At 39.1% G+C, this 60,098-nt stretch overlaps 1 protein-coding gene across 1 annotated transcript; it reads right to left on the reverse strand.

The window, feature by feature from the left end:
* Positions 1-12,647: 12,647 nt before the first annotated feature.
* Positions 12,648-52,703, reverse strand: LOC140240957 (suppressor APC domain-containing protein 2-like). The gene is made up of 6 exons (XM_072320728.1): positions 51,910-52,703; positions 42,786-42,925; positions 19,657-19,809; positions 18,611-18,703; positions 13,716-13,832; positions 12,648-13,062 (listed from the first exon to the last, which is right to left on the reverse strand). Exons 1-6 carry the CDS (start codon positions 52,628-52,630, stop codon positions 12,940-12,942), a joined length of 1,347 nt encoding a protein of 448 aa, XP_072176829.1. The 5' UTR covers positions 52,631-52,703; the 3' UTR covers positions 12,648-12,939.
* Positions 52,704-60,098: the final 7,395 nt, after the last annotated feature.

A 60,098-nucleotide genomic window follows, 5' to 3' on the forward strand; every position in this document is an offset into this window, starting at 1 on the left:
CATCCCAAATTTTAATCGTTTGTCTACTAGTACCTCTTTCAGTTGACCGGACAGTTTACCCATTACTACAAACGTAAAGGCCCGAATTCATGAAGGTGGTACAAATGAAATCATGGTTTAAACCATGGACAAAAACCATGGAGTGCCAAGTGTCGCACAGAATATTTCGTTACGAAATTGGTCATTTCGTCGACAAAATGGCCGTTTCGTTAACGAAATTATCATTTCGTGGATGAAATGTTCATTTAGTTACAAAATGTTGTCATTTCGTTACAAAATAATTATTTCATCGACGAAATGAGTGATTTCATAACGAAATATTCCATGCAACACTTGGCGCTCCATGGTTGCATTTGTACCACCTTTGTGAATTCGGGCCAAACAGACTTTTTTCTTTGTCATCCACTCAAGCTCGGTAAGTGTATGATGAATCATGGGTAAGATTCTATGAATTGTGATTCTGGTGCACAGATAAGATGTGAAAGACATCAATTATTCCATAAACGAAAATCGTGTCCAGAATTATAATGCATTTTTACACCGCGCTAAAACTAAAAGACAACTTTTTGTAGAGGGGTACTTTTGAAGTCTATTTTCAAAAAATTGGAGTGAAGAATTTTCATAATTTTGCTAAATTTGTAATGTTCAGGACTTTGTGAATAACTGGTGCTATTTTTGACTGAAATTTCATCCTCTGAGTTCGGATTTCAGAGCCACAGAAAAAAAGCTTCCGGTGATACGATCCACTCTCTTACCTCAGTAGCCCCCTGACTCTTTGAGCCATGACTCATGAGCATGGCATGATGAGGGGATCACTACAGTACAAGCCAAATCTACAACCTTGTCAAATGGTCAATAATGGAATGCATGCTTGTCTCCCATAATGCTCTGAAATTGAAGTTAAAATGTGATGTAAAAATGGTGAATTTATACACTCACATCTCTTTACACCACAGCATTCAAGTAAGCCGAGTGAAAACGTCAAAAGCAATAGCAGCCAAGCAATACAATTATGCATACAACACGGCACACGAACTGACATAATGCATGCGTATATTACTGCACAGCCCGAGTGCTATTGATGGCATCGGGGCCCCAGCTCACTGCGGCCCCAGAACGTAGCGGGTGAGGGAAGGGATAGGAGTGGAGCAGTACTCGTTCAGTGTTGTTGCACCGCAGCGGCAGTACGAGTTCCGTACATGTACTAATATCTCATCGACTTTGGCGTTGCAACCGAAGATATATGTCATCATTTCAACCCACGGACACGGTACTTTATAAATCTATAAACACCAATAAAAACACTAATATGGTTGAATGGTATCTCAACACCATTTTCATGACCTACCTTGTTATTACCAAAAATGTTGTAGAAACCAGAGATGTAAACACTCGTCAGATATCAGATTGTGCTCCTCCCGGCAAAGTAGAAATAACATGGGTGTGATAAAGTTCATTTTCCCCATAACCGATAACGATGGTGGCGTGGTAAAATGTGAAATAGTGCTAAATTCATCGTGTGCGCTAAGAATTGAGGAGTTAGGACACTGCGTTCCTGGACGGTTTCCGAACTAATATTTATTCATTATCGTCAACATTTTGCCCCTTATCGTTTGTATCCTTCTTATTATACCACACAAAACCAAGGAATCATCTGGGATTGTTCAACAGTCATGGTTCACATTTTATATCAGGAGCTAGAGAAAACAAATGAAATTAAAATATGTCACAAATTCTTGGTCACTTCGTGATTGCACTCTTTGATAATCTAAGCTAAATAAAATATTTTGAGGGTGCAGTAGTACAGTTCAGTAACAACTTATGCTGATACATGTACTTCTGCTCTTAGTTTATAACCCCCCCCCCATTATGTCAAACTTATAGAACCCAATGACCACAGCAGATTTATGCAAAACATGGAAATGAATGATAATGCTAAATAACAATGACTCAATCATGTTATGTCCTTTGTTTAAAAGTCATATATTCTCCACAAACGAAATACCAGAATACTGTATTACACAAGCTTTATCAAAGCCACATGACCATATGCATGCTTATTTCAAAGCACAGAGTCATTCTGAAAATCATCCTTATTATACAGGGTATACTATAATCACAACATAGGCCTCTTCAGATAAATGTCACTCAGAAATATTGAAGTCACTGGTAGTTATCTCCAAAAACTTAAATCTTACTTTTTCATGTGCTTCATTTTTATATAGAATTGTCCCTTACTTCTTTGCAAAGCACTTGAGTGCTTTTCAGAATAATATTCAGGGATTTTATCTCTATTAAAAAAAAAATGTTCATAAGCAAAGAAACAAGTTCAATAGCAGCTGGCGAAGAAGGAAACCAAACCCAAGAGATGTTGGGCAAACAGCTCGTAACATCATGGCCATGCGGACGTCACCAAGTCTGCTATCCTCTGCATGGGGCATCTTGACTAGCATCCATTACATTTACTGAATTGGGATATCTGCACCTTGTTGTAGAAAAGTCGAGATAAAACATTAATCAGAAAATCCAACACACATCTGTGAATACCCAATTCTGATTGGCTGATACTTGGCTTACTCTCTAAAAAAAAATCGAGTGAAAACATTCACTCTTAAAGGAGTGAATACAAAAAAGAGTGAATTTAGAGTGAAATTGGAGTGAATTCTGAGTGAAAATGTTCATTTTCACTCATTTTAGATTGACCTCAGGGATCATTCGAAATTCACTCGAAATTCATCCTTGTGTGTATTCACTTCTTTAAGAGTGAATATTTTCACTCGATTTTTTTTAGAGAGTAAGTTTAATTATCCAACTACCCATAACATGGTTGATTGCATTTTTTTTTATATAACAAGGGCCTCTTTCTTCCCTCTACTAGTAGTTGTTATTTCATTCATTCATTCATTCTTTTCATCTTCAACAGAACTTGTAAATACATTTTTTTTTTCTCACATAAAACATAAGTACAAATATGTGTCAACAATTACAAAATATGAAAAATTATATTTATGGATAAACAAATGATAGGATGGAAAAAAAAAGCACAAAACATTTTGAAGTTATGCAATGATTGACAAAAGATTGCCCTACAGCTACAGTTTGTAAATATAAGCATTTAATTGATTAGCATTTTAGTATTTAGCCATGCTTATTGTTGATGTTTGGCAATATGTCAATCTGTTGCAGAAGGGGCCTCTTGTCTATTCAAATAGTAGTACCTTTAATTAACACTTGTCTCTTGGGGAAACATTTTTCTCCTATCATAGACTATAGCAGAAATAGTGTATCAATGACATCGGGTAATTAATTCTCCTCCCCTCTCCTGGATCATTCCTGTTATGTCTCCTCAATTCACTCTTCTCCACTCCTCGCAGTCTACACCAATCTCCTCCACTCTGCACCCATCTTCTACACTCTACACCATTTCCACAGTATGTCTACACAAAATCTCCTTCACTCTACACCATTCTCCTCTTGTCTACACCATTCTCTTCCTGTCTACATCATTTTCCTCTTGTATGCACCAATCTTATTTCCTCCCCTCTAACACCAATCACCTCTTGTCTACACCAACCTCATCTACTCTACACCATTCTCCTCTTGTCTACACCATCTCCACTCTATACAATTCTCTTCTTGTCTACACCATTCTCCTCTTGTCTACACCATTCCCTCTTGTCTGTACCAATCTCCTCGGTTACAGCTCGTTGTTCCGAAGGTTCGTTATTCCAAAGGCTCTTCAGTCCGAAGATTCCTTATTCTGAAGGTTTGTTTTTCCGAATTTCATTTTTGGATGAACAAATCTTCGGAATAACGCCACAAATGTTCGGATTAACGAACCCCTTTTCATTTTCGGATTAACGAACCTCAAGGTATAGGGAATTTGCGTGTTTCGGATTAACGAACCTTCGGAATATCGAACCTTCGGAATAACGAACAGCACCCATCTCCTCCACTCTACACCATTCTTCTTGATTCCTATACACCATTTCCCTCTTGTCTACACCAATCTCCTCCACTCTAGACCATTCTCCTCTTGCATGTTGTACACCAACCTCATCCACTCTACACTATTCTTCTCTTGTCTATACCATCTCCACTCTACATCATTCTCCTCTTGTCTACACCATTCTCCTCCTGTCTACACCAATCTCCTTCAGTCTACACCATTCTCCTCTTGTATGCACCAATCTCATCCCTAACACCAACCATCTCTTGTCTACACCAACCTCATCCACTCTCCACCATTTTCCTCTTGCAGTTGTACACCAACCTCATCCACTCTACACCATTCTCTTGTCTACACCATCTCCACTCTACATCGTTCTCCTCTTGTCTACACCATTCTCCTCCTGTCTACACCAATCTCCTTCAGTCTACACCATTCCCTCTTGTCTGTACCAATCTCCTCCACTCTACACCATTCTTCTCCATTCCTATACACCATTTCCCTCTTGTCTACACCAATCTCCTCCACTCTACACCATTCTCCTCTTGCAGTTGTACACCAACCTCATCCACTCTACACCATTCTTCTCTTGTCTACACCATCTCCACTCTACATCGTTCTCCTCTTGTCTACACCATTCTCCTCCTGTCTACACTAATCTCCTTCAGTCTACACCATTCTCCTCTTGTATGCACCAATCTCATCCCTAACACCAACCATCTCTTGTCTACACCAACCTCATCCACTCTCTACCATTTTCCTCTACTCTTAATACACTCTCTCATTTGCATGTGCACCACAACACTCCTATATACCCTCCACTCTTCGTCACAATATCATAACACTTTGAACTAATGAGTGATGGAGGTAACTTTTTTTTACACCAAACTTCAATTGTATTTGCAAAATAATTTACGGGCGGGGGAGGAATTTACACTTTAACATAATATGTGACTGTCCAGCTCAAAACCCACAAAAAGTCATAGATTAGGATTCTCTGTAAAAAGCCAGAATGTCATTTGGGTCAACCGACTCAAATTTTCAACCTTTGTCTTACCCGATAAAGTAAACAGTCTATTCACTACTTACTGTCAAAATTTGATGACTTACAAAAAAAAAAAAGGAATTAACCACCTCCTTTTTTTTTTTAATTCATTGATACTTTTGCACAGCATGCCCGAGTGACTCCAATCTTTAAATCCTCTTTTCTCCCTTTTCCATGAAACTACACCTCTTAATCCTCTCTTATTTCAGTCACTTTTTGTATGGGTTAGGATGGTCCAATTGTAACAAGTTATGTGTCAATTCAAAACTCATTTTTGCCTACTTTTTGTGGGCTTTGAGCTGGGCGGTCACATATTTTAATTGACATAAAAATACAGTCACACACACACACTGTCATACAAATTTAAACATGCAACCAGAATGAATCTGCTCAACACACTGCACGACTGAAGCATATAAAGTATAAACGATACCACAAACACCACATGAGACAAAAGCTCCATTTATACAAAGTCTTGATTACCCTGACTTGCTGAACTTTTATTTCACATCAGTGCTCACACAGTCTGACATACAGATATAAATAAAACATGACAAAGAGCCCGTCTTGCATGCAGGGACACAAAATTCAAAACCTCTCGACTTCTAAGAAATCAAGTGACATGCATGGACAACCTATTTTTTTCCTCTGAAGGAACTATTTTTCCTCCTACTCCTCAAAAGTAAGATCAGCTTGATTTTCCTGTGAAAAAAAGTCCCAAGCCCTGACTTTAAGAAACATAAATAGTGACAGGACAGAACAAAGTCATAGTTAAGAAACAATTATTCATAAAGTACTATTGGATTATTAAATCAGGGAAAAAAGTTACACATGAAATGTACATATTGTACCTAAAGAAGCACAAGTTATTAAAAATGAGACTAGAAGAGATTGGATCCTTTTTACTGGACAGTGACATTATATTCAGACATAGAGAATTACATGCAGCTTGAGGTGTCAGGTCTGAGCACAAGCTATCCACTGCAGTCAACACAGAGAAATTTACACCAATATCTTTGTGGAAAGACAACTTTTTAAAAAACCAGTAGCACAAATCTATGAGGTGCCAAAGAGTTCTTTCATTCATTCATTCATTCATTGTTCATTCATTTGCTTGATATCATTCCCTCACATCTTATTGAAAGGATTCAATCAATCAAAAAATCTCAGCAGATGATTTGGCGGTTCAAAAAATATTAAATAATTTCATAGCTTCAAAGTGAAGCCAAGACTGAAATACACATTGCAGAAAAATAAAAACAAAGTAGGAAATTAATCAATGCTAAATTACTCTCATTGTATAGTGAATGACTGCAATAACATAGATTACCACTTCTTAGTGTTAGCATTTTATTTTATCTGATAAGAATATCTATTTATTCATGGATAGCTGAAAATAATGAATAATAATCACAACTAAATGATCCTTACAACGTTTAATACCCTACTCCAAGTGCACAGAAATCAGTAGGATCACAATGTCATGGTTTCAAATTTTACTCATAATCGTAACATATAAATATGAACTGGTGTGATCAATAGAGAAGTACATAGTGTGTGAAGTACTGTAATGAAAAGATACTATCTGACTCATGCGTTCTGCGAATTTATCACTTGCAAATGATTACATTTTGAATTATAAATAAGAATTACATAGTTCTGTTAATCTACTTTTGCTTGATAATGATTATCTGTACTTTTACCATGCCAAGGTAAGATACATCATAAAAATATAATAGTACGGGATACAAATGAATTGATTCTACCAGCGATCATAGGAGATGATAATACAAATTCATACTCATCAATTTTTAATCTACAGATGGGAGAGCACAGATTCCAATTCTCATACATGTAGATACATGTTTAATCAGTCTGCAGCACCAGTGATTGGCCTAAGCATGCCTATACTTTGCTAAGTCACAAAACATGTTTCATCACAGGACAGGATCTGACAATATTTGAAAAGGGCGCCACCTTGTGGTGGGATGTATAAAACATTTTGGAGTGAAAAAGCAGTGTTCTGGTTCACATGGTCTACATTTACAATGACCAAAGTCAAAGTTTAGACAGCTGCATGATGACAAATGCATTACATGTTCATGATTTACAACATCAGCTCATAATTCCTGCAATACGTAAGAATTATCTATGTAACACTTGAGAGCAAATGTGAAATGTAAAATATTTACATCCCCCAAACCTTTCACTGCTTAAGAAAATTTCATTTGTAGCTAGCAATTCCTATCTGGACAGAAGTTTGAAGTGTTATCTCAGACAAACTTTGAGTTCGTTATTTAAAAGCCATAACATTACTCATTATTATCTTCAATTTTTTCACACAATCCATCATACACCTTCTATTTCTTAAGATCAAATACCATGGGTACTTTAACACTGTTGAAGGTGATCTTACATTCTTAGCAAGGAATGGAATGTTTGACATGTTTCCATCATGGGTCATGGATTCAATTACACATGGTCAATATCTTTCTGTGCTTTCATAAAATGGCAAGTCCTGCCTTCAAAATACACAAGATTCGTCAACCCTGACCCATGTCAAAATCTAAACTTGTGCACTGTTCAAGAACAACAAGACATTACTCGAAAGCTATGGTGACTTACGACAATAAATAGTTATTTCACAGCTGAAGAAATTGGCAGGATAAAGACACACGAATGTGTGAACCTGTGCTGCTTGGAACACACACACACACACACATGAGAAGACAAGATGAAAGTACTGAAAATCACTCATTGTCATCCATATTTTTTTCTTTGGCATTAAAAAAAAAAAATCAATCAAATATGATTCAAAACAAAATAAATAGGACGCAAATTGCATTTCGATCAGAATGGAAGCAAAAATAATGGGACATAAGTTATTTTCGAGCACAATACGGAGAAAAAAACTGAAACAACCATCAAGAGTATAAATCAACTCTGAGTGAGAAACAAAAAAGAAGATAATTATGGCTGAATATGGCATTCCAAGAGACACTGGTGCACATACATGTGTACTTGGCACTCCTGTTATTGGTGAAGTGACTCACACCACAAGTGGAAGATTAACATCTGTCATCACACTTCTAAAATCATTAGGTTCCTTTTAATCACTACGGCAATTGTTGGCTGCACACCCGCAAGACAGTGGTATTGTGCAAATTCTGTAAAAACAGAGCCTGGCATGAAAAATCCTTCGTCACAGTTAAGTTCGAAAAATTGAAGTGCGCGATGTTCTATCTGTTTTTGTTTTAAGTTTTCCATGCTTGTTTTGCAGAGTCTTGTGATGTACAGACAGGTAAGAGGTGGTGGGAAAGTGCTTTCAACCGGAAACAGAGTTCATCTACTGTCATTGTATCACAAAGTGGAAAAGTAAGGAGGTCTACAGAACAGTGGTAATAACAATGAAAAAAAAAAAAAAACCACAGAATTTTTGCAGAATGAATAAAATCTTTAGTAAGCTGGTAATCTTAATGATTCAACAGCTGACATTGGGATTCAGTGGTATGAATGTATGAGAAAAATGGAAATATATGTTACGACCTTCTTCCTCTGAAAGCTCTCACTGATTAGGAGATAAGGGTGCAATCACCATGACAACAGATCACTGACCATGGCATCTGTTGAGAAACCAGACCAAGTTGAATCTCCTCACTTTCAGCCCTAGTTTCTTGACTTTTGTCCCCCTGTTTATTGCGACGTTAACTGATCAAGCTGCGTATAAAGTGATGGGGATTATAAAATCAATTGTCCTTGTGTGAAACAAGACAGCATCAACAACAGGATTATCTGGGGGTGGATTAAGGGACGTCCTCTCTGGACAATGGAATGGCCAGTGTCAAAGTGAGTGCTATTGATTTGTTTCCAACAAACTGAAGGTCCGTACTCTCCTTGCAAAACGAGATGCCCGAAAGGTTCGCACTAAGTGGCATCTGAACAAAAACGCTTTTCTCATTGAGGCAAAATATTAATAAGAAAATCCCTCCTTTTTATGGCACACAATCTTCTGAGAAGTGGAGTACTTTAAAGACTGCAATTATTTGTGTTGGGCCTAGCAGATGTGTACCAAAAAAAAAATTGTAGCATTTGTGTCACTAGGTTCAACCCATTAAACAGACCATTATCTTTGTTTAGAAGGTTACTCAGCATTTTCTCCTCCTTTGGAAATCTTCTCATCAAAGTGAGTACTTTGCATAATCTACCAATACAATTCTTAGGAAAAACAGCTTTGGTTGATAATAATTGGGGGGGGGGGGGGTATTATGTTTGACACTACAACAGAAGGCAAGTTCTTAGGAGCAGAGTGAAACAGTAGTTTAAAGATTTATCAATAGTCATAACCAGATGATTGCAAAAGACTTTGGTAGCACAAACCTCCACCATTTGGACATTCTCTCAAGGTTTCAAAGGAAAGTGCTACACAGGAGAAAAAAAAAACCCAAAACAAAACATCAACACATGTCTTGCAGTAGCAGCTCCAATAGTTAGCTTCATTGACATTAGCACTGATCAAAAGTTCTGCCTTAATCATGCATCAGCTACACATCAGAGCGCAAAGTCATCCAGCGTTATCTACGGCATGAAACCAACGAATGCAAATGAGTATACATCAAATATTTTTGTAATCAACACTACTGATTGCATTGGTAATAACAAAATCAAAGAAATTTCTGGTTCTTTCGCCAACATCACTTGACTAGATGACCTGGAATGAGCTGATAGCGTGTCCTCGTGGAGAATGTGGGTAAGGCTATAGACGTCGTTCCTCCACTCTTCCACCAGTAAAACAATTCATCACATTCCAATGAAACGGATGCTCAAAAATATCCCCTGCATCATAAGATACATTAAATCTCTCAATAAAAGTTCATAAAATCCATACTACATTGATATCTCCGTATCTTCAAAATATTTTGTGTTTCTTATTGAAGCTCAAACAAGGCAAACGCTGAATGTAGCTCCTGTATGCACCTAATGCATACTTAGTACATATTTTGCGTGAACGTGTTGCGTGTACATGAAATAAACTGAAGGATTTATTTCATGTACACACGATGTATTGCAGTACATTGCCAGTTATTGTCATGGGGTTGCCAAAAAAATGATTACGCATGCCTGAAGTTTCTCTGCCTCAAGTTTAACAGAAAAGCAAAGAACCGAAAGATCAATGGACTAGGGACGCCCTACGTTGATCTATCAATACTGCCACAGGGTGATGTCCAATTATGACTGGACTGGTCAAGCTCTTGTTTAATTCACAAGCCAAAAGCTGACCACCCAAGACCGGAAGTCTTTACCTGCCCAATTACATTTGTCCAGCCACAGTGGTCAGTTGGGGGGGGGGGGGGGGTCAAACTTGTGAATTGATTTTGATTGGCGCTCAAGCCAGTTGAGTGCTCCATCTACAACAACGCAGGAGATATATGTACAGTTGTAAGCCAGCTACAATTGACAAAGGAAAGACTTGCAATATCAGTGCATGTATGATAAGGGAAGTAGTGATATCATGCCTTACAAATTCACAGATTTGTTACTAAAAACAAGCTAAATGTTCAAAGCATACATAAATTTCTACAATGGAAAATGTCACCTATGATATGCGTGGAAACTCTGTTTGGAAACCATGACTAAAGAATCACTTCTTTTGGTATACTTCACATATTGGAATAAATTTAGCAAGAGATGCACTGTAGTGTGGCAAATATATCAGCGGGATGAAGAATTCCCTTTTGTTTCCATGTGATTACCAGACAAAAGTACTTAAAGCTTGCATATTACCAAAGAAAAATGGACTGTTCAACATCCAACTTTTAACTTATTTCATTTTCACCTTTGCCATGAAAAGAGTACAGAATAGAATAACAGTTCAGCCAAGACACAAATAAGTATTGTTATACAGGCTATCTTCAATGCAACCTTGAGGCTATTCACATCTTGCTGGGAGGTGTACATCATATAAAAAAAAAACAGCATTAGCTGTCCAACAGATCATATTAACAAGACTTTGTACAAGCCTTGTGAAGTATTTAAGAATCAGCAGATATGAGATATCATCAACCCTGTACCCTGTTGCCCACCTGACAACATGGACCTTACACACCCTACTCCTTAGACTGTAACCTGGCTAGAATAACTGAGGGATGTTACTTAGCTGCCGCTGCCTCATACGCAAGAAGAAGATCGACCCTGTATGACATGAGTGAAGTATATTTGATTCTGCAGCAGGCAGATGGACAGTACTGTCTAACCAAATCCAAGGTGACCCCTCTATATCTGGCGCAAGCACTATTCTCAAAAAGGACCCTACCAAAATCGCAGTCGATGCAGTCGATTGTCATGTACCTTATTGCATATCTGGGTCGGGGGCTGCCGTGGTTTATAACAATTTTGTCTGAGGATGAATGCACCAAGCGGGATTTGAACTGGGAGGCGTTAAAGAAGGAGTGGAATCTTTTTGCAATTCCTGAAAATTTAGGTGACGGTTTGACAGCATGACAAGTATATGACTACATGTAGTATTCCACTGGCTTTGATGTTATATGCTCCCAGTTGCTCTTCCGCAGAGTTTGGATATGGTGACCGAAGAAGTGGTTTTCAATTTGAACAATTTTGAGGCACATTTCAGAGGAAATGCTGAAATCCTATACCGAACTAACAGGTGACATTGCATAACAAATTCATTCAGTTTTTATTCAAATGTACTTATCATCAATGTCTCATGATCTTGAATATGAATGATAGTATCTCATAAAAAGGTAACATTTAATAATCTTGTGCACATTTATGCATAATTTTGCTCAGCAGGTTTAGTGCTTGAATACTAAATCTTACAGATTAAGTAATTGGCTAATGATAACTTCTCCATGGCAAAAAGCATGGGTAAAATGTTTCTTCTCCTTCTATAACACCTCCTTGATTTGAACCTGGGATGTTTTGATAAAGAGTCTAGAGCCATAACCACTATACCACTGTGCTCCCACTAGATTTTGTCACTGGTATTACCACAGCATTAGACATTGTCATACTTGCAAAAATGTAAGACTTGCCCATGACTGCTTGCACACATGGCTTACTGTGGTATTTGACTTTGAACTTTAAAGGAACAAATTCTGCTAATCTCTCATTTACAGAGGAAGGAAACTTGTGCATGTGCATGTGTCATGTTTATGATACAAGATATGATTTCAAAGAAAAATATTGATTCTACTTCTGCAGCTCACAGTGCATTGTCATAACAAAATAGTCACTCTCTTCCGCTCCCCCCCCCCCCAAAAAAAAAAGTTTTTAAAACATTGTTGAGAATTTAGCTTAGCTATCTCAAATGACTCCTGGGAGAGACACACCTTTATTACTATTATTATTCTCTCTCTCTCTCTCTCTCTTTTTTTTTTTTTTTTTTTTTTTTGGGGGGGGGGGGGGGGGGGGGAAGCCAAAGGCAGCAATGTCAATAATGCTGTTTAACCAACACAGCTGACAAGAGGTGGAGAAAATTGTTTATCTACACACCATGCTGTAATAATAATCATAAAAGTTGATTGGTTTCAAAGAAAAATAGTCAGAATCTTACCAAAAAAAAAAGAGTATTCTAATACTTCTATGTATTCTCTGTGACCTAAAAGGCAAAAAATTAGAATTTCAACGGTGGCGCTGGTCATCCCATTAGTCTCATGACGTTAGGGTCAGGTTTCCTGTCGGACAGTGCAAGCATCCATCCGTGAGAGTTGGACATGGTCAGAGTGACTCTCAAGCATGGTCATGTCCCACCGCCCATATTTCTTTCTTCTTCTTCTTTTTTTGTTTGTGTCTTGGTCATTAAGAGACACCATAGAGTTCCACATAACACTTCCTAGTTGGCTGTGGCGGCTCTATTATAGTTCCTTGGAGGTCCGTTATTCATGTTTTTGCAGGATATATTTTGGCGGTGAACGAGGAAGACTTTCTCTCACAGGAATGTGGTGTTGTCGGGCAGGTCACGTTGCCGACCCCTCGCTTCAAACAGCTGCCTTATGAGGGCAGCCTTCTCCTGCTCGAGCTCCGCAATCCGCTCACTCCTTTCTGAGACCTCCTATAAGCACAGGAAAACAAAGGAATGAAAAAGATGAAAAAGAAAATGAGAAACTGACAGCATTCCATTACTCAAAATATTCAGAGTAACAAAACAAAATCAACAGCACAACACAATACTCCATCTACTTTTACTTGGACAATACAATTAGAAAATGTAATTTGTGTATAAAGAGTTTGCCTTGTTTGAACTTCAATAAGAAACAAAAAGCATTTTGAAGATATGGAGATATCTATAAAGAGTAGTATAAATTTTATGAACTTTTATTGACGACCCATCAACATTGGGGTACTCAATTTATAAATTTATAGTCACTACCATGCATTTACTCTGTAGTCGTTAACCATGAAATGTAAGGACAATGCTTGTTTGGATTTGAATTATATACACAGAGAAGGTCTATTAGTTTTCTTCATGAGACTAACCCCCCCCCCAAAAAAAAAAAAAACACTTACAAGGAACAACGTTTGACAACTTACATAAGGGGTGCCAATGTCATATTCATCTTGTGTAAACATTTCAAAGAACCTGCTATAAATATAAACTATGACTACATACATTGCTGCTTGCAAATGCTATACATTCTTTCTTTCCCTGATATTTCCCCCCCCCCCCTGTTTGTTCTGAGATCAAAGTTTCCTCGCATGACTTACGTCTGTGAGTAACTTGTTCTGCTGCTTGAGTTTGTCGACCAGGAGCGGTGGGACGACCTCGCTCTTTGGACCGTTACGTTCCCTGTTGATTGCCAAGTTCATGTGGTTGGGAAAACCCTGCAGGGACGAGGAACAAACAGACAGAGAGTAAAAGCAGGAGAGCCCCAACATGACCGCCCTTGAGTACCACTTGACTCCTACGAGAGCTATTGTCAGCAAACAATTTTGTTTTATTTTTTTTATTTGACTTCTCAGTACTTGCACTATTTACAATGCTTTACAATGGATTCTCAAAGGAATGTTTTAGTTTTGGTTGAAATGGGGCTTCAGGTTTCTAACAATTTTGTAAGATAATTAGAAACCTCTTATGAAATAGGAAAACGCACACAATTCTAAGATGAATTCGAAGTTTATTTGATGAAAATCAGTTTTGGAATGGCTGAGGAATAAAAAAAAAAGAACAAAGTAAAACAAAGTTGTCCTAATAAAAGGTGGGTCACACCTTTCATTATGAACTCTTTGTTTTTGGATATCTCAGTCATTTCAAAACAAATTTTCATCAACATTTAATAAACGTTGAACTCCTCTTTAAAGGTGCATGGTCCCCGTGTTTTAGTCAAATGCGTACACGGGCGCACGGCGCAAGTTTCCAATAGAGACCTACGCTATCGACTTCTCTTTGGCGCTTACGCTTTGGCCCACTTTCCCCGAGTCCGAAGAAGTCCGATTCAGTGTAGTCAGTGGTCCGATCACAGTTCGGCTCATGATTCGGCTGAGGGGGATGACAGCTTTAGCAAACTTCTTTTTTGATGTCACAATAACAAGCACATATGCACGCACCCTGGCATTACTACAGACTGCGCGATGCGCAAAGAAGACAACAAAGGCAACGTTACTTAGCAACACCTACGCACTTTACTCTTGATGACAGCTCAACTTCGGTAATCTTCGTATCAATGCTAACGATGATCGGCAGTATCATCAACAGCGCCATCTATACTACCGGGACTATGCCCCTTTAAAATGGTATGCTCTTTCAAATTTTATAAGAGGTTTCTCATTATCTCACAAAAAAGTTGGAAACCTACAGTCTCATCTCAACCAAAACTAAACCATCCCTTTAAGGTGGTGATCAGGAGCGGCTATGCTCAGAAACCCTGCAGTAGCCTTTATGGTGTTAGATTGAACAAAAAATCCCAAGCATGCATGATTCAGTATCATCAATGACTTAAAGATGCCAGTCCAATGTTAGTGAAGATGAAAAGATGCTTGGAACCTGGGACAAGTGGTTATGTTTGTAACAGCTCAAAGGTAGCTGCCACATTTAGAGAGGGTAATCATAAATCTAAGACCACTGGATACAAGTCCAACAGCTCATAGGTGAATAGCTGTCACATTTAGTGAGGGTAATAATTCCAAACCATGCACCACATGTCCTTTTCTTTTCTTCTCTGCATGGACTTTCAGCAACATAACTCTTTGTGTTGCAGGGATAAATCCCACACTAGATTCACACCAAGTTTCCCTGGCACCTCGGAAATCATTTCATCGGATCTGCACACCACATCGAGGCTAGACGAATCTCCTGAACGGAATCCAACGGACTGTCACTTGCAAGTGAAGAGGTCACATGCTATTGTATGAATAAACATTCCATTCCACCCACGGTCCACTGGATAAACAGTTTGCATCTCAGCCTATGCATTTCAAGGACCACAGGTAAATGCACCCTGATATTTTCTAATTGTGAATTGTGATTGCCTCATTTGTATGGCTATTCATGATTTCCCTCTGTATTTTTATATAACTGTTGGTATCATACTGGCTAATCAAAGAAGGGGGGGGGGGGGGAGAAAAGATCAGCACAATTCTGGGGATATTTCCCACCAGTTATCAAAAAGATTTTTGATAAACGAGACTTCTGCTGTCAGTTTGATAGGACTTGGGACTACTAGCAAACATGCTAACATCCTGTTTCATCATAGGGTAAAACATTGAAATATGAATGTGAATAATCCCCAAAAAATACAAATCAAAACTGCAGTAACAGACTACAAGATGATTCATGCAGAGTTTTGTCTAAAAAAAACAAACTTTGGGAAAGCGTCAAGAGCTGAGAACTTCTGGTTCTTTCCATACATGGATCCTTTCGGTTCTTTCCATACATGGATCCTTTCTGCAATGGAAACGGGTGCACCAACAGATCATTTTGTTCCACGAATTCACCTAAAACCATTAGGTCGTAACCAAAGCATATTCCTGTTTGCCCCAAAACCGTTGCCCGTGTTCTGGGTAACATACCACTCTATCTTCTGTTTAGTTTTCACACGCTGTTTGAAGACGGGTGAGCGGCTGCATGGCTGACTGCGACGCTATGTCAACAGTGCGGGACATCAATGTGTTTTGCTCTCATCTTTCTCTCTCTCTCTCTCCCTCTCAGTTCTTTGTCTCTGAGATAATACCTCCATCACTATGCCAAAATGACTGTCAAACATTATATCAATCTCTTTCAATGGATTTATTTTTCTTAACAATGTCGCCAGGATCTAAATGTCACGGATGCTGCATCATGTGTGAACTCGTTGGACAGTCTTTCGCGCTCTTTTCCAAAAACAATGAACTTACATAAAAAAAGGACCTTAAATGCTTTCACACCCCAGGGAAAATATTTCAGAACAATGAAAGGAAAGAGAGGAGATCTGCTGAAGAAGAAAAGCCATCAAATATTTTGTGACTGTAAGAGGTATATGCATGATTGATTAGGGTGTGGATCTTCCTTCATACCAGCCAAATACTTCTACCCATTTACAGATGACAGCAAAAATCCACTGAAGTATTTGTTAGCACTGCCATTTAAAAGACGAAGAAGAGGAAGAAATTGGAGAAGCAGAAAAAGAAGGCAAAGAAGGAAATGTAAAGGAAGGAAAAGAAGAAGCACTTCATAAGCGTACATAGCTGATGATTGAAATATCGTGAATTGAATCTTATCACAATGATAAACCAACCGCAAAGGCAATCTGTCATTTCCGTGTGTCACAGCTATGAACAGGGTGCTGGAAAGTATTCCTGCCCAATATCACAGGACTTTACAACATAGAACCTGCCAATGCTGATGAGAACATGGGAATATTACTGGACCAATCCATGTCGGTCACGGGTAATCCTATTCACAGCAGCTGATTACCCCGCTAATAAATGTTGCAGTCCCCTACAAAGCAAGCTGCCAATCCGTGTGTGAGTTCCCCCCATAATAGGGCTCTTCATGGCCCATTAAGCAGCTTAACAGTCGAGCAGGTCCAGCTGGGTCATTTTTAGTTTCGATATACGGCATAATATTTTTTTTTTCCTATTCCCAACATGCCACTGATGGCTCAGCAATGACACTGGTATACCTCACTTTTATGTTGTTTATCAACTACTTTTTTATTTCTTTATCTTGTTCTCTTTGTTTCAACATCTTAGCTAAAAATGGGCAGTAGTTATTGTGTGTTTTGACTTGCTATTGAATTAATTTCCAAGGGCTTTGAAGCTGGGTAGTGTAAACCAAACAGGCAGCTGCTTCTTGAGGGTAATTATGAAATACCAAAGGTCTCATAAGAGGGACCGTTGAAGGCTGAGAATTTTTCTAGGCAAGCCTCATTGGACTCTTTTGTCCATTCTTATCTCTTTCTTTTTCACTTTTGCTTTGTTTGTTTTTTCTCTATCCCTACCCACCCCCCTTTCTCATGAAAAATGCCTTTTATGAATTTATCTTATTATTCTTCCCCTTTTCTTTTCATTCTAGCCATAATTGTAATTGTGCCTTGATGTATATCAACATGATTTTCATTGCTAAATACACTAAAATCAATTAGATTTTACTGCTATCGATATCATTATTATTATCATTATCAGTCTCTTCAATCTATATTTCTTTCTACTTGTCTGTCTGTCTGTCTGTCTCTCTGCCTGCCTATCTACTGTATATATAACTGAGAACACCTCTTTCATCCCTTACAAACCTATTTTTGACAAGATGATATGCATTCTTTTTATCTTCTCTTGTCCCTACATTCTCCTGTACATGGCTACATACATGCACCCTTAACTTTGCACTCATCTCCTGAATCAAAGCCTTTGATTATTATCAATATCTGGTTGCCAGGCAACGACGTCTCGGGGCTTGAAGACGCACCATAACTTTTGGGCATCGCAGAGCAGCGGACCAATCTGTCCAATCAGGCTTGTCGACTACGTTTCATCGGGCTGCACAGCGGAGGGAGGAAATGAGCTTCGCAGGCATGCAGATTCGATTGCCCTCGTCTGGTGCCCGAAGGCCAGAGCTGTCACGGGCACACGATCATACATCTTTCCCCCTGGAAGCGCCCAAATCAGTGCTAAAGTATCCTGTGATTAGGCTTAATGATCACTCTGATTTGGTAAGTCCCAGTCTCATGGGGCATACACAGAAGTCAAGTGAAAGCTTGGACAGGCCTGGTGTTGTGCTAAATATCTTTCCACGTTTCACATGTGCCTTCTATTCATATGGATGCCTCAAATTGAAGAGCTTTGAATCGTTACCTATTGAATATACACTCTGAGAACAAAGAAACATTTATTTAGTGATACTCTACAACTAAAACTTCCTCTTAACAAATTACACCCCGATCTTCGTACATGTAGAGAAACAAAAAATCTCAAGAGAATAGGAGAGAAGATTCACTGTGTACTACCTTTGTGCTTCAGCACTAAATTTTCACAATATGAAATTACCTTACAGAGTTGTAAACTGTTTTGGGTAATGGATGAGCAGCATTGCAAAGTAAGTGAACAGAGACAATGAAAATGGCAACTACATGTATTGTTTGAAAGTATCCTCTAACACTGGCATCGTAATACCTTTGATGAAAACCAACCTTTTCTGGGGTAGCAATGAGTGCCCTGAGTTGTCGATTGACCTCCGTGATGCGGGTCGTCCTGTACGTCACCAGGTCTTGATGGTTGATGTCCTAAAAGGTGGAAACAGAGTGATGATTTAACCAGGGTTATCAAAGGTCTCCACAGCGATAGATGAAGTTTAAAGTAAAGACTCCAGACTAGTGGCAGCACAACACTCATCAATTCCTATGTGACTTGGGTCGTCATTTTTGGTATTTGAAGTTGAGGGAGTACTTTTATCTCATGTTTGGCTCCCTTAACCCCCAGGCCCTTGAATCCTCCTGTGAAACCAAGGACTCCCTCCATCCTCCAGAGGGGTGAACCTAAGTGGTAGGATAGATCTAGAAATACACTTTCCCCCTGACATTATCTTTCTCCAGGCTAAGCACATACAGTGTATGGAGGAAAACATCTTCGTGCTTCTCCTCATGCACAGTTCTGATTCACATACTCCAATACTTTTCCCACGTGTCCTCCACATCCCTGTCACCATGGCAACAGCAATATCTACCTTTTACTCCTTTTCTTCTTCCATTTCTCACTCTTTCTTCCCGGACTCTTCCTCTTCCTCTTAATCCCTTCTCCTTCCTCCTCCTTTTTAACCTCCTCTCTTTAATTTTCCTCTCTTCCTCTTCTTCTCACGTCGTCTACCCTGACTCCTCCTCTCCCTCTTCATCCCTTCTCCTTCTTCCTCCTTTTCAACCCTCTTTTTAATTTTCCTCTCCTCCTCTGCCTCTTATTCTCACTCCTTCTATCCTGACTCTTCTGCTCCCTTCACCCCTCCTTTTTCCTCCTCCCTTTGAACTTCCTTTTTTCCTCTCCTCATTCACCTCTTCATCTCACTCCTCCTTCTATGAATCTTCCTCTTCCTTCATACCTTCTTCTTCCTCCTTTGTTTGTTTCCTCTTCTTTGTTTTTCTTCCCTCTCTTCTTCCTTCCCTTCTTCAACCCTCTCCTCTTGATCTCTCTTCTTTTTTTTCTCTCTCTCTCTCCCTCATCCTCCTCCTCCTCCTCCCCCTCCTACCTCAGAATAATCCACTTGAGCCTTGTTGAGTCTGTCCTGTCGCTCCTTGATGTCGGCCAGCTGCTGGCGGTACCAGTCCCGTGCGAGCTCCAGAGCCTCCAGACCATGGAGAAAGGTGTCCCGTTCTTGCTCCAGTTGCTTCATTCGCTTCAGCTGCACGGAAAGCGGGAGATCATAAAATACTATTATACAAAATGATTTCACACAGAGTTAAGGTATATCTCTTTATGACAATAGTCAAAGTATATCTCTTTATGATCCTGTTCACATTTCACTCCCTAAACATGGTTCCCTGAATAAAAAGCATCAGGAACAATTCACTATATATCGAGTACTCTTGGTCTAGACGTTGCTGGGTAAAATGCTTTTTCCCCATCTCCTCATGGGACATATAAATGCTTATTTGATATTTGTCCTCATTATCTGATTCAAATCATCAAAAAATGAGTTAATAAATTTTTATCAGATTTTATCAGACAAATCCAAAAAGCAGTCTTCTCTTGATGAGATGATAAATAACACATCTGTGATCTAATGTCATGATGTCAAATGACCATATTAGTAGTGCATAGTGACATATTATTTCTGATGAAAGGCATGTGTCCTAAGAAGTGATCAGTTCTTCACGTTATTTCTTCATTGGCTTTAAATGAAAACATGAGGGAAAATGTCACAAAAATAACTCTTGTTCTACAATCCTGTTTCAAAAATGGGGAAGACAACTTCATTATAATATTGTTCACATTTCAGTCTCCATCTGGCCACAATATTTCTGGATTTCAATGGATTATAAGGCAACGAAATCGAGAGAAGTGTATCATTGCTTTTTTGAAGAGCAAAGAGGCTGCTTGCAATCAATCACACTTTGAATGTTTGGAAATCGGTCAGGGAATATTGAGAATACGGAGGATGAATAAACGATTGCCAAAAAAGAAAAAAAAGAGTAATATTTGAACAAGTCTAGACACGCATGGTAAGATTATGCTATCTCATTAAACCCAACATCCCTGGGACCTCTACGGATGACCAACTTCATTCTCTTCCAGCTATTTTATATTTCATAAGCCTCCCTCATGAGACCACTGTGCACTTTTGTATTCTGCCACAATTCATCCGGTTTACAATGTCTTTCCCTACTTGACTGACCCTGTCAAAGGAAAAAGGAACAACAACAACAATGACAGAAAAGGAGCCTGATCTGCGGATGTGAGATAATTGATGTTAAATGCTGCCGCTGACTTCTGTCATATATGCAGTATCACATGCTACAAAAAAAAAAAAAAAAAAATGAAGAAAAAAAAAAAACTGTAGCGTCTACCGAGGGTAGCGGTAGTTATTATTTAGAGCACTTTGACTGAAACCCAGACGAGAGAGAAATCAATAGACTAATCTCCTTTGTGGAGTGGTGCTCGCCGTACAACAGAAATCGATGCACAACGCTTGTCATTGACTCCGATCGATATGCAGCAAAGAGTGTGGCCCAGGTGATCTTTGGGCCTTGTGGTGGTGCGGTCAGACGAAAGGACCTTAGGATGGACACGAGTCTTTGATGACCAGTGGGATATTTTTCCTCGATACAATTTATCAGAGGTATATTGGCAAAATTGCTCACTTGATTCTTCATCACCAAATTTAGAGCTCACTTCCATTAGCTGAACCTTTGCAAAGCAAATTCCATGTAATGAAACATTGTCTAGTAACAATCGTTTGCCTTATCATCATCATTATTTCCTTTTAAGCAGAATGTAAAATGTAGAGGATAATTGTAAGAAAGAAAGATTCAAGATAATTTGTATGTGACACTCTCCCTGTATATTAAAAGCAAATAAACAAACATACAAACAATCACACACCACTTTGTGTCAATGCTATATATTTCAAGTACACTTTGTACATGGAATGGGCACTGCTTATTCTGTCCTTGGTTTTATTAACCCTTTATTCAATACTGCTCACTTGCAGTCATATTAACATAACATTTACAATGCCATTTTCAGTTTTAAGGTATTTTCTAAATAGATTTTTTAAAATTTCATTTAAAAGAAACATTTATTTTCCTTCACTTACTATTGGTCTACTGAACACTTCAGAATTTGAAAAAGTTACTGACTGATCTTTTTCATTTTGTTCTAACTTTGTAAAATTCCCAAATATTTTGTGGAGCTGCCAGGTCTCCATGATTCTGCAATATCTCTTTATAATGTATGTCTGGACAAAAGAATATCAAATCTTCCTGATTTGGGTATTATTTTTGGCCCTTGAAATCCATGTCAAGTAAATGCACATGTACTTTCCTGATTGCTCTGAGGCATGTCCCGCATTTGAATGTGTGAATGTTGGAAGCCCTTACTTTGGTAAATTGGTACGTTCTGGCAGAGCTATAGGCTTCTCTTCATTTCAAACAGAAAGGCATCGCAATCCATATCTTAAAGGGAAGATAAACCCCAAGAGCAATGTGGATTTAGTGAAAGCAGCAACATTAGTAGAACACATCAGTGAAAGTTTGAAGAAAATCGGACAATCGATGCAAAAGTTATGAATTTTTAAAGTTTTGGTGTTGGAACCGCTGGATGAGGAGACTACTAGAGGTTATGACGTATGAGTGGACAACAATACCAAGAAAATATAAAGAAAATTCTACAAAAATCCATTTTTCTTGAAAATTACAAATTCCATCAACTTGATATTGACATATGTTAAGGGTAGCAATTATTCCCCCTGCTTTCTGAAAGAGGTTGGTCCATTGCTCTTTCATGATTCTAGAAAAGTGAATTTTTGTTGAATTTCCTTTATATTTTCTTTGTATTGTTGTCCACTCATACGTCATATCCTCTAGTAGTCTCCTCATCCAGCGGTTCCAACTCCAAAACTTTAAAAATTCATAACTTTTGCATCGATTGTCCGATTTTCCTCAAACTTTTACTGATGTGCTCTACTAATGTTGCTGCTTTCACTCAATCCACATTGCTCTTGGGGTTTATCTTCCCTTTAAGATCGATTTTGGCCAGTGTGGGCATAAGAATCTCACTAGATAACATAATCCGCATTGCAATTTAAAGAACGAGAAATTTTGTGATCATTTTGGAAACATCGCTATTATGTGAGAAATAGTGCAATAATTTGCACTGCGGTAAGTGTGTGAACGCTGAGGCAAAAATAATCTTGAAATTTTCTTTCTCATCAGTAAAAAAAATGTGCATGAACACAATGGCAAGGGTCACCATTTCAATAGATTTCAAGCATGTGCAGTTTGGTCGTCAAACTATTGCGATCAGCAATTATCTGGGTATTTCTGTCCATCTGAACGAGGTGCAAATAATCTTGGTTCTTGAATCGCGATCAACATCTGACTATTTTGTCTGTGTGAATGACACAAATGTGATGGCATCTTATTCAGCCATGCACTTCAAACTCTCCTGGCAACGGTGGTGAAGACTCGGGACACAAAAGAGAAGAAATTGATTTAAACTGACAGGTTCGTCACCGTACATCAAAACTTATGACACCTCTCGGGCAGCCATAGCGTCAGTACGCGTATCAATATCCATAATACAAGAACGGAAAATACACTAATTATACACAAGCGTTCCTACAAGTAATCAATACAGCCCCATTTAGGAGGGGTTGGTAATTTGGGGGTCTGCAGAGTAGCTTGGTGAGTGAGTAAAGGAAGCCAAAGGGGGAACCGCGCGACGGTCATCAATGGACCTTTTGTTCTCCGCCCTTTTGTCTCCGGTCAGCTGATGTGAGCTACAAAATGCCCTGTCCCTGGCCGCTCTGTTTTGTTTGTGGCCTGTCTCATGGGTACCATACACACGCTGTCTGGCTGTGTGTCTGCATACATGTACTGTATGTCCATTTCTTGTTTGTTCGTTAGTTTTGCGAGAACGCGGTTTCTCAGCTCTTCCACGAATGTGTGTACTGTCTGGTTTGTGCTCTCCTCATTGTCCATCCATCTCCTTGTCTTGTCCGTTCTAACTCTCCACGTATTTGTCCAGCTGTCCGTTGGTCCCAAAGTCTGTTGTTGAGTCAATTTGTCTGTTTGTCTGTGTCTTTCTGAATACTTTTGTTCCTTCCCGTCTCTCTACACGTTTGTGTTTCTGATTACCAATTAACCCGAGTTGATCAGAATCTGGAATGAGTGAACAAATATCACCTTACCATATCTTTCTTCTTTTGTTTTTCCTCGTTTAAAGAAAAATGCTGAGAACAATGCAAGCCCCTTTTAGGGACATGGATCACTATATGAGGTGCCTTTGGCAAACCAAAGAACAAAACTGGTTTCTTAGAAAATGGAACTACAACATATTGTACCTGCTCCATTCTCATACCACACTTTCCACATCTGGCATGTACCTCCTCACGGATCCATTTATGTACTGTAAAACGAGGAATGTTTGCGTGCATTTTAATTTACGGCAACATTTGCGAAATTAAGATGCACACAAAAGTTCTTGCCTACACAATATGCATTGGATGCCAGTGGTAAGTCAGGAAAATTTCATGCTGCGAGAAAGGCCGTCGGCTCCAATTCGCGAAATTTTCATGCCGCAAATATATCATGTTTTACAGTATGTGCCAGTAGTTCCTGGTGTGGTTCTACTTTGTTAGAGATTGATGTCCTTGCAGTGCATCTCGCTAACCTCACCAGCAAATGTACCATTAAAACCGACGAGAAAAGGTTCGAATATCAAGGTTCTAAAACAATTTTTGATTTAGCATCATGTTAATAAGGGAGACTTCATATCACAGGTGGTCAAGGAGAGTAGGGGCAACTGTTCTTTGGTTACATTACAACTTTTGATGACTGAACAATTTGATCCAACTTTGGAATTGGACTGATGGTATGATTTCCTTTCCCATCGATAGATTAATAGCAATCATGTGCTTGAAACATGTGATCATATCGGTACAGATATTGATCAGCACATTTTTTTAACTTCTAACAAAGCCATTCACAAGTTAGTTTTCAACCTAAACTTGTTATTTTTTCAGAGGGTTTGTCGAGGATTTATACTAATCAATTTAAAAAGAAAATCATGATTCCCCACTCAGCTTCTTGAATGGATTGGATCGGATGCCTTTTGTTCACAAGACTTTATATAACTTCATTCTGCTCTCTGCTGTTTCCTCACGGTACTCGCAGCTTTAGGGATGGAAAACAAAGAAAAATATAGTGAATCTAGACATTTTCAAGATAAAACAGTGCAAGCATAGCAACTGTGACCCTGCTCGTTTGTGTTATGCCTTTGTTTAGTCTCTGCTTCAGACCCTGATCCTCATAATTTTCCTCTCCACTCAAACTCCGATCACTGCCTTTGTCGCAAAGTCGCTGCCAGACTTGCTTAGCGGTGGAGAGAACTACAATTACAGCAAACTCGACAGAAAATGGCTGGAAGCTAGACTAAACTCGATATTTACCGCGGGAGTCATTAACCCTAGTAATCTTCAGTCCTTCCAGGAAAGATGAGGTTCAATGACTGGCCAAATGATGTACAATGATTGCTTTTGAAGACTCCTTTTTTTTGCCCTCTTCCTGCACAACGTTTGCTACTGCAAACCTCTCTGTACCAACCTTCCTTTTATTTAAGAGGAAAGAAAGAAAGGAGGTTGAATGTTTAGATGATCAATATCAATTAGAGTCTTGTGATTGTACAGCACGTAGATTACTGCCGTCAATGAAATTTTCCATGAATACCTTGAGGTTAATCGGACAAGATGGATGGATCAATGCACCCATCCCAGTCAACAAAACAAGAGGAAACTGCACAAGGAGAAGCAAAACAAACCCTGTTGACCGTTCCCTGCCATTTATTGTTTGGATGCTTGTCTTTTCCAGTGAGATAATCTTCATGGACGTATTTGAGGTCTTTAGTCTGGTTCAGTTCAGTTTGCCATCCATTAAAAACATTGCAAGGATTGCATATACACATAATGTAACATGGGCTCATATAGGGTATTCCAGCCACAGCTCCTTCCATTGAACAGACTTGGCAACGATAGATCAAACAAAAATACAACAGAACATCCCAAAATGTACCAAACACTCATTAAATGAATGGTGCAGACTTCAAGGAAGCACAGAAAAGATTGTGCCAACAGCTCATAAAGAGAGCTTCAACATTTCACGTGAAAAATATTGTGAAAACACAGGCCTACAAAATCATGTCGATCAGACAGATAACCAACACACACATATAATGCATAGAGAGATGATTATACAGTAAGTATACTCTTAAATTGCAGATCACGGAATAGACAAAGGATAGAAAGAGACGAAAAGGAAATGGCTTGAGAACATTCACCTCTCCCAAAAGACAAGTTTTACTGAGAAAAAAAAAACAACAACCCACAGAATATAACATGTTCAGTAGAATCAAAGGTCATCGAACCTATTGCTTTCCTTGAGCTGACTTGGAAGCCAGTGATATCATAATTCTGCTTCAAAGACACTTCGCAGCAAATGTACACCAGGGTTATTGATCAAAGGACACCCTAGCTGTTGTCAATGAAGGACAATTCGTCCGTTGTTGTCCCGCCAGGTCCCAGCGTCACATAAACTACGTCACACGGGGCCTCAGCTACGATTAGGTCAATACAGCGGAAAACGTTTTCATTTGTTAAATTCATTCACGCCAATGGTGAATAAGACACTGGTCGTCCTCTCCACCACTCAAAGAAGGATAATTCAGGTGAATGCCTTGGATTACAATGGTACAAGACTTTCATCTGATTATTCTCAAAGCCGAGAAGGGATCGTCACTCCAAACAAGATACCCCTTCTTCCACTGATTCCTGTTACCTGGTGAATGCGCACTTAAGGAGTATATTATGAGTTGTTGTGTACACCTATTGATGTGCTTTGGTGTTTAGATGACATGACAACATTTCCTTGGTCAACCTGCAGGCATGGATCACCTTTCATCCTTTTTCCTGTTTACATACTGGTGCAGGAATACCCTACGGAGAGCCCATCTCCTGACAAAAAACTGATTTTTTTTTTCTAACTATTGCAGAGCAACAAGACCTTATGATATGAGAACATTATACTGAAAAAAATAATTTTGGTTGCTGTTTTTCAAAACACAAAATTTCAAACAATGTCTGATGGTAATCAATACGTTGCATAGAATTTCTGGGAGGTAACTCGGAGCTGTATCATGTGAGGCTGTTACTAACCAACAAACATATGAAGAGTTTGTTCGCAAAAACCAATAAGTCCATTTTTGAAGATTTTGAAGTACGGTCTCTGTCATAAAGTACAAAATGATACCTTTTAAATGATATATTGGTCACCACATATAAAGGTACATTTTTAAAGTTACGGTCAAAAGAAGCAAAATTTTTCTTATTATTCTCTTAATTTTTCTTGACCATTAATCGCAAATATCTCCATTTGGCAAATATGGACTGATCAGTTTTTGCAAACAAACTCTTCATATATTAACTTAACAGTAGGCAATCCTTTCGCTGAACTGCAATGTGAGCATTTGAAATAGAAGAGGCGGCATGTGATAAAAAATGGGAAATTAATGAATTACAATGAGCTTATGAGCCCAGTAGCTGTTTTATGAAAATATTGTCATTTACACGCATTTGACATGTTTGCTATTCTAATATTACAGAAACCCATGACTGCAGGTTATTCAAGCAGTTTGTATGGGCCAATTTTCAAAATTTCAGTGTTTACTGTACGAGCTGAAATTTTCGCGGTGGTTTTATTTTCGCGAATTTCGCGAATCGCCTTTGAACCGCGAAAATAACAACACGCGAAAATAACAACGCGTGAAAAACTACGTTCCGTCAGATGCTCGCAACCGCAAAATTAACAAGACGCGAAAATGTCTTCCAAGTAGCAATTCGTGAAAATATCTGTACGCAAAAATATCTGTACGCGTATTTTAGCTCGTACAGTATCTTTATTATTCCATCAGATACAACAATGAAATACTTTTTACGGATGCTAAAACGGATGATAAATTATACTGAAGTAAAACAAAAGAATATGTCTAATTCAAGCACTCTCATTGGTGATGGAGATAATCTTTGCAGGAAACTACGTGCACATGACAGAAGCAATAAAGGTGAAAATCAAGATCTATATCTGGGGTACCGGTACCAAATGCGCATACACCTCTATGCATCATGAAAGAACTAAGGCTTGCTTCTATGTAAGTGCTATGCAGCAAAGACATCAGATAAAAGCAGAGAGGAAAAAAGAGATAAAATAAAAAATAAAAGGAAAACATCACCACCAAGCCCACCTCAGAGTCCTTTACTTGTCTGTCATTGTCTCGGATTGATTGGTACAGTGTATGAATGCTCTCAATTAGCGTCGAGTGAAGACGCTTCCTGTCACTCCACTGCCTGGGGTGAGGATGTGCATTTTAGGTGGTGTGTGTGCAATGTGTGTGTGCATGTGGGTGTGTATGTGTGTGTGTGTATGTGTGTGTGTGTGTGTATGTGTGTGTGTGTGTGTCTGTTTGTCTGTCTGTCTGTCTGTCTGTGAATAAAGTATCAGCCAGGCACACACTGTGCCATACGCTTTAATGAATATGCATGCGTATTATCTGTCTATTGTGAACGAATGACGAAACTTTGGTGCTTTGGTACAGTAATAACAGTTTGAATCACTGTCTTTGGCATTAGAATGGAACTGAATTAAAAAAAAAGTATATCATGTGTGTGTGTGTCATGTACATGAGTCACTTCAATGATAGTAATCTTATCAGATGCTCATTAAAAATATATCAGAAAATCAATATCTTTCAATTCTATTCATTCCCCCCCCCCAAAAAAAAAAGAAAAAAAAATGGGCAAGGGGACGACAGTTCAAGCAAAGGTCAAATAACTTGAACATGAAGAATTTTGGTAGGGGTAGTATACTGTACGAGCTGAAATTTTCGCGGACAGATATTTTCGCGAATTGCTACTTGGAGGACATGTGCGCGTGTTGTTAATTTCGCGGTTGTGACGGTCTAACTGAACGTAACTATTTGCGCGTTGTTATTTTCGCGGTTCAAAGACGATTCGCGAAATTCGCGAAAATAAAACCACCGCAAAAATTTCAGCTCGTACAGTAGCTTGTCAGAGCCAGGCTTCCTGCAAAAGGTGCGAAAAAAGGCATGAAAATAATGAGAGTGCCTTTACAAAAGGCTAGTGGAAGAAGTTCATTGCCCTCCATAATGTACACATGCCCAGATCACACTTGATTTTATACCCCTCCCCAAAAAAAATTCCGGGGGGGGGGGGGGAACAGGTGGGAATTATCTCCTTGAGCGTCCAGACTACAAAATTTGAGGGAAAAACTATGCCTCACAGGGTATTCTCCTAGTCCTGGGAACAAAAATATCTGTATTGTGATCATAAGGGATTTCTGTCCCTGTGGGTCAATTTTCGGCTTACAGCAAGGATCAAAGGGGGAAAGCCCGCCATCACGCAACACTGAGCACAAATTGGTAATTACTGAACCAAAGAATACACAGTGGGACTGTGAACTTGGTGTGGAACAATGCAAGCTTCATGCATACAGCCAGACATCAGGCGCACGTGTCATCACACTTGACAATCGAAACTTGGAGTCCTCATCTGCATTATCAGCACTTCATTTTTTTATAGCTATGTTCATTGATTAGCATTTTTCACCTTTTATTTTTTTCTTCAGATCTTCATCAATATACATTGTAGTCAACTCTTCAAGGCCAGTGAGGAAAATGCCCAAATAAGTGTTTTGTACAATCCAGTCTCGTACAATCATATTGTCATGCTATAAAAAAGAAAATAGAACAAATACAGCAGCCTGTTACAATTACATTCCAAGTATCTAACAGGTAATATGGCAAATATAGGTTATATGAGGGGCATTGCTAAAACTTGAAACTTATCCCTTTTGTTTCTATAAGAATAGCCAATTTGCACTTCTGTATACTTGAGTATAGTTTACAGTATACTGCTATGTAAAATCAATATCCATATAAATGATGATAGCAGGTTATGGAATATCAAAAGAAATCAGCACAAGAATTCTTTGATTAAAAAAAGTGTTCAATGTTTCTTTGGTCTACAGTAAAAAATGAAATATAAAATTATATAAACAAATAAAATAAACCTGGCAATTCAATTTCTTGGGCCGCAGATCAATGACTGCCTCATTATGCACAGCACACAGAGCTACAATAGGAGCAGTGGATGCTGAGAGGACAAAAACACATACATGACACTAACAATCACAGTCATACAGTGTCACCTCTGTCGCACTTGCCTTGATGGAAAATCTGGTCAATATCAGACATTTTTCAAATAATGATCCGACGAATGGCATATTTTTCTGATAGCAACTCATCACATAGTGTTATGTACACCTCAGGAATATTCAGAGAAAGAGAAAGAAAGACTAAAAAAGAGAGAGATGGAAAAAAAAGATGGCTGGGTAGAAAAAGAGAGGAAAAGAAAACATGAACTTTACTCCTCTTATATTTGCAATGATTAAATACAAATGTACAATCATAATTTGTGAGATCGTCAAAAAATATGTGATGACAGTGAAGATTTGTTATGACTGAGAAGATTGTCTGCGAGCCAATCGCTGCAAACTTTTCTCTCCATGTAGCCCTGAGATATGAAAATATTTGATCCCATCAGTTTTCACATTTATGTGAGAGTTTCACACGAAATTGAATGACTATATTAAGGCCCCTACACCTAAAATGCACAGCATACTGTAAAATCAGAAATTTTAGCGTGCATGAAATTTGAGATTCGCGAAGGTAAAATGCATAGGAAAGTGATTGTCTACACAATGCATTGAATGCCAGTGGCGACTCACAAAAATTTCATGCCGCAAAAAAGGCCGTCTACTGCAATTCAATGCCAAAGTTTTCATGCTGTGAATGTTTCCAGTTTTATAGTAGCTTTTCTAGTGATGCAATCGGAGCTGCTTTTCTGATGGTAATATGACTGTCAGGAATATCTTCGCTTGAACACCCATGCATTCCGTAGTTTGAGTTTGTGGTCCAGTAAGCACGGAGAAATTTAGGTGTGTGTTAAACAGACAAAATACTGTCAAAATCCCGTTCGCACAATTTGTGAAAACAGAAGCTCATTGTGTACACATATCTTATACAGCCATCCATCCATGCAAAGGGACCTACTAGGTCTGTGAATTAAAGAAAAAAAATGGGAAAAAAAACCTACATGTATTGTCATACACAAGTATACGTCCATGGGAAACCTTTCATGATTCCCACGTACATAAAAGGATGAGCATCAAATTTTTGCCATTTTTTCCCCTCCATGCTAAATAATGAAAGATGAACACCCCCCACCCCCAATATGATATGCATGTCAATTCAATTTTGGTATTTTTCAATGAGAGCAAGAGAGCAGCAAATATATACTACACAGTACACTGTTCTACAAGCTAAAATTTGAACTAGATAATCATGCCCATGCTATTAAAATGTTACCTGCATTGTATATAAACTTCTACCTTTTTCAGTAACCCTCTTGGCTCAGACCAGGAGCGGACCAGGAGCGGGCCAAGTCAAAAAATTTTGAGTTTACGAATGGGTCAGGCCAAAGTGGCCCGCGCCTGGTGTGGACTATTTTGGCACTGCTACAGCTAGCACCAGGCGCGGACCAGGTGTGGGCCTGGTGCTGATTGAAGAGTTTATGAATGATAGCAGCGCGCCAGGCGCGGGCCAAAATTCCTTTCAAGGTCAAAGGTCACAGCTTATGATGCTCAGCTCGAAACGCGCGACATGCACATCAAATATCGCGCGAAAATGCACTTCCGCTCTGTCCATGATGCGTTCAGTTACCATGGCAGTTATCCCTTGCGTGAAAGAGTTTATGAATGGGTCATTGTAAAAGTAGGGAGCGGCTCTGCTATCGTTACTGAATGCAATTTTTACTGCTTGGCGCGGGCTAATTTAGCTCTGACCAGGAGCGGGCTAAAAAATGCATGAGTTACTGAAAGGGGTATTACAGTTGTATGCAAGAATGGCATTCTCCATCAGAACATGTCACTGCCTCATATGTCTCCAAATGAGCTACAATGTAACTGTACACAGATTTTCCCTAAATATCCTATTTCAGACATGGTGTCAATAAGAATATGATGCATCCTACATTGTACCTATGCATCAAATTATTGTAGTCTCATGAATAACCCGGCAAAAACAGTTTTCAGGGGGTAGAGAGGCTGCAGAAGTTGCTTAAAATCACTGAACAAAAACAAGATTTTGATATCATTTTTATGTATCAACCAATGGCAGAGCTGTACAGTGATGACATCACAACATGACTCCAATTTACATGTAGAACACGCACTGAAAATAGATGAGATTTTATATTTCCACAACTTGCTTATCTATGCTTGCTTTAATGAAATTGTCAGTGATTCTGTCTGTCTGATTTCCTCTATGATACATGTACGTTACAGTTAACTTGAAGAAGAGTAAAATAGCACTGAAAGGGGGCTTTTCATCAGTCTGAAAAGTACATTTGCCTTCAACTTTCTTTTTTTTTTTTGCTACCAATTATTATTCCCTTAACTGTAAAAAGGCCATTCATGCCTTTTTTGAGAATGATTATTCCCTATACTGGCAGAGGGCCATTCATACTCTCTGGAGCATACCACGACAGATTGCAGCAAGGAGTCTAAATACGGGGGGAAATGGCCACTTGTGCAATAATCTGGCACCAATTGTTAAAAAATGGAAGTAATTTGGATTCTGAAACAGCTGACTGCATTTTCACTATGCGTGTCAGTCGTCACACTCAGTGCAGTTTTATTTTTGTGTGCGAATATGACCCACTGTTGAACCCATCCCAGGGAATCACTGATATACAAATGTTTACTCCCATATTTACCCTTACAAGTTAAACAAATAAAAACAAGTTTATAAAAAAAAAATGTTTCTTAGAAGCCAATTTCCATCATCGCACACCGTAGTGCTCAATTCTATCTGTAATTCAAAACAAATTTCCAGAAAGTCAACTAACAATAGCTGGATCATAACTACAAATTAGCAAAAACACATCCTTTTATGCAGAAAAATTGATTCATTGCTACCAGGAAAAGATTGAATTGATACTGATTTCACCAGTTGAAACTATCAGCAATGCCTACTTTTGTCACAACAACTATAATATAAAGAGTTAATCAAATAGGGAGTATAGCATCTTACATTTAATCATCTCCTTCACCTGTGGAAATAATTTCAGTGCATGAACTGCCGGAAAGTAAATCATAAAATTAGCCCCAAGGAGAATGATGTCAATTCTAAACATTGCTTTTGAAAACATTTTCCAAAACACACTTCATTCTGTACAAATGCATTTGCATTACCCGTAAACACACGTTATAATGGGGGCGGCAATGCAGCGTTTGGAGGACATAGTGTTGACATACTTTCCCCACGTAGTGTGTTGTGTGTGTAGGCGACAGAAATCGGGTGAAATCTGCAGTTGTGATGTAGTCTAGGACCTTATCGTTGCTTTACAACATTATTTCATCACTATCAATCAGTTGATTACAATGTACCTGTGTACAGCACGTGCACTCATACAAGCGCGCGACTGCAGACAGCAGGTGGCAAACGACCACTGCAACCGTTAACATTATCACCACCTACAAAGGAAATGCACCAGTACGGCTAGAGCCATCATTGAGAAAAGAGATGGACAGTGGAGTATATTTGGTTGTTTCTGCTCCCACACATACATGTAACAATTATGTTTTTCATAAGGCTGCCATGTATCCAAATAATGTCTCACATACATAAGTATCTGGATATTAAAGATCCTGTTTACCTTTGGGAACAGTGATGCAAAAAATTTTCAAGATATGACATTTAATGCATATGCATGGTCTGTTGTACTACAAAACATCAGAGCTACCAAGTCTCACGCATTCTGCGTGAGACTCAAGCATTTAGGGCCTGTCTCACGATCTCACGCAGGGCACCCATTTTTCTCACGCATCGGGTGAAGTCTGCAATTTGTGCCAAAAATAAGGAGCACAGCTCAAAGGATTCAAGTGATAGTTGCAATTGAAGGTATATTTCCCTTTTGTCTTTCAAAGTTAGTAAAAAATAGTCACTTAAGTATGCACCAGATCGCATCATTAAGAGCTAATAATTCAAAAAAGCTCCATACCATGGGAGGGGTGACACCCTCCTCGTTCGCGTGCGCATGCGCGCGAGCGCCGAAACGCCGAGTCATGAAAATCTCACTCATAAAAATTTTTTGAACTTGACATCTCTGAAACATACTATCGTCAAAATTTTCGCGATAAAGCCTAAAATATAAGGAGCTGTATTTTTCTCAATAAACCATAACTGTAGGCGGTTTAGTCTGGAAACATTTTTATCATAACTATTGTTCACATTTTGTATATCTAACAATACTTAACATCAATTTTACTGATTCAAATTTTTACAGTGGTTGTTTCTATCCCTAACTCACATGTTAGAACTATTTTGAAGCACTAATGCTGGATTTTTTTTTCATCTGCAAATGGTAAATTATGCCTTTAACTTGGATATATGATATTTGGTGAGAAAGCATACTTTCCTTTAATGCTCTCTGTAATATTGACTCATAATGTGATACCTGTATATCAAACAGAGGTGACATTTAATACCTTCATGTTAAAAAATTCCTCAGCAAAAGTATTTCAAAAATCATCAGTAACTAGTCCTGCAGAACTGAAATATGGTCTTGCAATCTCACAGCATTTTTATACCATACTGAATTTTCAATTAGGAAGTTCCCTGAGTAATGTTCTAATTGGAAAGTCTATAGGCCCATTATATTTACTGGTTCACACTGATTCAAATGTCCTTGTGCAATAAGCCAAAAGGCCTGCGGAAATCTCGTAGACCCCTTCTCTCAAAGTTTATCAGAGTGGAGAACAATGCCGCACCCCTCCAACTGGAAGACACATGTGTCACCAAGGATAGATATTCAAATCCACCCATTGAAAAGGATGATACAGTTGAAGGGAGAATCTTTAATTGAGGAGAGATGCTCCGACAATGGTTTCAAGGCAGACAGAGGGATGATCGTCACACTCCAGTTACACCAGAAATTGTGGCGTGCGTGATGGGCAACATTGGTCGGGTGACACAAGACATGAAGCAGTGGAATGGTCCCATTAAGGTGGAATACTCAGTAATTGAGATTTTTGTTGCAAAACAGGGAAGATGTTCTAAATACTGACACTCTGATGATTACTACTCTATTCACATTTGTCCCATTTTGCTCTTCCTCAAATCTGTCAATCTTTGTAAAACAGACAGACAGAATATAGAATCCTACCTAGAACAGTTCTTCCCATTTCTTTTTTTTGGGGGGGGGGGGGGTGGGTGGGAGAAGAAGGGATGGGAACAAGGAATGGGGTGGAAAATATAACCCATTTAGCCTTCTTACATGTATGTAAAAGGTAGGTCCAGACATACAGTGTAGTTTAGGGGGTTTTCTTCTCTTTTTTTCTTTTTTTTTTTTTTTTGGGGGGGGGGGGCAACATGACGCAAGACGGCAAGTTTCTTAAGGCATGTCATTCAAAACAACATTCTTTTTAAAATGTTTACGTTTTGAGCAAAACCACCTCAAAAAGGAATTTTAGTTCGGTTGTCAGGAATTCTTTCATGAGTCCGGGTGGCAGTAGTCTGTCTGCACCTTCCATCTTCATAGTCTGTTAAGTCAGACCTTGTACAACATCTTTTTTTTGTCGACCTCCAAGGGATGAGCATCAGTTGTCATGGCAACATGACAGCTTTGGCATTGACGCATGTTTTTCATCCTTGTCGACATTGAAAAATAAGAGCTAAAGTGCCACATAGCTTCTAGAATCACTAACCAATGGCATTCTAGATAACACAGCAGGGTAAAAATGGCAGTGCAGTCTTTATTGTCAAATGTGGGATGAAAACAAAAGACCTAGATGCAGATTTCTTTACAAATTACTGATTCAGATTTCCATTCTTTGTCTTTGCAACAATACCTTGCTACAAATGGAGTTCCCCATATTACAGTGCAAAACCGGCATCCAGACTAATTTTCCATACGCACATACATACCCAAGAATTCAGGCACACATGCAAAGACTGGGTAGGATACTGGTCTTCACGAAAACCACATTCATATTGTACAGACATGCCCATGTAACAAACATCCTGATTTCTTGTGCATTCATGAAAACCAAAGAAAGTATCACTTACAATGTACACACCATTAAAAAGTGCAAACCTCTTCCCAGGCTCATTCAACAACATGAAGATTTGTTTTACCACAAAAGATAACAACATTTGCATTGAAGCTATCCCTAAGAGTTATCTCCAGGCTCGAAATGAAAACTGCACAGAATTCCAGTCTGAAATCAAGACTACATTGTCTGTCCCTGGGCACATTCCTCCTTGAATCTGATTGGATGCTCTCTGACAGAGATGAATGTTGAGGTATCCAAGTTATCCTTTGAAAACATACACAGTCCATCATGAGATCAAGCTACAGACTGTATGCTCTAAGAGCTCACTTTGAGAATGCAAGTGCACTCCCTTAGATACACAAAATGTAGATACCGTGGTATGTATTTCATTACAACAACAAAAAAAGAAGATAAAAACATGCTACATGTATATCAGCATTTTTATGTTACTAGTTTTATACACCCATGGAATGCACAAGTGTTCACTAATCATAGAGCAATATGCATAAAATTCAAATCACTATGACTCCTAGTGTATATCATGGTGTTTATTTCTTCATCCCCCAAATCTGAACGTACACTTACAATAATGTAGCACTACAATACTGGCAATCACACTGCACTTGAGAGCCTGGTTCTTCAATTGAGCTGTACGTAATTACTGGTGAATGACCACCTTACTTGTCTGAAGACATTTTTAGTGAAATTGATATTAACAGAAATAAAAGACAGCATGTCACTGTAGGCTTGAGCAAAATCATCCTATTAATAGAGAAGGATCAAGTATTCATCACAAACCTTTACTTTGAAACTGGAATACGCCACTACAGAAGAGAAGGGCAAGTTTGGTATTACCTTACAGCCAAAATCTCCTTGAGCAATATCATTTTTCCCCAGTCCTCATTATTTTCTCATCAATGCTCATCCCAATGTAGGATGTCATAAATATGGCTAGTCTCGTAAATAGGCATCACTTCTTTTATTCCATCAGGAGTGTCCGATATTCCACCAATGATTCTTGGTACCACATATGAAAGAATTGATGTTTACAATATTTATTTTCAGCTTTGACATGGTTTTTGTTAATACCATGAAAGCTGCTAAAACATTAAAGGGAAGGTAAACCCAAAGAGCAATGTGGATTGAGTGAAAGCAGCAACATTAGTAGAACACATCAGTAAAAGTTTGAGAAAAATCGGACAATCGATGCAAAAGTTATGAATTTTTAAAGTTTTGGTGTTGGAACCGCTGGATGAGGAGACTACTAGAGGATATGACGTACGAGTGGACAACAATACAAAGAAAATATAAAGGATATTCAACAAAAATTCACTTTTCTAGAATTATGAAAGAGCAGTGGACCAACCGCTTTCAGAAAGCAGGGGGAATAATTGCTACCCTTAACATATGTCCATATCAAGTTGATGGAATTTGTAATTTTCATGAAAAATGGATTTTTGTAGTATTTTCTTTATATTTTCTTGATATTGTAGTCCACTCATACGTCATAACCTCTAGTAGTCTCCTCATCCAGCGGTTCCAACACCAAAACTTTAAAAATTCATAACTTTTGCATCGATTGTCCGATTTTCTTCAAACTTTCACTGATGTGTTCTACTAATGTTGCTGCTTTCACTCAATCCACATTGTTCTTGGGGTTTATCTTCCCTTTAACATCACAAACAAACAATATTCCACATCCTGGAAGAAAGACTAGCAATATCCTATTTTTTTCTTTCATTCTTGCTAGGATACCATTTAAGTCGAGTTGCCAATTTTCCATCTGGTAGCACTGATTGAGTCAGCAGGCATCCACTCAAGACAGTCCTCTGAACTCAGCATGACATCCAAGGTTTGTACAGTAGCTATTTAAAGATACCATACCCAAATCCTTGCCGCAAGCCATATGAGAAGCCCCATATACGCCAACTACAATAATACAAAAATGCCGCTACTATTTGAGTAAGAAGAAACAATTAATGGAAAAACATACTGGAAGGCAAACTTCACCATTTTTCTCTCTTCTTTTTTTTTCTATTTTTTAAAGAAAATGTCAATCAAGATGTGTGTGCAGCAAAGGTTTGGGAATGAAGTTTTCTTCAAGTGCAACGATGTGACATGCAAATTGCTGGCTAATTGTACTGTGTGCATGAAATATGGTAATCAGTACTACAAGTCCCATACATCCATCATTGTGTGTTTAAGGGCAATAAGTTTCAAGGAAGCATGTTAAGTCTGTTTTACTTCACTAAAGTTTACTTCACTAAAGTTAACTGCATTATACAATGTAAATGACCTTGAAAATATGGAAACTTGTACAATAACCATCAGCTGTTTCTCTTGAAATGAATTCTCATATTCACTATACTACATTTACGAAGGGACTTTATATAGAGAAATAATATTGCTCAGTTCCCCTTTAAAAATAGTGACAAACTATACCGTATCTATCATACCACTTCATTTGCAGTCACTATTAAAGATGAATTATTACAAACTGATGTTCACAAACTGGAAAGTAACTACTTGTAACACAATCCTAAACAGATTTTATTTTCTTATTGTATACCCATGCACAAATCATTAGCAAAGGATTAATTATGAACGCCAATCATAATCTTTTGCAAATATGCAAATGTGGTATCATGCTCTTTTGAATTATCAAGGGCAGTGTGGTTGGCATGTACAATGAGCTGGTTTTCAAGATGCACCTGCAGAAGGCAAACAAGATTAAATGCTTAGGGGTGACTCTGAACAAGTCTAGCTTCATCTCATTTGGGAAGGAATCAAGATACCTTCAGGGGCCAACTCTTCGTGGTTACCTGGAAACTCGCCACTTGGAGGTCTACATCCCTTTATGGACTGCCTTAAACCCATTTGTTACACACTGAACTCCTTGTGATTCCTCACAGAGAATTTAGATTGGTATCAGTGATGAATCTCTGCTCATCTACCTTTCATTCCAAAATGTTTCAAGGTGTTGCAAGTATTACTGGTATGAACCTTGCACATCAGGAAGCTCTGTTATATGCATGCATCACTTTTTATTTCAACAAAATCGAGCATCAGACATATAAATGTTAACATAAACTATTGTGTTTCTATGGTGTTTCATTCAATTCACATTTTAGGACTGATGTCTCCCAATGATTCTTAACAATCAAGAGATCTGCACGTGGGGTGAGGGAATACTATTGCTCCAATTTTCATTGACCACTGAGGTTCATCACCAATTAAACAGGAGATAATATCAAGGAGACTATTCAGACCAAAGAAAGTGCTCCATGGTGACCACAGCCTGTCCGAAGGGATACCTAGGAACATGTTCATATCAGTTTTCTTGGTTACAAGCATGTACCATATGAGTACCCCATTCATACTGGGCTCAGTTCAAGATTAGTCTAGGCTTGGGCCAGGCTTAGCTCCAAACAGGATTGCCTTCCATCTTTACGGTCTGGGCCAGGCCCAGTTTGGGCTTGGCCTGTCTGAGCTCTGGACCCTGTGTTCACCCCTGAACTAAGACCAGAAACAGCCTTCAACCATGAAGTTTCTCTGCTGAAGTGTATAGGGAGAGAACTTTTACACCACAGGATGGCAAAACAGTGGATGGTTTAGCTTCCAATTTACACACTTATCTCCGGAGTTCTTCAAAATCCTCATCTTTTCACAACTACGCAGAAACTGGGCCATCAAAATTTTGACCTCTATACTACACCATTACAAAAAAAAAAAGAAGCTAAATTATAGTTTATAAATGCTGTGAACAGTTCCACGCCTTACTCATGAAGTCCACTAGAAGTTGCAGAGGCAACTTGAAAGGCAATAAATCAAGCGGTTGTTTACCTCGAGCTGCAGACCACTCCAGGAGAGCCCTGTGAGTCACCGCTCTTGGAGGTAAACCACCGGTAAACACTGCATCCCTATGCACACCATCCATACAATTACAAAGAAAAAAAAACCCAACATTAATGACTTCCTCTTTTCAACAAGGAAGCAGCCTCTAGTCTTCACTCCTGAAGAAGGAATTGATTGCGGGAATAGCATCTTGGCTCGATGGGCAGGTGCCACATCTGTATGTACTCCCAATGGCGCAGCCTACACTTGCATTCATACAACAGTGTCCATGAATAATACTTCATCAATAAAAGAATTCCATCTTGACAGCTCACTTTGCCAGCATAAATAAAGACTTGTGTGCAGTAGGCATTCTGATTCTGTCACAGACAAATGTACTCCACAGTGTATGTAAAAGCAAAGTTCTGATCAATTAATACAAAGGTACAGTGTAGCCCCTACTGAATTACAATGCACAATAAGTGACGCTAGATTGTTTGTTTTTTCCAGAGCATTAAAATTGTCAAAATTCCTTGCAAAATGTGAACTTGACATTTTCCAGTGTTTTTCTCATCTTCTTCATCAAGAAATTACTAAAAAGCTCCTGACATGCAAATGCAAGGTCCCAAGGTTTGACTGTCCTTATTTTTTTTTTTCCTCTCATTTCTGAATTCCTAATCATACTACAAACTGTATGAAATTTTTCTCTCCTATCAGTAACTTCCTTGTGTAATTTATGTAAGAAAATGAAAATAAAGTGGGGCTTTCTTTGTTTCTATCGTAAAGGTTGCCACATGCTCATCTGGTTTCCTTTTTTTTCTGTTTTCTTTTCCTTTTTGTTTGATTGGGGGGGGGGGGGCGAGGGAGGGGGCATTGATGATGGTGAAGGCAATTAATTCCAGTTGTAGCCTTACACCACGCAATTAGACTGACCATTCTATCAACGGGGTCATCTTATCACGATTGTTACACACTTTGCACCCCAATTAAGAACTCTTAACAGTGACTCATCCCCTCTCTGTTGACATTGTTGGCTACCAATAAAGTTGTATTTGGCAGCTGATAATGAGTTTGGTGCGTATGTAGCCAAGTGTTATTACGCATGTAAACACACCCAGATCCCATTCAACCTCTCACATATTACGTAACAAATGAATGACTTGGTAGAGGGGTTTTACACTCATCCTCATTATCCATAAGAATTCATTAAACTACTAGACAAAATAAAAGACAAGTTCATTACATCACTGAGCTAAAGTAACTACTGTGCCCTATGTACATGTTGTAATTCCCTGTCTGATGGTTGTACATTGTTTGTTCTGTTGTATCTTTCACAAAATTTTGGTAATTCTGCAAATATTTTATTTTTCATTTAAAGGGGCTGTACAGTACTGGTTGAGGTGGGGATTCATGGTTTTAACATTCCTAAGTGAGATAATGAAAAACCTCTTATGAAATATGAAAGAGCATGTAATTTTAAGAAGGATTCAACGTTTATTTGATGAAAATTGGTTTTCAAATGGCTGATATATCCAAAAAAGTGGTAATAATAAAAGACTACATGCCCCAACTTTATTAGGATCTCTTTGTTTCACCTTGTTTTTGGATATCTCGGCCACTTCAAAACCGATTTTCATCAAATAAACTTTTGATACCTCTTAGAATTGCATGCTCTGTGACATCTCATAGAGTGGTTTCTGAATATCTCGCAAAAAGTTAAAAGCTAAATCCTCACCTCGACCAGAACTGTACACACCCTTTAATCTCACATTTCAAAAAGATAGCCCATAAGTATAATTATTTTCTTTTTCATATGACAATGAAAGTTTCCCTCATAATCTTTATATTAAAAATGCTTGTCTTTTAGACATAGTGTAAATTTGGAAGAAGAAAAACTCATCAGGGACAAATTTTGAGATGGTTTTGTGATAGGGGCTTTAAACATAAAACCCCTGATTTGCAAAGCATCATTTTATTTTGCAATGAGCTTTATCAGCACCACACAAATAACAATAAAAAAAAATGAAGAAATGTATAATTACATTGTATTTATTGCACAATAATTGGCAGAAGGCAACAGCATACAATAAGTGATGCTATGATATTTTTATATTGTATAGATTCTAACAATGTCTTTGACAACTGATATTGGAGAATGGGTGAGTATACATGCAGATCTCTATTCCCCATGAGAGGAAATCTGTCCCTTTAAGGCTAACTAATAACTAACAGGTGTTTCTATCTCAACCCCCCCCCCCCCCATCCCTTCTCCCCTTTCTGAGTCATCCTCAGAATTCTCTACAGAGAAACCCTGGCCAGGTGGGAAAAGAGTTAAGTTGAAATGACCACGCTGGCCTGACCTGACCTGACCTTTCACCAGAAATGGGGTCACTGGGGGATGACAGAAGCTGATCAGGGACATTAAACAGATTCCAAACAGAGTTGCCCAAGAACTTGGAAGTCTATCCCAAACCACAGGTCACCAGAAGGAAACCAGGCTCACAGAAATATGCTAAGTTTTTCATACAACACTTACTTTTTAAATCTAGCAAATCTATTCAAAGAACACGCAATACTTCCTGAAATTCTCTGAAATGAGTGAAAGGAAATTGAATTAAGTGGTCTTGCTGGACAGGTAGTGTACATATACAGGTGATAACTATTTAGTTTGAAGTGACTTTGATAACATGCACAAGAGAGATCAATTGCTATTTCATTATCCACACAACTCTTGGGGAAGCAGTGGTCGAAAAGAGTAAGTGAGTTTAAAAGTTTCTGCTTTGTCACTGATAATGTTGGCAGGTTTTGCTGCACACTGAAGAGGACACTCGCCAATACGGAAAGAACTGTGTATCAAATAGCACACTTGGGAACAAAAAACAAAAAACAAAAACAAAAGAAAATCCTTAAAAACCAAGATCTTACTGCCGACAGACAACACACTATTTTCAGAGTGGGGAAAATGAGAGTTGCACCATTTGGCACTGTATGTAGTCTTCAGCATGAGTTACACCAACTGGCACTGCTCCAGGCGGGATAACGTTTTACCCTATGAACTCATTTGCATAGATGCAGTCCTCACCATGTTGTAGTCAATGCCATTTGAAAGGGTGTGCCTCCTTGGCTCGTCCTTCTTTCTCCTCCCTCCTCTGCTGGCGCCCTCACTCGCCCGTCTCGGAGGTCGCTCATAGTTGGAGTCGCTGGGCTGCTTCAGTCTGTCACCTGTTGGAATAGGTTGGAAGATATAATATGTTTATAAAAGATGAAGAATCCATAATCTCAGGAAATTACCCCTGTTGCTCATGTAGTGGCCACAAACATCTTCGGCTTGTGTGCAAATCTTGAGGATGATGTACTGGACGACATACAGTAATTATTCATTCATTCATTCATTCATAAGCCCAGATGAATATTCATAACTTTTTCAAACTTACTGGTCATAGGCCCATAGCAGGAGGAAGTGCTGTATTCAATTTTACACGTACATAATGTGTTGTTTATAAATAGCATTCCCTTTACCAGTATGATGTGTCTACTAATGTACAGCTGTTATAATTTTCCTAGAAATCTCAACCAGTTCCTTACACGTACTGATACATTTAAACACCATTGATAGAGATTGCACCATTAGTTGTTGCTATGTCAGGCAACCAGACACATTTGAATATTACAACAACAACAACAAAATGGTCTATCGCTATGCAGACCCTATTCCTTGGCAAGGCTTTAGAGGTTTCCTTTAAAAAGTGTGAATACACGATTTCCAAATGAGAGGGGCTTTTTCACAAACAAATATTTCAACACCTGCGGGGGTGTATGAATCATTCAGAGCGAAGAAATTGACAACTGATTGTCCAGCTGACTGGGAAAGTGGGGGATAATTGTGTGGCATTTTGATAGATGTTGGCCTCGTCTGCGGTAAATAGCTATTTTTCCTATTTCTGGCACTGCTTGAATGGATATTAAAGGCTAATTGAGTTCAGATTTGAAAGTGTATCACCATTATGGCTGGATATTGAATATGCAACCACTTGTCACAATCAGAGATGATGATGTGGTCTAGATTAGTTGTGAAGTCACACTAGATGGATTCATTCAGAAAGGTGTACACACACACACACACACACATAAACACACCGTAACAAATAGGTGTCAAACTGGTTTAAAATCACTGACAATTTTAAATCAATAACTGAATGGCATGACCCTGAACTGATTAGAGTAACTGGTAGTTTCTATCTCTAATTGTTCAACACAGGACAAAGCTCTTTTTGAGTCATCATATGGAATGCTAAATTCTGAAAATGAAAGATGAACATTTCTGAAAGGTAATTTCTATTTTATACAGTTGTAGGAGAGTCAAATCATAGATAAATCCTACTAAGAATTAGGAGAAGAAGCATCCACATCCACAGTGGGATCTACAAACTGTGCTAATTATTAAGATCAGACTGGGTGAACAATGTGTTAAATCATTGCAACTTGCAGGTCAAGTACTATTATCTGACCAAACTCACATTCTACTTTTTTTTTTTTACGTAGCTCCTTGATGGATTGGGTATTCACAGGCGTTCTGGAGTATTCACAGGCAATGTAACCGTCACACTCACACATCTATCACAATGAAAAGAGCTTGGGAGAGGGGACTCACTTTACAATAAAATCTGGGATAATTGGGGCCAGTTCCACACCAGAAGGTGGTAATGGCACCGCTGCAGAAGTGAATGCTAATATTTGGACATTACACAGTCCTGTCCAGGCCAAACATGACCCCAGGAAACATGGGGTATTTGATGGAAGTTGAAAGAAAGTCTGCTTTCAGACACAAAGCCCATTATTTCTATCATTCATTCCTTTTATTGTCACTGGTGGTTCTGTTCTTGGTGTGGGGGGGGGGGGGGGGGGGGGCAAGGGTTTGAGATGGAGCCTCCTTTTAGGGCCAACTATCCTCTCATGGTGTGAGAAAGTTCAAGAGTTCCATATGCCATGTTGTACAATGTACCGATCAGAATGCAGCCAACTGAATGAGGACAGTGGATAGACAGACACTCCTGAAATTGACTGAATCGTTGCACCCAAAATCATTGAAGATCCAAAGAAACTATAGATGAATGATTCTTCCCCCCTCAAAAAACAAACAAACAATCAAACAAACAAGCAAGCAAACCCACAAACAAAAAAGCAAACACCTTGAGATGTGTGAAATCAGAATTATATGACCATAACTATCATTTTGTATTCATCCTGGTCATTTCTTGTTAATTTCATACAAGTTCTGCACAACCCTGTACTCATGTGCAGTCTGGTCTCAATCCCTGACAAACTCTAAAAATTTACTTTAGACAAGATGACATTTTGGTCACTGAATATGCCTCTTTCAAGATTTAAAGGGCTTTTTGCATATCAATGATGATATTTCTTGGTAGACCTCATGGACATAGCAGAATTGCCTGCACAGTTTATGCTGGTAAAAAAAAAAAAAAAAGCGTCTTGAAATCAGACTAGTTAGTAAATCATGTGAATGGGTGAGGATTAAACACACTCAACATTACTTTATCTGTCTCACAAGTATTTGGGTGGTCCTTTCATGAGCTGAATGTTACATAATAGAAGCATTGACATGGCATCCACTTTCCTTTGTCTGTGACCTGACCTGAACATGGCAACTCTTATCCTACTGTCTAGTCAGATTAGTCTGACTTCAAGGCTGAAGGCTTTTTTCTTTCTCTACTCTCTCTATTCAGAACTGTTGTCCACTTTAGTGACTTGGATGAATTTATCAGTCATGGAGTGGGGATTCTTCATAAGTAACACTAACTCACATTGGGCCCTTTTTTTTTTCTTTTAAAAGAGAACTAGTTTGAACTCAAGACTAAGGTCAATGATCAAATTACAAATATAAAAATATTCACATTCAAACCAACAATACCAGTTGCACAACAGACATAGACAAAATGTGATTAAGAAGTCCCAAGCTGACAGAAGCATTACTATTCTCAGTCTCGGTTTGTGATAATAGGTACAAGTTAAGGTTTCCTAATCAGACATTCACCAGACATTTACCCCTTGTTCTTTGCTATTTACTTGTCTTCTACCATTTGACCCATACATTTTGGTTCTCTAATACGAATCCATGACACTTTTGATTGTTGCTTCCTCAGTAAAAAGACAAAAGTATTAAAGCTTTCCACAACATTAAAAGCAAACTCTTGTTTGAAGAAGTTTGGTAGAAGAAAGTTTGCCAGAATGATAATGAAAAAAAGACACCAAATTTCTTTCTTTTTTTTTTTCATGTAAAAAAACCGAAAAGTAGCCATTAACAATTTGTGTGTATCTCCTTTCTGTGAAGTTCTTAGATCTGTGTGTTTCCATGGTATACACACATCTGTACACTGGATCCAGTGCAAGTGAAAATGGTGCTCACTCTCTATCCTTAATCTGCATTGGTACAAGTGTTTGCTTTCAGATTGGTCTTCAATTGTGAAGAGACGGTGGGGGGGGGGGGGGAGGCAAAAAAAAAAAGGTTAGCATAGGAGAAAAGGATAATGAAATGCTGTCTGGGTTTGCAGTGCCTGTAATATTTGACAAAACCCAACATCTGATTTCCATGAGAATGGGGCGACACTTTGGCGGCCATTCAGGGGAAGGAGCACTGCCCGCCTTCGTCAACAAAGTTCTGGCAAACTGACACCTTTCCTTTCAGTCTCCAGCTCCTTACACTGGCTACGTCTGCCACTCGTCTTTGGTCAGATTTTCACTCTCACTTTTACAAAGGTGGAAAGTAATACAATGTTACATGGTAACACTGCCATTTATAACAATTTTCACTCTCCTTTTTATTTCCCCTGTTTTATGCACAGATGTTTTGATTCATTTTTCATGTTAAATTTTATACATATACTCCTAGAACAGCTTATAAAAATGCGCTATGCAAACAATCATATCACTACTGTTCTTACTGTGATGTACTGTAGTGTACAATCTGTTTAGCATCATAGATTTATATTGAAGATGACTATTTGGTTCTCACGGCGTGCATATCCCTTATGAAAATGTATATCATTAGTATGGCAAATGAAAAACAGCAACAAAAACTAAAATAACCAATGAAAACAAAATAAAACAAGCACACATGGTTTCAGCTGCACAAGGATAAAAAAACAACAAAAAACTCTTCCATTTTGACCTTGGATCCATGTTTATGATGTCCCTGACTATAAAAAGTGCGCAGTGCCCAACTTCCGATTTGCTGGTACTGTATATGAAAAACGACACCTGATACTGGTTGAGCTCTGCAGGGGAGCTCTGCAAAGCAGCTCCATAGTACGACTGAATTCAGTGAAAATCTTGGTTCATTTTAACACACCACAGGAACAAATACACAGTGAATGTGTCAGCTTACACAAGAAAACAATGATTTTTATGACAATTTTCCATGAAAGCTGCCAGTTTCTTGCATTATCTGTATGGACAAAATACAATTGTAAAACATAACAATAAACAGTCTGCATGCTGACAGAATTGCTAAATTTGTTGCACATGCAGTCAAAAACTGTTATATAAATACAATGTATCTGATGAAATATTCAATGTACACACAGTAGTTACAAAAAAACTTTTTGCGCAGACTTCATGAAATCACTACATCCAATCCAAGCCATAAATCATGCTTTATTCACGAATGTCTGGATGCCCATTGTTCTCCCATAATACCACGCAATTCACTGAACACGTTGGTACAAGTCACACATGAAGAGCTTCGGATACAAATGCAGGCTTTGCTCCCTTGTTTCTATGACACAGAAATTGCAGAATGGGATGACAAGGCTAAGACTCATACATCTGACTGATCTGTGTAGCAGAGATATCATGCCTTTGCACTCAATCAAGAGAAAACAGCACAAAGAATGTCTTCCTTTCTTTCATTTTGAAAGGATTTGACGCTGCATTTTCCCCTCATAACTACCAAGCCCCGTAAAATTCATTTGTGTTTCAGCTTGAGGAAACCTTATAGCTGCAAGCAGCTTCCATCCATTGGCGAGATCTTCTATTATTTTGAGCAGGGCGTACACATATGGACTTGTGCCATGGTGCATGACGGGAGGCATTGGGCCAGATTGTTTGAAGACACACACTGTCAAATGAACTTACAACTCATTAAAGGCCTTTGAACACCTTGAAGGCAGTTTGTAAGCCCGTTAAGAGCTGGGCGCTTATTGATTATCGGAAGGCTTAGTGGGCACCATTGTTGTCCACTGGACCCAGTGGACTACTGACAACTTTCAGATGCATCAAACAAACTCCCTACACAACTACAGCTTCACAGTACTTCCATTTATGGCAAGAGAAAGGCGATGAATGTCAACCAATATTTCCTATCATCTTGAAGATGGGACCGTAAAATTTATCTACCAATTGATATCAGCATGCATTGGTGAATCTCTGAACATTTTCCAAACTTCCAATTCTTGTCTGCTTGGTCAGTTAAGCATGGCAGCTTTATGCTATAGTTTGTTTACATTTTAGTTACCTGCATACCTGTGAACACTGATCAAAATATTGTACTCTGAGGGTTGTCAAAGAATTTTTTTTTTTTTGGAAATCACAACTCACTCTAGCAAGGGTACAATCAAGGCACATGTACAAAACCTAAACAGAGTACATAGACAGTATGTACATATACATACAATATGTATTACAGGTGTACCGGTACATGCATGTGTACATATACACTGTAGAGTGTCAAGAGCTACTGTACATACTTAGTCTAATACATAGCAAGTCTGTGTTATCCCTTGAGGCAAAAAGCAACCATTTGCTTGCAAGTGATGATCTAATATTCAGTCACATGTAGGCCTACATGTTAACCAGGGGGTGTTTCATGAAACTTTTTGTCAGTGATTTACACCGACAACTGTTAAAAGCTACTGAAATCCTTGCGTCTGATTGGCTGATAGCAGATTTGTCGGTGAAAACCTCCGACGAACTTGTTGATGAAACGCCCCCCTGATCTACCCTTTAAAGTGTGACTGGTCATCTTTAATCCTTTCTAACACTATTGATTGATAACATCTTGTATTGCCATAGCACTCGCAGACCACAGAGCAAACACCTTTGGCAGCAGCATGCAGACGATAATTTTTCATCAACTGATACAGTTCAGAGTAATCAAAAGAATTTTTGTACAAACACACAGAAAGCTATAGGAACAAAGCTTGATTCAAATTTATGGTATTACCAGGGGGAGGTGGAAAAGTTTAGTCTCTTCCACCTCCCTGATATGACAATCAAGTGTAGATCAGTTATACAACTGCAAATGAACAATTATGTTGAATGCCTCAACCATACAACAACTCAAAGCAATCCTTAACCTTTCTTCATCATATCTTATTATGAAATATTCGGACACAAACAACCTAAAAAAAGACATATCTTTCAACCAACTGCCACCCACAAAGCAACCCAATACATGTCACAGACAACATGTCTTATTATGTGGCTGCAATCCAATCTCCATGCCAATTTGTGCCCAATCTGAACATGAATCCAAAGGGAGGGCACGCAAGAATGGAAAACGGGGTGGCTGATGCCAGCAAACCTAGAGGTCAATGAAAAGCCCCAGTTTCCTCCATTTCTCTTCTATTGGCAGCCTTCAGCGATGCTTTGTGCAAATGAAGGGGGGGGGGGCTGCCATTCAGAACGAGGCCCAGGGTGGGGTCAGTGAGTCTAGCAAATGCATGTGGGGACATGCAATCGATGGATTCAGGTTCCAGTGTTCTTGATGTACTACTTTTTCTGCCCACTACATCAGGAACATGAAAGTTCACAGCCATTACCAACCGTTGTGACCCACATTAGTCTGCACAGTCTTCAGACCCTCTTTTCTTTAAACCTCGGCTGTACTGTAGAAACACCTCCAGTGCTAACTGCATGTAAGTAGGGCCTACATGAAAGGTATCTTGGTTTAGAGCAACCTCTGGCTACACTACCAAAATCATTTTATCATGATACATGTACACTGTAGCTCTACAGCCAGATAAGAATGACTACATCATATCAGGGAGGTGAGGCACCTCCCTGATCATATGAGTGAAATACAACTTTGTGTTCTGTATAGTTCTTCACAAGTCTACCATATAAAAACACTTCACAGTGTACTGTCCTAACTGGTAAGTGAATCAGTGTAACTTGCAGTATAGGCAGTGATCTACCCAATATAAAACTCATGAAGCAACTAAGCCATCGAAAGATTTTAACATTAATAGTGGTATTCAAATTAATCTAAAGAGTTGACTGATATTCATGAAATTAACAACCTGCAAAGATGTATTACCTCTCACAAACGTTTTACTCATTGAATTGTATATTACTGCCATGGTGGGAAATTGCTTATAATACTAAATGTTTCATTCTGTCAGCGTTGTTCTCAATTGTCTTAAAAGTCCAAATTCTTGACATAAGTGGCATAAAATATAATACAATGGAATTGATAGTGATACATTCAATCACTTTAGCAGCATTGAATCTTGCACGTCTGCTGTGACAATCTATAACCAAAAGTCAGTGAGTTCTGGACCACATGCCAATGTGCATCATTGTTTTATTCTATTGCTGCCCCCCCCCCCCCCGATTAATTTCCTTTGAAGCTATACAGACAATTAAAAACTGTATGACTATGAGATTTGATTGGTCTAAATTTGCCTGCCCTAGGGAAAGCTTGGCCAACACAGGCAACGAATGATGGGTCCGATGTCACACTTCATGGCACATGGTTTGCTTGTAAAGGAACACCTGCAGCCCAGGCTGCCACTGTAGAACTCCTCTGGTAAGAACATCTGCATTTCACCAGGTCAAACTAAGCAGCAGCTCCTTGGTCAAACCCAATTATTACCAGTAGCAGTACTATTAAATGTTATACACACTCCACTAAAGTAGGTGAAGGGATATTAGAACATCTACTGCAGTTAGTGCATACATCTTCTCTACTTCTTCTTCTGTAAGTCATCTTTCTTTGGTTTTCAAAGCTTATCAGAAATGCATAGTGTACGATGTATCATCATGTTTTTAGAAAATGCACTCTCCCCACGGGAAAAAAAACAAATTGTCATACATACGACTAGTCTTCCAGGAGACTAAAAAATCAGTTAGAATATACACTGTACAGGTACAACCACAGTGTAGAGAGACTGACAAAACAAAAAAGAGGGATAAGAAGGAGGAAGACGAAATACAGAAGTGAAGCAAAGGGTAGTTTTGTTCAAACATCAATCAGTATTAAATTATCTACTGGACACCTTGTGTCGTACTACCTGAAATGTTTCTACTGAGCAGCAACACACAAGTACATTGTACACTGTGGTGCGGGGTAATGCACAGGAACATGAATGCACAATGCAGCGAACCATGAAATCGCGTATTTATAAGGTCATATTCTCCCAGATCAGGTCGCTGGAATCTCTCAGTAGGAATTTGAGACATTTGCCACATTGCAAATTTCGTTGAAATATTAACCGCTCTGTTTCTAGAAAAGATTGTCCCTTGCATTTATCCGGCATCATGCATTGACCACCTATGCCGTATATGTAAAAAGGCAGACGACAGATCACTTTGCATTCCCTCACATTACCCACTACCAGCTACAGTATGTTTCTACAAGGAACACTTTGTTGAGGTGTTACTCGCATCACAGCACATTATCTCGTATTTTCAGTCATTCAAACACACACACACACACACACACACTGTCACTGCCATGAACGAGATTCACATCAGCTGATAGTGTTCCTGCCTGGTGGCAAGCAGCAGGTTAATAATAATAATGATAATTGATATGATTTATATAGCGCCAAATCCACTCTGCAGAGTGCTCTAGGTCAAAGGTTGTAGGTTCAAATCCAACCCAGACTAGTTCCTTTGTTTTAATTTGGTCTGTCATAGATGAATGCGTATACAGTGCACTCCCAACGAACACGGTTATAACAAAATTTCAGTTACAATGAAATAAAAATCAGGCTGCAATATCATCGGCTCTATGTATTTCTATTGTTTATTTGTTCAGTTTTTATAACAATGGCTGCAGCTGAGTAGTGGTGGAAAATAGTCTTAAAATTAGGTCGTTTTCCATCGAAAGTTGGAGTTCATTCATTCTGTATCCCCAAGGATTTTCTATTAAGCCCACCCCAACTAGAATTAAGATTTCCTCTTACCGTTCTTTAGTGATGATTTAGCATAGATAGCTTGGTCATGGTGTCTGTCACTGATAAGATCCGGTGGCCGTTGCTGAAAATGTCTCTCACTGTTGTACTTTTCCTGCTTCCAGCTTTTCAGGGTGGCCTCCACTCGCTTTCGGTCTGCCGCTGATGGTTCGAAGGCATTACCCTGTGATTTACTCTTGTACAGATCTTCCACTTTCTCACTTGGCCTCCTGGGCTTGTCTTTGCTCTTTTGCATGTGAGAAGCATAGTCAGGCGGATCGCTCTTTCGCTTATCGTCTGATGATACAGAAACAGACGATCGCGAGTTCCTCAACTGCCTGTTTTTGTTCTCCGGGACTTCCTGCAGCTGAGGAGCACTTCTCGCTCGCATTGGATGCACGACATTGTTGGGTCTCACAGTGGCTGTGGTGGGCTGTTTGTCATCCCGGGAATTCCTCGATCCTCGGACTTGGACTTGTTTCCCCCTACTATTTGCTCTATTTTTCTCGAGGGTTATCTTCAGGCCGTTGCAAAATCGCTCGAACGAGAGCCGTCCGTCCTTCGGGGCGATGCCCCGTAGTGACTCCACAACCCCCGCCGGGAGCCCGCTGACCGAGTCGCCTTGCCACCGCTTCTCAATTTCTTGCAGCTCGACGAACCCATCAGAGTCCTCGTCTAAAATTTCGAACAAAACTCGAAGGGAACTCACGAAAGCCTTTGGTAGCTCCTCCATGTTCTATTCCACGATGTTTTCTAAGTTGTCATAGCAAATTACATATGAAGACGTCAAGTAGCACGAGTCGTGTTTACCACCTCCCTTCTTCGGATCAGGCCGTATGTGGAATGTTATGAATTAACACACACTGGCCGTCTATCCAATAACAACCAACGATCGCCCGAACGTGCAACGGATCGCAACGGGATGTGTACTTTGGACCCCCTCGCTACAATACTGTAAAAGTGGAAATTTTCGCGGTGTTCAAATTTTCGCGCATTTCGCGCAACCAGAAACTAGCGCGAAAATAAAAGCACGCGAATATTTTTGCTTGCCATATGTGCCTGTGCGTGATGTCTTGATTCCGCGGAATTAAAAACACGCGAAACTCTTCCGGCCCGGCCAAGCGCGAAAAATTAGTCACGCGAAAATATCCACTTTTACAGTACATGTCTGCGCACATGTATGCTCGCTCTCGCACCTTGCAGATGACGTCATCAAAACTATTACAGACTCGCTGCTAGGCGTCGGGTTCGGTCGTACAGCTTGTACATGTACACGTACTATGGTTTCACAGGAGACTTGGAGCTTGTAATTCATAAGAAAAGCCTGTGGTTTTTGCCTTGTCTTTATGAAGACACGTGTCTGAAGCATTTTCCCAAACTGTTCAACAGAAAAGCAGGATATGTGTGATTTCTATAGCGTAAGAAAAGGTGGTAACATGCAGCCATATACAGTGGACTCCCGTTATAACGAAGTCATCGGGACCGGCAGTTTTCTTTCATTACGTATACATCGAAATTTCGTTATAACCGATCAAACAAATACTAAACGATGAAAATATATAGAGCGGATAATGTTGCAGCCTGAATTTTTACTTCGTTGTAACCGCAATTTCATTTTAACCGTGTTCGCTATAACGAGAGTTCACAGTATGGTCACCCGATTCCCTCATCTAAATACGATTCGATAAAATATACAGCACCCGATGAATTTCATTCAAGTGGGTCCAGATCATACTTAATAACCGCTGTTAAATTCCTTTATCAACGAACATTAAATTACTTTCATAACTTTTTTCGAAAGCTTGATATGTTGCCAATAGCTAGACAGTCAGCCGACGATAAAGCCAAGGAGGTAAATAAAATTCAGATTCAGATTTCAGATTCAGATTCATTTATTGTCCTTTTAGGAAATTCTGTTTGTTGGCATATAACACATACCTCTTTGGACAAACTAACACCCAGAGTCTTGGCAGACAAAACAAACAAGCAAACAAATAAAGAAACAAACAAACAAACGCCTACAGAAACAATCTTTGCGTGCCCGTGGGGGAAAAAAAAGTAACATATACACGATGGGCAAAGTTTTGAGCATTTAGTATCCTTATACTGTATGCAGCCAATGAGGGCGCCCTGTAAATTGGGCAATTATACAACCTTGATTCCACTGACCGTATAGTACTGGAGTACACTTTTGAACTACTGTATACTGTGTACTTATGCAGTGTAAACTTTACCTTTGGAGTTTCTGGTGAGAAGCATGTGCAAAATAGTACTATTCGCTGAGGGGCTAAACAGTACTTTCAGAGGAGACGGAGTTCATAGTTTTAACCAGAAACTCGAAATGAAGCAGAGGGGAAAATAAACAGACGGGGAAAATGAAGCGAGAAATAGGGTAGAGCCAATTCAGAGGATGCGATGTTTTGAGGGATAGAACTGTGATAATACGAAGCAGCATACAATGTCACAATTGCTTCATGATGTCACAATTGCTTTGGAACATTTCACAAAGTATCAGTACGATCGAAGCAAACAGCGCTCGATTACAATTGTGACGTCACAATTTACAAAGTGACCGTGCGATGCAGGGCGCAATGTCACAATTGCTTTATGATGTCACAATCACTTTGCGACATTTCACAAAGTAACAGTATGAAACAGTGCGCTATGACAGTTGTTTTGTGACGTCACAATTCACAAAGTGACCAAACGGAGCAGCGCGCAATGTCGCTTACATCAGGGAGCTCACCTCCCTGCTTACATTGATGATGTCACAATCGCTTTGCAACATACGAAGAAGTACAAGATGACAGTTTTTTTTTTGTGACGTCACAATTCACAATGTGACCGTACGGAGCAGCGCGCGATGACGGAATTACTTGTCACAGTTCTTCTTCTTCTTCTTCTTCTGGTCAACTCTGCCTCCTTCAATAGCCTGAAGATTCTTGCAGACTGGTGCTATTTACATTATAATACAATTTATTTACAGATATTTACAAGCACATAGAAAATTTGACGAAAACAACTAGCCACTGTGATCAACCGTTAGACGGTTTCGAAATGATCCCACAGATGGCGCAGAAACAATGTCTGACGACAGGGAATTCCAGTTCCTTACAGTTCTTGGGAAGAACTGTTAGAGAGATGTCACACAGTAATGGTACGAAGCAATTGTTTTGTGTCAAACGTACTAACAATCTGAAATACATTGACGTAGGCCTACTAGTAAGTGAAAATTAATAAAAGTTGGTAGTAATACGTGAAGCTCTTTTAATCAATCACTGTAATTATAGAGGATAATTTTTATCCAGATAATGATAATCAGCGTTACATCGGAGGAGTACGTTTGGGGCCTCTGGTCTAGACAGATAAACGGAGAGAAATCATCCGCACGAGACCACATGTACTTGTCCGTTCGTTCGTCTGTTTGTCTGTCTGTTAGTTTATCTACCTGAGAAAGCTTTGAACGGATGTGGACGAAATTTGTGGAAATGTACATCAGAAATAAGATCATGTTAAATAACACCGGGGCCCTGTTTCATAAAGCTGTTCGTAAAGTTACGGACGAGTTACAAGCAATTGGTGATCAGTTCTTGTGCTGAGTTATTGAAATTCTGGTAAGTATAGCACATCACAACTGATCACCAGTCGCTCGTAAGTTGTTCGTAACTTAACCAACAGCTCTATGAAACACCCGGCCGCTGACCTCAACATGATAGATTCATGTTGGTGATCTCGAAAGTGGCGAAAATAGTCATGGTTTCGTCATTAGTGAGTCTTCATAGAATGGCTAGGATGTTTAGTCGACATCAAAAATACAGATCAAGCCTATTACAAATTGTCCAGAAAAGCATAGCTAAAATCGAACAAACGAACGAGCCAATTGACAAGTGTCAGTTGTTACTGTACATGTGTGTCAAGAAGAAGTAAGAAAGAGAAAGAAATCATGGTTTGAAGTATATGTGAAGAACTATACTCTAACAGAGGGAAACAGAAAACAGAGCTAGTTTTACTGCACTGCACTGTTCTGGTGCGACATGACATAATTGGGTGATATGAGCTGCCTTATGTAGTTGAGTTGGTCAGTGCTACGAACTGGTTTCCTCCAATCCTCAGTTTGCGAAGATGGGTTTTGCATCTTTCCAGTTGCCCTTGTTGGATCTTCCCGGCCTGTTTTAAAGGAATGGAACTCGTTCTGGCAGGGAGATGGAAAGATTTTCCACCTCCATGATTCTGGTAAGGGAGTGTATGTAGGCCTACCACCCTGTCTGGTCTGTGATTTGCGGAATAGTGGATAACACGCAGTGCCTATAGGGTGGAAAATATTGACATCCCTGGTGGTTGATTTCAGGTGAAAGTGCAAAAGATAAATGAGAACAAAAATTCTTTGCATAATCGTTGGGTTGATTTTTTTTTCCTACCAAATTTACCAAGATGATTCGACGAGCGCCATCTGTAGTGTTTTGACTCGAAATACGGTGCTACGTCTAGAGAAGTGGGGGAACTTGGATTGCAAACTGCAAAGGTAGCACCGTATTTCGAGTCAAAACAGTATTGGTAAGTATAATATAGTGAATATGCTCCTGCAGATATACATCTAAGTAAAAGTTTGAGGAAAATCGCACGCCTATTTGCACATTCATGCACTTCGGGAACAATTCCACGAACTGCACTTTCTACAACAACCGGTGATCCGACCACCTGCCCCCCCCCCCCCTTCGGCAGTCAACCATACACCATTATGCTTGTTCCAGATTCCTAGAAATACCCCCTTTACGGAGGGAGATGGGTTAGGATTTTGACCCCTATCGCAGGCTTTTGGAAGGGGAGCCATCAAAATTTACCCCCCTATTTTAGGGTTTTGGAAGGGAGGCCAACGGAATTGCCCCCCCCCCCCCCATCACATGCTTTTGGAAGGGAACTAACAAAATTACCCCCTAAATGAAGGAAGAGTGCTGAGGTAAAGAGTGTCCACAATTTCAGCACCTGCACGGACAGGAATATATTTAGAGACGTTCTCATGCTGAATGTACCAGAGAAGATGTACTTCCTGCAACACTTTGCCTTCACTCAGGGTCCAGGCTGGAATTTCTACAGATGGACATGTCTGAAAGATGTTGGGAAGGATTTGTAAACTATCCCTAATTAGAAATATTTCGGGGGGGGGGGAATAATAAAATACCCCCTATTTCAAGGAATTTTCGGGGATTTTTCCCCCGAGCTGAGCCCCGAAAATATATACCCCTTTCCCGAAAAATCGGGAACGCGCATGCGGTACGGATGACCATATGAGTAGTGGGGGGGGGGGGGGGAGGGGGGCGGGCCACCTGGCCCGTGACATCCCGTATACTAAACATACTTACGTGTCGGGAGGTGAGAAATGTCTCGCCTCCCTGATATGTGAAATTCTCAACAAAAAGGAGCGTCCAATCTGCGCCCCGAGTCTTTCTCGCCGTAGATGGCGTCAACTGACTTCTGAATTGTTTGATAATGGTAACACGTTATTCCATCCACCTGTACATACTAAACTAACGCATTTCTAATATAGGCCTACTTGGGATCCATTTTGTACGCATCGTTTGCTGAAATGTCAGGCAAGCCCTAGCCAAACCAGTACAGTGCATAATCAAAACCGATTTACTGCGACTCGAATAACACTTTAGACAAATGGATAAAATCTCCCTCACTTCATTCTCTCGATCGCTTGTATATCTCATGCTACTTGGTACATTGTTGAATCGGAAGGTTCAAGCTAGGAATTTCAAAGGTGTCATACATTTTTTTTTTTTTTTTGTCTTCGAAGATCCTTGTGTGATACGAAACGGCGAACAAACAGAGGAAAAAAATCATAGTGTGCGTGAAACCCAGACGAGTATATAAAACGTAGAGGGCCTACGCTGTGGTTTAATGGCCATTCTGGGCAGCGTCTCTCGTCAGTTCGAGTCCAAAATTAGTCGATTGTTTGGTGTCTTCCACTATGATACTATTTTCTGCTTTTCATTCTCGCTTTACAATCTCCGCTCCGCCCTCCGCTCTCCAGCTCTCATATCTCCTAATAAACTCCTCAACGCACACTAGACACTTCCTATATTCCATTACTGTATTGATCTTCACGGCAAAGCCAACAGAGCACTTTTTTGTTACTTTAATTAAACATATTTTTTTTTTTCTCGCGGTTAAGAGTAATATTATATTATTGTCCCTTCGCAACATTATTTCGCTCTGTACTGTTGAGACCTCCCCCGGCAAAATCAATGCTCCAGATTTTATCATCACAGATTAGATCCCCCCCCCCCCCTCTCTCTCTCTAAAAAAACAAACAAACAAAAAACAAACAAAAACAAACAAACAAACAAACAAACAAAAACAGACAAAAAACAAACAAACAAACAAACAAATACTAAACAACGAACAATAAACAAACAAAAACTTAAGAAACACCTCACTTTGACGATGCCACGATCGCTCATTCACTGCCTGCATTGTCTCATGATGCCACTGATGGTGTGGTAACCCAGACCCACCCCCCCCCCCCCATGTAATTGTTCCTTTAGGCCTACAGCTCAAATGAAGTCACGCTTTCATTAATCTATTCGAGTGAAATAAAACAACAAAAAAAAAAACCACCAACAGGAGTAATAAAAGATAAGAGCACTACATGGACATTATGTTGTAATTCAGAATACGACCTGATACAGTAATTTGTAAAAGATGTATGCATTAATGAAAGGGGATGCCCCCCCCCCCCCGTATAGTATTATTTCATGAATTCAGTGAATGCATGAAAAACACATTAGTTCAGTTTCAGAAAAATCGGACGATCTTTTCACAAATTGTCATTTTTTTATTTTTATTTTTTTAGTTTTAGTTTTATTCATGTTCCGTCATTGCTGGATAAAAGGGTTATAACAATTCTTGCTGTCAGGGCCTTCATTTTCTTTTAATAGAAAATGTATTTTTTTATGAAAACGTAAACGGTTCCTCGATTTGTTAATGACAATTGTTAAAGGCTATATAGATTCTTTCATTGTGCTAGAATGAATTGTGAATTCTTTTTACATACTATAGAATAATTCTTTAGTAAATGTACAATGTATAATGTTTCATGTATCAATTATCCAGCCATGGTGGCACGGGCGCAGTCTTGACCAAAACATAAAAAATAAAAATCAGAACTTCTGAACGGATCGTCCGATTTTCGCAAACTTCACCGATGTGTTTTAACTAAACTGAATCCACATTTGATATTTCGGAGTAAATTACCCTTTTAAGTGTATACACTGCTATGTGTGGCGTATCTTTTGACGTCATACCCGGAGATGACTGAAGTCAGCAAGTATTTCTTTTCATCCATTGACTTGCCACATTTCAATCATTATGCATGAGGTATACAGGAAATACTTGCATCAAAACACACCACACTCAAACGAGGAAATGGTAAGATCCTGCCAGCTATCATGCTTGTCCGCTTGTGTCTATTCTCCTGTGAACACGACAGAATAGCTATGCCCGTATTTATACACTGTAGGCTCTTGTGACGTGGCAGAAACTTGACAATGGAGATGATGAGTGGTCATCATGCACGATTTTTTTTTCCTCGTTCCGTCTCTGGCATTTCTTTTTAGACTTAGTAAACACTCCAGACACAATAAAATGCATTCAACCCTTGATTTTACGTCACCCTGCTTACTGGTGAGCTCCTTTGCGAACGCCGAATCATACTGTTGGTAAAGGAGGACGAATTCTCACAAATGCAAGGGTATCGTTTCTTAAAATTCGTTACCATGGTTACAGAAACGGATGTTTTAAGTCGTGAAACGCGCGATACCCTTTCACAATAAGGCCGCATTCCTGTATGTTTGATTAGTTCGAGGAAGGACCTAGTATTGTGGTTGTCTGAGTTACCAAACAGTTATTCAATTTAAAGGAAACCAAAACCCATAGAGAAATGTGGATTGAGTGAAAGTAGCAACACTAGTAGAATACATCAGTGAAAGTTTGAGGAAAATCGGACAATCGATGCAAAAGTTATGATTTTTTTGATGTTGGAACCGCTGGTTGAGGAGACTATTAGAGTTCATGACGTCATGTGTAGACAACCATAATTGTAAAGAAATATGAATGGAATTAGAAAAAAAATCAATTTCCTATGAAAATTACACATTCCATCAACTTGATACTGACATGTAAGGGTAGTAATTATT

This window comes from Diadema setosum, chromosome 17 (assembly GCF_964275005.1).
Source record: "Diadema setosum chromosome 17, eeDiaSeto1, whole genome shotgun sequence".
Classification (NCBI taxonomy): Eukaryota; Metazoa; Echinodermata; class Echinoidea; order Diadematoida; family Diadematidae; genus Diadema; species Diadema setosum.

Coding starts and splice junctions, on each gene's coding strand:
- LOC140240957 (XM_072320728.1), bottom strand. CDS start 52,630: ATGGAGGAGCTACCAAAGGCTTTCGTGAGTTCCCTTCGAGTTTTGTTC. Junction 13,833..18,610: donor TCATTGCTACCCCAGAAAAG/GTTGGTTTTCAT, acceptor TCGTCCCTGCAG/GGTTTTCCCAACCACATGAA. Junction 13,063..13,715: donor AGAACAAGTTACTCACAGAC/GTAAGTCATGCG, acceptor CTGTGCTTATAG/GAGGTCTCAGAAAGGAGTGA.